This window comes from Pinus tabuliformis, chromosome 6, assembly GCF_031772625.1.
Source record: "Pinus tabuliformis cultivar Carrire ecotype Pingquan chromosome 6, CPIR1, whole genome shotgun sequence".
In the NCBI taxonomy this organism is placed as follows: domain Eukaryota; kingdom Viridiplantae; phylum Streptophyta; class Pinopsida; order Pinales; family Pinaceae; genus Pinus; species Pinus tabuliformis.
In genome coordinates this window covers 2,031,484,913-2,031,557,001 of record NC_142292.1, presented here as the reverse complement: position 1 = coordinate 2,031,557,001, position 72,089 = coordinate 2,031,484,913, and the positions used below count along the sequence as shown (strand labels likewise).

Below are 72,089 nucleotides of genomic sequence, written 5' to 3'. Positions count from 1 at the left end.
AATATCACTCTGTATGAATTGAGTAAATTGAAACACCAGCAGAAAATAATGATGAAAGAATTACATGCTGTGCCTACTACATCTTTACCTACAGCTGTAGCTTCCCGCAATCTGGGAAGACCTCCAACCAACACGATCAATAAAATTGATCCAAATGACATCGCCTTGATTGGAGGAAGATCGAGATCTCATACTCCTCCTTTTCTTCTCACATATGAAATCTTCAATAAAAACGTGCACAATTGCTTGGTCGATTCTGGTGCTTCAACGAATATTTTACCCAGGTCAATATGTGCCAAATTGAATGTGCAACCTCAAAAATCCGCGGTACGTATAGTTCAACTTGATCGATCCCAAGTCGAAGTGATTGGTGAACTCAATCAGGTGACCATAAGATTTTCGTCTAACCCAAAAGTGTGTCAGGTTATCGACATTCTAGTAGCTGATATCCCTGAGTTCTATGGTTTGATTCTTAGCAGGGATTGGTCGGAGAAACTCCACGGATATTTTTCAACCGATTGATCACACATGTGGTTACCATACAATGGTAAACCAAATCAGATAAAGGTTGAACGAGAGTTGCACCAAAAATACATAGTGACAGAACTGGAAGGAGAAAATGAAGCCATAACATACAGTATTGTAGGCAATTACACAATAGATTCTTTCCTAGGTAATTTCAATGCTCATATTTCACCATACTTAGAGAATTCAGTTTTATCCCAAGTTGAAAATTTCTCCCAAACTGATGACTCAAAATGTTTTAGTTTTTTAGATAATTCTGTAAATACATCTTTATTTTGGAAATTATATTTTGACGGATCTAAATCCAATGAGGGAGCAGGAGCAGGATGCGTCCTGATTAACCCAGACGGGAACAAGATTATGCTCACATGAATACTTGAGTTCGATTGCACGAACAACATAGCGGAGTACGAAGCCTTGGTTCAAGGCCTATACAAAGCAAGCAGATTAAACGTTAAGTATCTTCAAGTCTTTGGAGATTCGGAGATCGTCGTAAAACAGGTACGTAACACCATACATGGCCTGTCAAGTCATTTAAAGCATTATCAATCATTAGTTCAAGATCTCACTGCACATTTCGTAGCATTCAACATCTCGTCAATTCTAAGAATTCAAAACGCGAGCGCAGACCTGTTAGCTAACGTAGCCTCTAGACTTATCCCTTTCGAAGATTTTAGTCCTGATAGGTTTTCAATAAAATTAATCTTCAGACCATCCATCCCTGACAATATCACCAATTGGAGAGTGTTCAACAACGATCCTGACATCGTAAATTTCCTTACTTCTGAAGGATCCTACTCAAATCAGATAAGCGACGAAGACCATCATGATCACCAAATACAACAAAATGGCTCTGACAATGCTATACCGAAATCAGTGGTCAAGTTAGAAGATTTATACGATTTGAAAAGTCGGTTTAAAAGGTCCGCCAATGCTAAACTTTGTAGTTCTACCCTGAACTATGAATTAGTAAACCTAGGGACCGATCAGAATCCACAAAACGTTAACCTAGGTCACGGCCTAGCCCCTGAAGAGAAATCAGCATATATTCGTCTTCTGAGACAATACTAAAACGTTTTTGCCTGGAATTATGATGAGCTAAAGACATACAGCACTTCTATCATTCAACATGTTATCCCTATGATTGACAATGAAAAACCTGTCCAGCAGAAGCTCATAAAAATACACCCTAACCTAGAAAATCAGATAAAAACTGAGCTTAATAAGTTGTTGAGAGCCAGAATAATCTTCCCCGTAAGGCATTCTAAATGGGTATCTAATATGGTGCCCGTTAGGAAGAAAAACGGAGACATTAGAATCTGTATCGATTTCCGAAATCTCAACAAAGCCTGTCAGAAAGATAACTTTCCCCTCCCACCTATGGAGCAAATATTACAGGCAGTAGCAGGCTCAGAATTAATGTCATTCCTGGATGGATTTTCAGGATGGATTTTCAGGATGGATTTTCAGGATACAATCAAGTACTGGTGCATCCCGATGATCAGTTAAAGACTACGTTCCGAACCAAATGGGGCACTTATGCATATCGGAAGATGCCATTTGGTCTGATCAATGCCGGAGCTACCTTTCAGAGAGCCATGGACATCGCGTTTAAAGGGTTAGTCAATAAATCAATATTGATTTACCTGGATGATATAACAGTGTACTCCAAAAAACGAAACATACATCTCAAAGATTTGAAGCAAATCTTTCAAAGATGCTTGAGGTATGGGATTTTGCTCAACCCAAAGAAATCTTTCTTTGCATTAAGCGAAGGGAAATTGCTCAGATTCATAGTGTCGAAATCTGTGTTATAGACATTTTTGTGCCTCGCATCATGGAGCATGAAATGTCAATAATCACAGGGATCCTCAGTCCCTAAACATGTTGTTCTTACCCCTAAAAGAACAAGGTCATCAAACAACAACACTTCCAATCAGTTCTCCACCTGAAAACACTTCAAAACAGGCTTATTTTGGATCATGTCAGCTGCTCCACTGAGCTTCTGCGCTGGAATGCAACTGTCCCTCCTTGTACCTGCGCTGGAAGTCAAGATTAATGAAGGCTACCTGCGCTGGGCGAGATTGGCCAAGTGGCACAGTCATTCTGCAAGGTGTCAACTGCCCAGGAAGCTTCCAAACTGACACTTGGTTCATGAGATTCGCCCTGTGATGAGTAAGAGGTACTTGATCACCATGTGTAAGCAAGGATCTCCAAGTGGACTCAAGAACTGAAGATTAACTGAAGAGGGACAGGACACAAGGCAGCTTCATGTCAGTCTCAAGCTGACTCATCCTTTCTTCTTCTCTCCTATATATAGAGCTCTTCTATGAGGTCTAAGGAGGCTGGAATTTTGTGTAAAGCAAGGAGGTGCTGTTGGTTTACAGTTAGAGTTATTGGGTGATTGTCTTACTAGAGGTGAAGAGGAGAGTTCTTGCTGCTGGGGAGGTGCTGCTGGATTGGAGCCATCATTGGTTGTAACCTTCTCAGAACCCTGTTACTTCTATCAATAAAGTTTTGCATGTTCTCCTATATACTTGTATTGCATTGATGTATTGTATTTACATGTATATTTGATTCATCCTAATCCATGCTTCAGTTATGAGTACATGTATCTTGTAGTTTGCTCTCTTGTTTGTGCAGGATCTGTGTGTGGCTGGACCGGCAAAGAGAGCAAGGAGCTGGGAACAAGAGACAAAGAGAGAGGATAAGGATCGACTAAGCGAAAGACACCAGGTTGGTTAATCTTTCTTCATTCTCTCTGTACTTTCATAAAGGAAATCATCAAAACTTTACTTTCAGTTGTTGCTAAAGACTATCACCTTTAGAGTAGGGATAGGGTCATCCGCATCGGATACTTTTCCCCACAACAAACTGGCGACTCCACTGGGGAGCCTAGTATCTTGTTGGTGTTTGTAGTATTTTGCTATTCATTTCTTGAAGAAAAGAGTACCAAATCGAAAAGCTTTTGACTATATCAAAAGCGAAGTAGAGGGACTGCTACTCTTGCTCTTTTGCTGAGCAAATTCAAGATTTGAAGAGCTTATCTACAAAAGACTCTTTACTCTTTGTGATAGATCTTCATCCTCTTGATCATCCCTTAGCCTGTACTTGACCTATAGTTTTTTATTTCAGCAAAAACAGTGCATTTTTTAGCTTTTTATGACCCGGAATTCTTTGTAGATGAAACTCTCGTGAGTCAGTGCAGGCTGTCCACAGGCAGTCTGCATTACAGCGCAGGTGCTCCCTTCGGGAACTGCGCTGAGAGTCAAACTGGCAGACTAGAACCTGCGCTGGTCCAGTTAGCCATAGTCTTGCTCAGCTTTCCCTTTGTGTCTTGGCCCTGTTTTCACTGAGTTTTAGCTGATTGCTTGTTGGTCATTGTACTTGCTGTAGACCACTTCTCCTTGACATTATTCCGCCTCAGTTGTGTGATGAAACTGTGAATGTTCTTTCAGTATTTCTTGTTTCAGTTACAGTTTCCCATTGTGAAAAGCGAACCAGTATAGCTTTGGCCTCTTAGATCCTGAACTGTAAAAGTGTCTTTGTGATCTTAAGAGCTAGTTTTATTACTGTTCATGGCTGTTTGAGTTTGTTTGCTTTTCATTTCATGGTTTGAATCTATACATTTCCTGTGTTTTAAACAAGTCTATCATAAGGTGTCTTTTTGATTGTGGACAAGCTTGTTTATTTCTACTTGAAATTAGATTCAAAATTATACAACAGTTTCCTTTCTGTCTAGCATCAACATTAAGGATAACGAAAAGAAATACATGCATTGTGCATTTTGCATTTGACTGTATGCTTGACGATTTAGGAAGATGTGCTTTTTAGTGTGTGTTCTTTGATCTGTGGAAAAAGTTGTGTCTTTCTTTTCCCTCAAGTAGATTAAGGTTTTCAAAGTTGAAAGATTGAAAAGATTTGCTTCTCATTCTTAGATTGCATATAGGAAGTTGTATATATACATCTCGTGGCGAACCTGAAAGGCAAACTGTTAAGAAAGATCAACATTAAAATAAACTCAATTTACATAACAACGCTTTGGAATTTAACGCAAACATCTAGAGGTCTAGGTAGAGACGTGTTCCGGCGTCGTTAAACATAGTGACTGTCGATCTCTACGAAGGTGGGTGATTCCTCCTGAGAGTCGGTGGCACTAACACGGACTTGAGCTCCCGCGTACCGTCGCGTATATTGGGAGACCCCTATAGGCTTTTATCCTTTATCCTTAGGAAACCGTGTCGGCCGCCCTACTGATCGCGATGCAGTGAACACAGCATTCACGAAGATCGACCACCCGTACCGTAAAACGTATTCTGTGGTTTCGCGAAAGGTTTGGCACACCCTCTGCCTAGATCTCCAGAGCAGTTTCTTTTGGCCTTTTTCAAACTCTATAACTGAAAAAGTCCAACCGAGCATTTGTCACTTCGGGCTCGTTAATACATCGAAGGCGACTAGAGTCATCTTTAGCTTTTTCTCGACTCTTAAAACATGAAAAAGCAAGTTTGTGTCTAAAAGCGTCGTTAATAAAATTTATTTTAAGCGGAACATAATCACCTGTTATTCCCACGTTGATCTTTCAGTTGAAAAGTATGGAGCCCACCAACCAAGGAAATAACCTTGGCGGAAGTCCAAACCCCTTCTCCTCTTGGGGAGATGTTGGTGCGCCTCATATGGCTACATTGTCACTTCCAGGATTGACAATCGGCCTCCCTGTATGGCTCTTTTCAACTAATGTAGTCCAGATCGCCACTAATCCTGAGCAGTCGAATCAACAGTCAGAACAATCTAGAACTACCCACCAGCCTTCCACTTCTTATGATACTTCCTCTGATCCTTCATCTTCCCAAGGTAGAGCTGGCAAAAGTCAGCCTCCCAAAGAGAAGAAGGAAAAGAAGAAGAGAGAAAAGAAGCAGAAGGAGCCTCTGGCGAAGGCGACTGGGGGCAAGCAGAAGAAAGCTGACAAAAACCCACACACTGCACCGACCGGGCCTAAATCGCCATGTGTCATTTGCAAAGGGATCCACTTCCATCGTGATTGTCCTTGTATTCCCCGGATACTAAGGGACTGGTCCCCAAGGTTGCACAATCCGGTAGCATCAACCTCTGGTTGTCATGTTGATTGCAATCCGTCGACTAATGAGAGTGAAGGATGAAGAAGGGGACCAAGATCACCCTGTCTATTGTGTGAAGGCAATCATGCCATCCACAAATGTCCATTCTTAGATGAGGCAAAGAGAGTTTTGGAAGATCGTCCGGTATCACCGTTACGACTTCCTCCTGGATACCAAAAACTCGTGCCTAATCCCTCGATAGTTGAAAATCCAGCTGGCCCGCTCAAGTGGTCAGCTGAAGTGTCGGTCATTGAGAATGAACCTACTGAATCCAGACCAGACGAAAGTCTAAAGGTCGAAACGGCAGTTGACCCGGTTCTTCCTTCAGAGGTTCTATCGTCCAATGACTCCGTCATTGAAGACCCGTCTTCAAATGACACCGTCGCCGAAGAGTCATCTTCATGCGACACCCTCACTGAAGAGAATAAGGATGACACCATCCAGGTTCTTTTCATCAGCACCGACTCCGATGAGCGTCAGGGCAATGCGCCCATTCCTTTATCGCAGGAAGGAACATCATCAGAGTCATATCCGGCCGTATATTCGGTCCCACCACCAAGCAACCTGGTTGTATCCTTTGATTGGAATCAACTAGGCAGACCCCGGTTACCAGCCAGTGTACCATTCAGAATCATTGTCCAGATCTATAGAATGATCATGGCTGGTACTATCATTGATGAAGGGGCGTCTGTGAGTATCCTTTCCTCTGTTGCTTGGAAAGCACTGGGTTCCCCAGCGCTTTTACCTGAGTTGAGAAATCTCTCAGGTTTTGATAAAGGAACCAGTCGACCATTAGGGATCCTCCCCAATGTACCTGTTACATTGAAAGGGAAGACCATCGAGATGAACGTGATGGTCGTCCAAGGACCTTTGGATTATAACCTACTCCTTGGGCGGGACTATATTTATTGCATGGGAGCGATAGTCTCCTCACTCTTTAGAGTAATGTGTTTTCCACACGAAGGAAAGGTGGTCAAGCTCGTAGACCAACTTTCGTTTCCGGGATCTCGCATCGCAAATAGTCAAATACCATTCCTAAATGGTCTGTTCACTCAAGATTCGCCTCCACCCCCAGTCCTTCTTCCCGATGAGTGCGAGTGATTCGGAAAGAAAGACTGGAACCCAAGGGGCATGCACCCTGGTCTGCTTCGGGCAGAAGAAACCCCGGGTATAAGGAAGAATTTCCGCAAAAGAATATGACTAGTCCGTACCCCGTCCGTGGAAGGAAGTGGGGTTGTTCTGGAATAATATTCTTTTGTCAAAGTTATGTGAGTGAGATAATTGGCTTCTCGCTCCCCTTGTCTAGGTAATAGGGACACCGAAGATGAAGACCGTTTGCAGTAACAAGTAGTAACCGTCTTTGAATTCAAGCCTCGCCCATTAAAACGAATGTTTTGAAGGATAAGCATGGGCAGCCTTCAAAGAGATTCTATTGCTACAATGGGTGGTCACCATCTTTAGTAACCCAACGTTAGACATCGCCGAAGAAAGAGATTGATTTGCGGCAGCAAATCGAACCGTCTTTGGAATAATAAGAAAGAGGCAAGCCTCCCTCAATAATACCAATGTTTTATCTTTGAGTAGTGTTCTTCCATTGTCACAAATAGCTGTTTGTTAAAAGTGGGCCGACGGGAAGCCTGAGTACCGCGTAAGACCCCTTAGAATAACGAGAAGACAAGTATCGTTAACATTAGATTGGCAAGATGACAAGTAACTGTGAACACCCAAAGAAAAGCAGAGGTAGGGGAGAGGAGGGGCAGCCTCGAAATTCTATCCTATACCTGGGGGCATGCAAACCTTCTGGAGTGCAAGCTAGGGGCGGTTATTTATCTGGTTTTAAGATTAGCTGTTTCCAAACTTGCATGAAAGAAGCCTGTGGGGCAAAAGTAAAATTTTCCAAAAGTGAGCATAGCTGTGGTAAGGCATAAGCTCTATAAAAATTGGTCCTTACGGGAGGCGTTCTTTTTATGACTGGTATATCGAGCAGTTTTAGCATATAGTTCATGCTCGTTAAAAAATAAACGCAAATTCGAGCAGTTTTATGACTGAATTTATGCTCGTTAAAAAATAGAAAAGTGTGAGCAAAAGTTTTCCCCAGAGTTCAAGCTCATGAAAAAATGAACCGGTAAATAACCTTTTGAGATCGTAAATTCATTAGCCATAAGAACCTTGATCGTGTTTTCATCCATCACCTCCACTGTTCATTTGGCCGATCATTCACTTCCATTTGTGTGTTTATCTCTTTTGAGAAACAGCTGCGAAGAGTGATTCCACCTAGCCATCCTCGTAACACTGCCGTGATTGGAAAATTCCAATTTGTACCTGGAATCAATTGCTATCCCTGTTTATCACTCGTTCCTCAAAAGACGAGTCTTCTTTCAGCTCTTTTCACTGACTCGTAAAATATGAAAAGTTTGCCGAGTTTTGGCCTTCCAGCTCGTTAAATGACCGGAACGCTATCCCTCCTCTAAATTTTAATCTTTTTGGACCTGAGGGATTATTGCACAAAAGGATCGAGCGCTTGTCTTGTTCGGCTCGTTAAAAGTACCGAACAGCCATCCCTTCTGTATTGTTTTATACTTTTTCGGACTTAAGGGATTTGCTGACGAAAAAGGAATTATGGAGTTGACTTTCCGTACCTTTTCAGACTCTCTAAAAATGAAAAGGACCGAGTTTTCTTTGTCGTTAGACTCGTTAAAATGATTAAATAGCGACAAACTTGTCTTTAGACGAGAACGAGTTTCCCTATCGCTAGGCTCGTTAAATCATAGCGATGGGCTTGCCCGAAGGGCAAGTTATAGAACAAGCATATGTTATCCTCCTCAAGCTTGACAAAAATAAAGAGGTACTGGTCAGAAATGACTGGGGAAAAATTGGGAGAACATCAAAGTTTAATGGTAGCAAGTCACTCTTGAACATGACACTTTTCCTCCGTACCACATCGGGTTGGGTTGTTTCATTCACCGGTCTCATCACCATGGTCCTCGCCAAACCATCCACATTTGGGGTAATGCTACCGATCCATCGCATCAGTGTTGTTATATGTTCAAGAGGGGTCATTCTGAAAGTGTCAACCGTGTCCCATCCACTGCCATACATTATCCTTCATCCATTCATGATCGCCACCCTGAATCATATGTCACAGTTTGTTTTCACCTCAACTAAAGTCATTAGCTCCGTTCCGTGTCATTGCTGTGGGATTCATTAAGGCCCTCCTTTGACGGATCGCTTCTTGTCGACTTCAGCTCATTATCCAAGAAGTTGATCTAGGAACACCCCCATCAGTACTTTGAAGCTTGCATGCCTCAATGGCAAGTTTCTCACTTCCGGCGACAGGTATACATCAATGACCTTCGACCAGAAGATTTTGCGTGGCATTCGACGCCAAGTCCTTTATTCACGCCACGTGAATTGTACTGCAGTACCTTGAGGGTCATCGTCATTATTGGTGATTCCTCTCGCGCTTGTTAACGGTTTTCATTATTGACCGGTAATCAAGCGATGTCTTTCCATGTTCGACTTCAGCGCAATTCTCACATGGATCGACTTGTACTTAGAGTGAAGATCGAACGAGTTTGAAGACCCCGGATCTAGTTTCATCCATCCGGGCTGCGATATATATTCAGGAAAAATAAAAGCATTTGTCATGTACATCATTGCAACAGATGATCATCCTATTCAAAGGATGATAATTTCAGCAGAAAATTATCAGTCTCCCTTCAGACGATCGTCTGTCATATGTACCAAAATGTATTTATAAAAGCTGAGCATGGGAATGCCCGCCTCAGCTAGATCATGAAAATAGAATGAAAAATAATGTATTGTATTGTATTGTATTACAGGGCGCCTCCTCAGCACTGGAATGAACTTCGGACCCTCTAGATAAAGCATTTCACCCGATAAACGGCCTCATACTTTAGGGGGCAACTGTTATAGACATTTTTGTGCCTCGCATCATGGAGCATGAAATGTCAATAATCACAGGGATCCTCAGTCCCTAAACATGTTGTTCTTACCCCTAAAAGAACAAGGTCATCAAACAACAGCACTTCCAATCAGTTCTCCACCTGAAAACACTTCAAAACAGGCTTATTTTGGATCATGTCAGCTGCTCCACTGAGCTTCTGCGCTGGAATGCAACTGTCCCTCCTTGTACCTGCGCTGGAAGTCAAGATTAATGAAGGCTACCTGCGCTGGGCGAGATTGGCCAAGTGGCACAGTCATTCTGCAAGGTGTCAACTGCCCAGGAAGCTTCCAAACTGACACTTGGTTCATGAGATTCGCCCTGTGATGAGTAAGAGGTACTTGATCACCATGTGTAAGCAAGGATCTCCAAGTGGACTCAAGAACTAAAGATTAACTGAAGAGGGAGAGGACACAAGGCAGCTTCATGTCAGTCTCAAGCTGACTCATCCTTTCTTCTTCTCTCCTATATATAGAGCTCTTCTATGAGGTCTAAGGAGGCTGGAATTTTGTGTAAAGCAAGGAGGTGCTGTTGGTTTACAGTTAGAGTTATTGGGTGATTGTCTTACTAGAGGTGAAGAGGAGAGTTCTTGCTGCTGGGGAGGTGCTGCTAGATTGGAGCCATCATTGGTTGTAACCTTCTCAGAACCCTGTTACTTCTATCAATAAAGTTTTGCATGTTCTCCTATATACTTGTATTGCATTGATGTATTGTATTTACATGTATATTTGATTCATCCTAATCCATGCTTCAGTTATGAGTACATGTATCTTGTAGTTTGCTCTCTTGTTTGTGCAGGATCTGTGTGTGGCTGGACCGGCAAAGAGAGCAAGGAGCTGGGAACAAGAGACAAAGAGAGAGGATAAGGATCGACTAAGCGAAAGACACCAGGTTGGTTAATCTTTCTTCATTCTCTCTGTACTTTCATAAAGGAAATCATCAAAACTTTACTTTCAGTTGTTGCTAAAGACTATCACCTTTAGAGTAGGGATAGGGTCATCCGCATCGGATACTTTTCCCTACAACAATCTGGTATTCACATAGAACCCGACAGAATCAAGGAAATTTATGAAATATCCATACCCCATAACAAGAAAGCTATGCAATCCTTCCTTGGACAGATCAATTTTGTCAAAAGATTTGTCCCGGATTTTTCACGTATTTTTTTTTTTTTTAACAAAGTCGTCTACTTGTGTATTATAAAACTTGCGATTCGAAAACTATTACAATAAGAGGAAGATTCCAAGAGCTGAGATTCAAAATTGGGCTCGCAGACCCATAGTTCTCGAAGCTCTTCTTAACTACACTTAATACTGAATTTAAACGGCTATAATGCCTTACAAAGGATCCTCCTATCCATTTATAACTACACTGCATGAGTTAGGGGGAATGTTGGGTAACCGAGTCATCCTGGAGAGGTTCCCTCTTGCTCACTCTTGTTGAAGCTTCTCCTTGCTGGCTTTCAGTTAAGGTGCGGAGGTGGTCAATGACTGCCTCCATGTGGATGCAGCGATCCTTAAGGTCTTCGATTTCTTTTTTCCTCTTCTCCAGCTTCTTTCTCTTCGAGTTTCTGTCCGCGTGAAAGTCCTCAGTGAGTTCTTTCACCTGCTTCTTCAGAGCATTGATCATAATGACATGTGCCTTGCACATATGGCAATCTCTGTTGTTGAATATGTTATCCATCGGGTTCCTTGGCTGCTGCTGGTTAGCTTGCTGATTGTTCTGGTCAGCCATCTTGCTGGGAGCGGTGAAGGCTTTGTCAGATGCTGAGGAGTTATGAGGGTTGCCGCTTGTGTAGCCGGATTGCTTTGGTGAGGCAGAGTTGAGGTGAGCGCCCTGTTGATGATTGAGAGCAGTGCTGGGAGCACAGAACCAACTATTAGTATTGAAAAGAACACAGATAAAGGGAAGATTGTTTACCCAGCTCAGATGGAGATCTGGTAAGTCCGCCCTCGTGGAGTTTGCTTGCGCTCGATGCCTGGTGCCACTGTGCGCAAAGGAAAGCCAGCTATTGCCGTTCACTAAGAGAATCTCAGAGTGTATTTGGTCTCCGGTGCTAGCCTTGTTACTGCAGAAAAGACCACCTTGGCACTGCCTCCGATCCAGAAGGGCTCTCCTGCGCGCGCTATGGTTTTGATGAGTAGTGAGGGCCTTTGGGTTCTTGATGAGTTTAAAAAGGATGCAACGGGCGATCTCCCACTCATGAATGGAGGCGGAGTGACTGATCATATCTGTCCTCGAGTGATTTGAGGTGCTCTGTGACTGTCCTTGTATTCTGTAACAAGTATGGGCATGATCACGCCTTCCTTTGATTCCGGGAGAGTGTCGAAGAGAAATGCTGTTGTTTTCTTGCATGTTCAGGTCCTGAGGCCGATTCCCTGTCCTGTACCCTCCTTTTTGGCAGTCGAGATCGATTTGTAGAGCAGAAGATCTCTTTTTCGCCGGCCTGTTGTCTCGAGTTAGATGCCTGAGGTGACTAACAGTCAGATGCATTGGGATTAAGATATATCTATGGGATATCATGATCATATATTTCCTCATTCTCCCTCACCTGGCCCGTGGGTCTTTTGATGGCCTTGTTGGCCAGCTCGTCAGCTGTCTTATTATGTATTCTGAGGACGTGTTTATAAGTCACGTTGTTCATGCCCCTGGCCTGTTCAAAGATTCTGTCTTTTGTTCTGTTCAGGGCACATTGGTTGAAGTTGTTCCCCTTGTTTAAGGCTGCTATTAGGATTGCTGAGTCTCCCATCACTAGAAGGTCATGAATTCCCCTCCTCCGCGCTATGGAGATCCCCAAAAGGAGGCTATATGCTTCTGCTTTGTTGTTTGACAAAGTCCCCAAGCTCCATTCATATGTAACCATCGTTTTTCCTTGGGGGTCCTTTAAAACTCCCCCTGCTCCAGCTATGCCTGGATTGTTCTTTGAGGCCCCGTCGAAGTGTAGTGTGTGCCTTTTTTGCCTTTGGATCCAGTTGTTAACTTCCTCTTTTGACCCTCTGATCTTCCATTCACTCTGTCCAGATCCCTTGATTGTCTTGAATTTTGGATTTGGCTTGCAGTTGAATCTTTGAACCCATGCTTTCACTTGCTCAGTTGAGTATTCCGGGTCAGCTTGTTGAATCCCGTTGGCTTCAATAGTCTCAGCTATAAGCGCAACAGTTTTGGCCAGGATATTTGAGATCCTGGGTTTTTTGTCTTTGAAGATGCTTGCGTTTCTGGCGAGCCATATCTGCCAGCAGAGGTTGGAGGGAATGCTGGACCAGAGTCTCTTGGCGAGGGTTGTGTCTTTGGTTGGAAAGGGAGAGAGTTTCCCCCAGCCTTTCTGAAGGAGAGAGACCAGGTTGGGAACCTCCCCTGTCTCTAGAGGGCTGGTTATGAGCTTCCAGCATGTCGATGCTATTGGGCATTCTATGAAGAGGTGATTGAGGCTTTCTTCCTCTTTCCTGCACATAACACAGATGGAAGGCCCCTGGATCCCCTTTTTTCTCAAATTCTCAGCTGTTAGGAGCTTGCCATGAAGCAAGGTCCAATTGAAGAGTTTTATCTTCGGGATACTTTCGATTTTCCAAGCGTTCTTGTGATATTGCCAATTATTCAATGCAGCTTGTTTTTGGAGCGCTTTGTAACCTTCCCTAACCGAGTAGGTGCCTCCATTTGGATCCCATATGAAACTGTCCTCTTTCCCCTTTCTTGTGGGAGCTGCTCCTGCTAATGAGAGTTTAAGGTTGTTCCATTGCTCCTTTAGTCCATCAGGAAGATGCCTGATTTTCCAGCCTTTCCAGCTGTCATGGTCCCAATTTGAAATGTCAAACAGAGTTGTGAGATTTTTATCAGACATCCACTGCTGCAGCGGCCTCAGATGGGGAAGCTTTTCCTTGGCTTCCTGACCCATTATTTTGTCTTTCCATATGCTGGTTTGCTTCCCATTGCCTGGGGCTTTGGAGATATGAGATTTGAGGAGAGTTAAAGATTTTTTGATCAGCTTCCAGACCGGGGTGCATTGTCTTTCTGTGATTGTGTCGGAGAGGATATTGCTGTTGCTTCCACTTAGGTATTTTTTTTTCAAGACCTCTGCCCACCAGGAGTCTTTCTCAGTTAGAATTCTCCATATTAACTTGAATCCCATTGCCAAGTTTGCCAATCTGGGCACTTTAATTCCTAGCCCGCCTTTTTCTATGGGGAGGATGACCTTTTCCCATTTTACAAGACTGAATTTCTTCGTTTCTTGCTTTCCACCCTTCCAGAGAAAGCTTCTAAGGATGAGCTCCATGTGTTTATGGATACTTGAGGGGGCGAGCGTTATGGCGAATTGATAAATAGGGAGGGCAGATAAGATGGACTTGATAAGGATTGTTCTTTCTGCTAGATTGAGCCAGTGCATCCCCCAACTTTGAAGTTTGCCTCTAAGCTTCTCGATCAAATTAACCCATACTTCGTGTTTGATTGATTCTTTGGCCAGCGGGAGTCCTAGATACATGAAGTGAGACCAACTAGATTGGCCTGGAATTTCCAGAATCATAGCAATCCTTTGAGTTATATGTCTTGGAACATTCCAGGTATATATTTTGCATTTGTTGTTATTTAGTTTTCCCCCCGATGCTTGAAGGAAGAGATCAAGGATGGCCTTGAGTCTCCTTGCCATAAGGCTTGAAGCTCCACCTATTAGCAGAGTGTCGTCTGCAAATAGGGAGTGATTGATCCCTTTAGCTCCTCTGATTATATCCACTCCAGTGATTTCCTTCAGCCTTCTCTTGTTTTCTAAATGCAAGCTTAGTGTTTCCGCCATTATAATATAGAGAAAGGGGGATAGGGGGCAACCTTGCCTCAATCCATGGGTGCTTATGAAGGCTCTGCAAGGCCTCCCATTGATGAGCAGAGCTGTCCAATTCTGAGAGACACATTCCATGACCTTATTGATGAAATTCCTTGAAACCCCAAACTTTGCAAGCACAGTCTCCAGGAAGGCGTGATTTACCCTGTCAAAGGCACTAGCCATGTCCAACTTGATTATCATTCCTTTCTCGTTTCTAGCTATACTGCTGTGAATTGCTTCTTGAATCATAATTACATTATCGGTTATGTGCCTCTTGGGAAGGAACCCACCTTGATTGTCAGAAATGATAGAAGGGAGAATTTGTTTCAGCCTATTAGCTAGGATTTTTGAGATAATTTTATAAGACACATTGCAAAGGGAGATGGGTCTGAACCTATCAAAAGATTGGGGGCTTGGATCCTTTGGGATGAGGGCTAGGAACGAAGATTTAACACTACTTCCCAATTTGCTTTTGAGGTGGAAGTTTCTCACCATTCTGAGGAAATCTTTTTTGATAATATCCCAATGGGTTTTGTAGAAGCTTACCGTGAAGCCGTCCGGGCCTGGAGCTTTGTCCAGGGGCATGCTGTTGATGGACCACTCCACCTCTTCTATAGTGATTTCTTTATCCAGATTGCTGTTTTGAACTTCAGTAACCTTTCTTTCAATAATGTTGATGAAGTCCGGGTTTTCTTTGTACTGAGGGTCAGCTGAGAGCAGGGATTGAAAGTGATTTGTCACGACCTCCTTGATTTCCTCACTCTCTGTTAAATCTTTCTCATTAAACCTTATCTTACCTATATTATTTCCAGCTCTCCTTAACTTGAGGCAGTTGTGAAAGAAAGAGGTATTTTTGTCCCCCGACTTGATCCAGAGACATCTAGACTTTTGCCTGAGCTCTTCCTCCTCTTTTCGATGCTGGTTGTATAAAGCTTTGTGCATCTCTGCTTCTACCTTTTGATCTTCTTCTGTTTCTTGAACTGTCTCCCTTTCCTGATTCCATTCCTCCAAGCTTCTTTGCAACTCGGTTTTTGTCCTCCTCTCGTCGTTTGCGTGGTTTTTTGCCCAATTTTTTATGGCGATCCTTAGGTGTTTGATCTTTGATTCCCAGACATAATGCGGTGAGCCTGTTATCTCTATCCTCCATGTCTCCTTGATCAGAGATTTGAAGTCCTCGATGGCATCCCAGGTCTTGTTATATTTGAATGGGAGGGGGCCCAAATTCTCCTCTTTTTCCAAGTGCAGCGCTACAGGTCTATGATCAGAAATGTAGCCCAGTAGGATTGAACTGTGGACCCTTTGAAAGCTGATTGCTGCACTCTCCTGAACAAGAATTCGGTCAAGTCTTTCTTTGATATTGTTTCTGCCTATCCTTTTGTTAGACCATGTGAAGCGGCCATTTTGAGGGGGGATGTCTATAAATTTGTGAGCTTGTATGATGTCCTCCAATTTGTCTCTGAATGGATCTGTGAAGTACTTCCCTCCAAGTTTTTCTTCTGCGTTCCTGATTAGATTCAAATCTCCTCCCAGAAAGATCTTCCTTCCTTGTAAGGCCTCTATATCTGCTTTCAATGATTCCCAACAAGTGGCTTTGTCCCTAAAATGGGGTGGTGCATATACATTGTAGATTGTGTATTCCTCCCTCAGATCTAGACTTTGCATGTCGATTCTAATCCACCACCTGTTTGGATTGCTGTTTATGAGATTCCATTTGCTTTTCTTCCATAATACACCTATGCCTCCTGATGCTCCTATTGCACTCACGGCTGTTCCTGAATACCTTCTAAACTTTGAGGTGCTGATTTGGAATTCTTGTTCACTAATTTTGGTCTCCTGGAGTAGGAGGAAGTCTGGTTGTTCTGAGTTCATGAGATCGCGGACTGCGTTTAATTTTAGGGAGGAGCCCATCCCCCTACAGTTCCAAGAGACCAAAATCATCATTTACCTATTTTGTTGTGAGGCCCGATTTTCTCCTTCGTTTTTTCGCCGCTTCCCTTGTTCTTGTCAAGATATGTGTCTATTGGTTGCTGTGTTCCTGTGGTCATCTCTTTCTCTGCATTCTTATCTCTTATTTCCTTATTCGATTTCCTTCCCACTTTCCTTGGTGGATCCGTGGCTGTAATATTTTCCTTTGTTTTGTTCCTTGTTAGGATCCTTTCCACTGTGCGAGGGGGGGAAGCCTGGAGGGGGGAGGAGGGGGGGATGAGGGTTCTTCTGAGGCTAGGGTTTCGAAAGGGTTGGAGGATGAGGGAATGGAATGATCCATGCTTGATGGGACGGCGGAGATGGGAGGGATATCAGTGTGGGGCACCTCTGGTTCAGGGGGAGGGTTTGATTTCTTTTTTTTTTTTACTACTTCCCATGTTTCCTCTGGGGGTTCAGAGCTGGCATTGACTTCTGTTCTAGCTTTAGAGCACCTATTAGCAAAATGACCATATTCGTGACATACCTTGCATTTGAAGGGAAGTTGCTCGTAATCCACTTGCTGTATGTGTGTCCACTGATCAACTCTGAGCTTGACAGCTTCTGGTAATCCTTTGCCCAAATCCACTTCCACGCAGATCCTCGCACAGGCGTGCATATTCTCTTTTGGCTCCGCTCTGTCCACATATTTCCCTATTCCGTTTCCGATTGCTCTAACTGATTCATCAGCCCAGCAGTGAAGCGGCAGATGCGGAAGGCGAACCCAAACCGGGACTGCATTGGGGACATCCATTTCTGGGTCGAAGTCCGGGGTCCAGCGGTTGAGGTAAAGGCCTCTGGTGTCCATGAAGTATGGTCCATTCCTAAAGATTAGGTTGCGGTCCTCCACAGTTTCGAAGAGGAAGGTGAAGAAGCCTCTTCCACAGAATCATATCGCAATTTTCCCCTGAACCATAGCGTTCCAATTTCTTTCCACCCATCGTTGGACAGTTCGGGAGGACGGCCATAACCCCGTGAACTGCCCAACTAGTCCTCGTTCTGCCAAGGCAACAGCGGATCTCCTTGGGAGGGATGGGGGGAGAGGGATCTCCGGTATTTCATCAAGCTTCTTGATAAATTTTGAAGCCGTGGGTCGGATCCGTTCTGGATTGTTCTCTGGGATAAGTGATGCAAAAGATTTCTCCATGTCGGCCTGACCTGTATCAGGAGATCCCATCATGCCGGAGGCGATTCGCAGGAGAAGGGAAGAGGCAAGAGGCCCAGCAGAGGGAGCAGCAGGCTGCCCTCGGCCTCAGCACGAGCAGCAGCGGGAGACGGGGCGGAAGGCCCAGGGAGGGAGGAGCAAGCGGAGCAGGAGGCTCGCAGCGGGAGCTGCGACCCAGCAGCGGAGCTGCCGAGCGCAGTCAAGGGCTCGGGGGTTTCACCATCGCCAGAGAGAAATCGCGCTCGGAATTGACAATAGTCGATTTTTCACGTATTATTTCTCCCTTACAAAATATGATAAAAAAGAATTCAAATTTCAAATGGGGTCTAGATGAGCACGAAGCGTTCAACTTAATCAAACAAGCTATCATCAATGCTCCATCTTTGGCCACTCCAAATTTTTCGGAATCTTTTATCTTGTACACTTTTGCCTCAGAGAAATCCTATGTCGCGATTTCGACCCAAGCAAATCAAGAGAAAGCGGAAGCTCCAATCGCATTCTTTAGCTCAAACTTACAAGGTGCTGAAATTAATTACTCAGACGTAGAGAAACAAGCATATGCTGTTTTCAAAGCGATCAAATATTTCAGACCTTTCTTGCTTAAAGCCCACACTAAAGTCATAGTACCGTTTCCAGCGGTAAGAAACCTTTTGGTGCAGAAAGACGTGGGCGAAAAGAGAGCTAATTGGATTACAGCTTTACAAGAATATGATCTTGAGATCAAACCAGCAAACATCGTAAGAGGTCAAGGCTTCTGCAAGATGTTAGCTAGAGCATCGCAAATCCCGGAGAACTCATCTGAAGAGGTACAAGCGTATGAGGTAAGCCTAAATGATGCAGAATCATCATATGCTGACACCATTTATTTTCTTAAGAACGGGTATGCTCCATCACGTTTGGATCATACCAAGAAAAGAGCTCTGAGATTAAAAGCTAAACAATACCAGCTCATAAATGATGTCTTGTTTAAAAGGAATTATGATTCTGTGTTTCTTAGGTGTCTTGAGAAAACTGAAGCCGAAAAGGTTTTGCAGGAACTCCACGATGGACCAGCGGGTGGACACTATGCCGGAGATGCGACTGCACATAAAATCTTGCGTGCAGGATATTATTGGCCCACGCTTTTCAAAGACTCATACAATCACGTAAGGAAATGCCAAGTCTGCCAGACTGTTGCAGGAAAACAAAGAAAACCGTCCATGCCGCTACAACCAGTCAACATCGACCAACCATTCAGTCAATGGGGCTTGGACATAATAGGTGAGATCATTCCTCACTCTTCTAAGCAGCATAAGTATATCCTTACAGCAACTGATTATTTTACCAAATAGGTAGAAGTAGTTCCTCTCAAGACAATTCATTCTGAAAATATTATTGAATTCATAGATCAATTTATCATCACTAGGTTTGGATTACCAACAGCATTAATGTTTGATAACGCTTCATATTTTTCTGGAAATACTATGACTGAGTTTGCGCTTAAAAGAGGGTTCAAACTGAAATATTCTGCCAACTACTATCCACAAGGTAATGGATTGGCTGAGTCAACAAACAAGAATCTAATCAGAATTATCAAAAGAACAGTCGACCAAAACCAAAATAATTGGCACAAAGTGCTGGTAAATGCTTTATGGGCTGATAGAATCACAAAGAAAGCTTCAATCGGCACTTCTCCCTTTAATTTAGTTTATGGGAGAGAAGTGGTTCTTCCGACTCACCTAGTCATTCCCTCTTTGTATTTAGTGCAATATATCGATGAAGTATCTACTTCCTCTTTACAATTAAGACAAATGGAAATAATCAAACTAGAAGAACAAAGAGAACAAGCTAGGAAAACCCATGCTCATCACCAAGCGCTAATAAAATCTTCTTTTAACTCAAGCATCATAACCAGAAAAAACTTTCAGATGGGTGATTTAGTTTTGAAATGGGATAAGGCTCATGAAGAAAAGGGCAAACATACGAAATTTCAAAAGCTGTGGCTTGGCCCTTTTCAGATTTTAGAAGTCGTAGGCCCGTCTACATTCGTGTTGCAGGATCTGGCAGGTAGGAGAGATTCTTTACCTGTCAATGGACTGATTCTTAAATTATACTTTCCATAGAAGAGAATTCTTCTAATTTTTGTAGGATAGATTTAGTTTTTAGTTTTTATTTTGTTTTGTTTTTCACTTTTTATGAATAAAACCCATTGTAAATGATCATTTAAAAAGGATTCATGAAAGAGCACGCCAATTCTCTATCAGATTTTGATTTCGCTTGTACAAATAGCAAAATTTTTTGAAAATCTAAATTTTATTATTGACAAATAGAGTTAACTTCACTTTGATTACGATACTCGTTTCAACCTCTAAAAAACTTTGACAAAAGCAACCTTTGGTAAAAGAATTGTTTTGTATCAGCATCATGAAAGGTATCATCAATAATAAAATAAGCATTCTCTGCAAAACTGTTGTTTTCAAAAGTTCTATTATTGTCATTCAGAGATTTCTTAAGGAAAAACAATGACTTCCTCCCTGCTAAAAGGAAATTACAGCATTCAGAGAAACAATCCAAGGAAAACACTATATCTCAAAGAATAAGATGTCTCATCACGAGCCGGCTTATCATGATCACAGATATTATAACTTGCTGACTTTGCCAATACTGTCTATCAAAACAAGGCAACGACTTAAGATTGTTGCAATCAAAAGACAAGAGGTCTCATCATGAGCCAGCCTGTTCAGCAAAAGTGTAAATCAACTGAATGACTGTGTCATAATTTGGCCACCAAACCAAGACATTGTTCTTTAGAGAATTAAAAAAGGAAAAGTGTGTCAAAAAGGATTTTTATCTGGAATGTTGCGAGTAACCTCAAACAGGAAAAAGGATCATTGCTGGATAACATGGTAACCCTGTCGAGGCTATGGACGCTTGCGGGCAGCAGAGGCTCTACCTACGACAAATGAGCATACTTTTAAGCCAGTACGCAGAGAAGACCTTATTTTATCTTTAATCAAGACCAAGTAATGTCTGATGCGAATGCAAGAAAAAACCTGAGGAAGCAAGCAATTGGGATATAAAAAGGGTTGAGACAAAATATCGTTGACAAGGTGAGGGGTAATCTACTCTATCTGTCCATAACAAAATTTAGACATATAAAAATTTTTGCTGTTTCGGAAGTGAACGGTCAATAGAAATGCGGAGATAACTGGTTCTTCACAGTGAATTGCCATTGTTGTGGTCACCAACAACCCCCCTCTTTGTTTGATATTAGTAATAACATCAAGAAAAGGGGGACCCTTAACCAAAAATCCAAAAAATATTTTTGTTTGAAAGATCTTTTGTATTAACTTCCTAAGAGCTATATCGCGTCGCAAAGGAAAAAGAGGTGCTCTCCCAAAGCGCATAAATACACTGAAAGGGAGCGACGCGAGAACTCATCGTACCGCGTGCATTAAAAGCACTCAAAAAAGGGAAAACCTAAAGAACCTTCGACGGCCGATATGCGACGTCGCACGTCGCAATGTCGCATAAGCAGCACAAAGTGACAAAGCGAAAACCTTGCGACCTTGCGATCTTGCGATATGCGATTTGCGACCATGCAAAGCTGCGACCTGCGATCTATGGTTTGCGATGAATGAGACCATAAATTGCTGCGATACCACTTATTTGCATCGCAATCTTTGATGTTGCGATGAAAATCGTAGAAGCCATTCGTCGCAGGCATTCCTTGGCATGATCTGTGAGCCCAAAATTAGGCGCGCACCTTACGGGAAATTAATGATTGTACGCCTGTGTATCCAAAGATGATTATGTTGCGTTTTTCGAAGAGTCAAGTCATAATGGGTGACATGATTATGTATTCATTAGAACTTAATTGCTTTCATGTCAATCTTTTCTTCTGTCTCTTTTCATTTACGTGAACTATAAGTCAGCAACTGATATAAATCTATATGCAGGAAACATCTAAGGAAAAGCGCCAGAGCTAGAAGAACAGAGAGGAGATGACTTTGCAGATGGATACCGCATATAGCAAGGCCACGGATTCCAAAGTATCACTCAACAAATGCTGATGGGAATAGGCTATCTAGGACTCAGAGTCAAAGGTGCACAAAAGAAAAGCGTTTATGAAAGATCCTGAGTCCCAAATTGGGTAAAGCAAAAAGAAAAACGCTTAAGGGGAAAGACGTCTCAGAAAAGCCTGGAACAAAGAATGGAAACAAGTTTCAATTGAGAAAATCATTCAGGCAACAAAATCCCCAGCTCATTGAGTCATTCGCACGGCCGGAAACCGAAATAGCAACAGCACAATCAGTTTGAAAGAAATCTGAGTTGTACTAAGTATACACGCCGTGAAGACACTCCTCTAGAAGAACACTTTCAAAAATATCTTCTAGTTTGTCAGAAAGAGGTGCCATCTCTTGTTATTTCTAATTTTCAAGCTTGAACAAAAGGAAAGGACAAGCAGCCGACTCTTACACGGCGAACAACGCATCGCTTACAGCACTAAGGAGCAGATACAGAAATGGTTAGAAATTAGATTCAGTTTTTAGAAATAAATTTGTTTTAGTAAAAGGGCGGTCATTTGAAGCCGTTCCCTAAATTTGTGTAATTAAAATTAGCCGGTTAGTAGTATTTAACCCTTCTTGTTGCATTGGAGAAGGGTCTGGAAATTTGTCAAAAAACTTGTCCTCAGAACATGCACTTTTTCACCCTCGGAGGGGGTTTTTGATGAATGGACGGATCGAGATTTATTTATGTTTGCATTTTAATACCTGCTACTGATGTTGCACTTCTGTACTCTTAGTAGGCATTAGAAGTAAGTAGAAATAGATCGTTATTGCTTAAGGTCTGTGAGTATAAAATCAGTCATAAATGGTACTTTTATATTTTGACGAATTTCTGCTCACATTCTTAGAGTAATATACAGCTGATGTTGTTTATATGTTAATGTATGAATGAGTGGACTACCATTTGGCACTTTTGTACGGTGGAGTCATTGGTTTGTGCTTAATACATGAATAACTGATTATGCGATATGTTGTTCACAACCGTTTTGCTTAACTTTTTATGCAGGATGGTTCATCTTAATTGATTTACATTCTCATAATAGCTGAATAATCTTCATTACCAGTTATTGTGTGAAATCTTTCTAGATCACATAATGGAAAAAGTTCTATCCCGGGTTAGCGTAGATTAGATGTGTTGTTCTTGATAGATTAAAGTAGTATAAAATTCAGTCTCAGAGTTTATAATTAAATTAGCTTAGAAATAATTCCAGATTTTCATTATCATATTCTACACACACACACATCACCAAACTCTACACACACACACCCCTTAGATCGGGAAGCTGGTCCCGTTATCCCTAGTCGGATCTGCTACACCAAACGGGCATGGATCCACCAACCAGGTTCCCGACCGGGTGGGTATCCCCCTTGTTTTTGACCCGATTTCAGGGCCCTCAACACCACCTCAGCCTGTATTTCATAGCACTTCCTCTCCACAGTTTGTACATAATTCCTGAGAGTGAGTACCTTCTTAGCTGTGAGGACAGCCTCTGTTCTATTTACTATGCCAATGGCTGCCAGTTCCTCCTCTTCTTGCCTGTTCAAAAAATCTATCATTATATTGGCCTGGTCAGGCCTGTTTCCCAGCACTGTCTTGGCCCTTTGAATCTCTGTCTGTGCCTGACCAATTAAATCCATCTGCTCATGTATGGTTTTAATTGAATTCCATTGCTTAGTGATGGATTGGTCAATTTTGGCCCATAGAATCCTTTTTATTTCAGCTATGGTGCTTTCCAGATTCAGCTTCTTCTCCAAGGCCTTTATTCTTTCCTTGAGGGCCTTTATTTCTCTGCCTTGTTCTGCCACAGTTATTTTTGATTTGTCATATTTGGCATCTAATTCTGCCAATTTTTCCTTGGCCTGTTTTATTTCATTTGCCTGGAGCTCCATTTCTTTAACGGCCTTAGTCAATTCTTCCACGCTTGTGCTGGAATCTGGAGCTGTTGTTGTTGTTGCTGCTTCTGTTGTGGGAGCCATTGCTGCCTCTGTAGTTGTTGCAGTGGTGGAAGTAGTTGGAGGAGCTTGGGATGTGGATTCTCCCTGTTTATCTTGTAATGCCCCTTCAAGCTCTTTCTCCAAATCGAGGACCTTCTGGTTTAGCTGTATTATGAGGTCCAGTTGCTCATCGACCTGCTTTTCCTTTTGTAACTCTGCTGTTTGAGGGTGCTCTGTGGGCAACAGCTTTAACCTCTTCTTTAATGCATTGAGGTCATCCTCCTTTTTCTTCATAAGGGCCCTTACACCCTTTGGATCCTTAGGATCATGCCCTAGGTCGATAATGATGTCCTCAAGTGATTTTATTCTGTTGTCTTTGGCTAGGAAGGACATTCTTTCAAAATCCAACTGAATGTTGGTATTTTTCAGTGACTCTTTTAGTTCATGGGCCATGGTTGCCCTGTCCACCAGGGTTGCATAGACCATTTCTCCAGTCTTCTTGTGGAGTTCTATTTGGTCCATGGGATGGATGTCTTTGGCTAGGACCTCCACCCTTGTCTTCACATAATCTGCCGCTGATTTTGGATGGGGCACTGTAGGTTCGAAATGGCTGAGGATCATTTTCTCCTCTTGAATGTCATATACAGACATTAGCCTTTCTTTTTGGGCTGGTGTTGCATTTAGGAATTGTTTATAGACTTCCACCCTCAACAAGTCATTATGTGCCTTTATTTGCTTAAATGAAGCCTTAGTGCTTTTGGGCTTCTTGCTCTGCTGAGAGGAGGAGGACACCTCCAGACCAAGTTGTAATCCTTGCTCCTGCTGAAAGGAGCTTGTACCTGTATGCTGGCTGCCCTCCCTGTCTTTCCTTGAACTGTCAAGGACTTCTTCAGTGATGTCTTCTACCTCTGGGGAGTCAGCCCTTTGCCTTTTGGTCTGGGGTTGTTGGGAGGATCCACTAGCAGGAGTGGACTCTTCTCTGTCTCTTTTTGTACCCCTCTCCTCCTGTGTTGGGGTCTGCAAAATTGGAGCTGTGGGTGACTCAGTTTGTGGAGGGGGAGTCTGCTCTTGTTTCTGCTCTGGTTGTTGCCCTGGTTGCTGCCCTTGTTGCTGCTCACTTGAAGGGGCAGGCTTTTCTTTCACGGTTTCTTCTTCAACACCCATTATTCCTTTCCGTTTGTCTATACCTGGTGCTGATGTAGAAGGTGTCTGGGTGGCTGGTGCAGTTCTTGAGGCTGAGGTCCCTTCTCCTGCTGAGTGCGGTCGTTTGAAGGGTACCTGCTGCACAGAATCTAGGTCAAGGGTCTTTTCCAATTCCTTGACATTCTTTAGCATTGTCTCTTCTTCAGTTAATTTTTCAAATAAAGTATCATGCTGCCATTCTTGCTGGTTGGCATATTTTTCAATGTGTGGATATTTGCAATGCTTATAACCTAGTAGCCTGTACTTGACTCTTCTAGTAGTAATGAAGCCTTTAGGGTCGTAAGGGACCCACCGGAAACTGTGTGATAGCTTGTATTTGTCTTTGAGGATTAGGTCAGCATCTTCCCATCCTTCTTTTTTATTCATGATGAAGGGGCCCAAGTGGTGCTTGAACTTGAGATGGGCTTTATTTTTGGAGCTGTGAAAGTGAGTGAGGTCAGAGTGAATTAACTGCCTATAATACTCCAAGGCAAATATCCTCATAGGAACATATTTTGGGAGCCTGTATGGACAGAGCTCATAGCCATAGACTCTGATGACTGTATGATCCTCATATAGGTACCAATCACCTATTTTGTAATTCTTGGAGAGCTGCAGGACCTTCTGTATTTCAATTGATATTCTGGGAGGAGGGGACCTCATCAATAAGCAAGAGACATGGTATACAAATTGGTCAATAAATTCACAATAGGAATAGGGTGAATTTTTCACTTTGTGAAAAGCAGATGTCCAGAAGATAACAGATCTTCTTTCCCCTTTATAATCCAGCTTTTCAATATAGCATGGAAAAGCCTCGGACTGATAGTACATGAAAAGGTGGTAGATATAGGATGAGTACCTGAATACGCCCTGTCTGTCTACTTTGCACAACTGATCATGAATCTTGTTAGCTATGAACTTGGCAAAGTTATATTTGTGGGCAGGGGGTTGGCCTACGTTGTAAGCAGCTAACAATACCAACATTGTTTCATCCACATGCTCACTGGTTTTGTATCCCAACAGATAAGCAATCATGTCCAGCAATAGTCTGCCTACCTCTGTAAAATAGACATCCAAGTAGGGAAGTGGCCCTGTGGGCTGGCATTCAGGTCTCATAAATGTCTTGGTGATCTTCTGAATATCCTCACTGGTCATCTTGGCACCAGTGTACAGCAGATAATTCATGGAAAAAGGGAACAATAGCTCAGTTTGATCAAAGTGGAGCATCTTATTGATGGATTCAGGATTAATGTGAAAGAGGATGCTCCCAGATGGAGACTTAATAGCTATGTGCTGCACATCATAATTTTCAGCGCATAGGCAGATAACCTCTGGAAAAACATTGACAGAGGGGAGATAGTAGTATGGCAGATTTGACTCCCATATCCCATATGTATCCTGGCCATTCAGGTAGTCATCTCTTAATTGCCTGAAGGTCTGCAAAAAGTCCCCGTTACCAACAAAGTCTTCAATGAGGTAGTCCCTGTCAGCAAGAGGCAAGGACTCCAGGTCTTTATTTGGTGCATTTATAGGAGCAACACTGAGGGCTGAGGGTGCAGGAGTAGCCATTTTGTAATCTGATTTTGAACAAGGTGAGTGCAATGGTTTGCAAGGTTCCTCAAAGCTTAAGTGACAGGCTTACTGTAGATAATGCTTGAAATTTTCTTCAAAGTGAAATAAGCAGGCTTGGCAGACTTGTCTCTGCTGTTTTTTGGTAAATTCACAGGGATTGTGAATTGATGAGGGTGATTGCAGAGGGTGTGCGGGCTTCAATTTGGTGACATGCAGACTTGGGCTTCCACCCGGCAAAAGGGAACAATGCTGAGCAACTCGGGGCTAAATATGTAAATTTCAAGCCGTGAGTTATCGTTTGACTGTCAAATTCTTGGACCTGGGCAATGTGGGTTGATTTAATTGCAAATTCAGTAGTATACAGTGTGTAATTTAGGATTTGAGCGATGCTTATTGGAGAATTCGGATAGAAATGGCATGCATAGGGGCGAAACAAGGAACTAGCAGTGAATACCTGGCAAAATAGCACTGAAAGTCCTCGGGCCGAGAAGGGGAAGCTCACTGCAGCTGGATTGACATGTGGTGGCAGCCGCAACTTTGAATTTGATGGCTCGGAGGCAATTTCGCGGTGAACTGGTTAACAGTGGTTGCGTCCTTTTCGCTTGAAAATGACAACAAACGGCTAGTTTGGCTCTTTTTAACGACAAATTTGGGCAAAAAGGGTCATTGGTGCTTTTTCCGCCAATGACGTCAGCATGACGTCATGGAGAGCCCGGGGTATGGAGGGTGACGTGGACGCTGAGCTGGAGGCCAGCGTGGACGGACATGGTGGCGGGCGGAGAACAGTGGCAGGGCTACGTGGAGGGCCACGCGGTGCGGGGGTGGGCAGAGGTCGCGCAACGTCATGGTGACGTGGTGCCGCAGGGGTGGTATTAGGGAGGTGGTAAGCGGTCTCCCCGCACCACCTTTGGTGATAGGCGGTATCGGGAAGGGGGACTCCGGACAACCCCAGCGCATGCCAGGCGTCCTGGGTACGACCCCCAATACCGCCGTCTCCCCGGACGTTAAAGGGAGGCAGGTCGGGATCCAAGATTGACCGCCCACTGTTAGATCTGGGGCGGTGGAAGATCAACGGTTGGCGGGTATTCTTGATCAAAGGTGTAGTTTCGGGTTGGGTCCCGCTCAATTATTAAAATATTCGATTTAATTTTTGTGGCGCGGGACTATAGGTTTTGGGTTTTTCGTGGGTTTTTTCGGGGTATGGGTTAATCTGTGGGGGGAAAGAGGGTTTAAAGTGGGTTTAAGCAGAGGGAAAGGGGCCTTTTGTAAAAATTTTCGAAAATAGGGGAGAGGATGGATTAAGGGGAGGTTATTACCTTAACCAGAGGTTAGAGTAATCCCATGAAAGGGTTGACCATAGTCCCTGGTGGACTAATGTCTCCCTTAACAAATTTATTTAGCTATAGTGCTAACAAGGGGGGATATTATACATGTTTGGGGGTTTATACACCATGGTGTTATAATAGTAGGGGGAAGGGATAACATAAGGGATTTAGTGTAGATACAGTCAGTAGTTAGTACTGTGGGGATGAGAATGGAAAATGGTGTTTACTAAGCTTTTTTGGGAATCAAACTTAGTCAGGGAGTAGATCAAAATGAAAAGAATTTTTACATAAGAAATGTGGCTTCTTTTCGAAGAAAGAAGTCATTTATGACATCAAATTTGTATAAATGAAGAGCACAAGGAGGACTGGTCACGCAAATCCTGCAGTCCTCATGGGAGGTTAGTAAGAAACTTTGAAGGGAATGGGGGAAGTTAATGATGACTTTAGCACTTTGCCACTTAGGCCACTGTTCTTGCCTTTTCTACTGATGGCCACTTTGATTTACTCTAAGTGATGCACTTGGATTTAGCTTTCTGCAACATTCCACTGCCTACCCTGCCTATTTCCTAACATTTTTTGTTACTTCAAGGAGGGTGCACTTGGACTTGCAAACCCTTAGGTGCCTTTTCTTTTCCTTTGGCTTTTCTTTTGATATTCTATCTAAGGCTATCCTTATTGCTTCCAAGGCCCCAGATTAAACAGTTGGGAACCTTCTTTCTCTACCTAACTACTTTGTCTACCAAGATTGAACTGTTTGGACAGACTTCTTTCTCTAATCTATAACAAAAAATTGAAACATGGCCTGACCCAGCTTAAGCTGTTGGATCACCCATTGGGAGATAGGGCAACATCAACCAAATGTAAATGTGTGTCTTCCATCAGAATATGAGATCTTTGCATCCCCAAAGTAGATCATATTGGCACTTCCCATGCCAATCATGAAAAATGAAACCTATTGGTATAGGTAGCTAACAGTGGCTCCACTTGGGGATGGTTTTCTTCTTGAAAGACCAAGAACAGCAGGTTAGAATGCCTTGGCTCTTGATCTGTTCTTACCAAAATTTGACAATTCTCTCTTTGTACTTCAAAACTGGAGGCTATTACCTCTGTGGAATTTCTGGCATATAAAGCCCCTTTCTGCTTATTTGTAGTAGCTTCTCAAACTGAACTATTTATGTGCTGAAAGAAAATATATACAGCTGATTATGTACAGAAGGGGAAACTATGTTATATTCATGGAAAGTAGTCGAAATAGTGCTTCAACATCCTGCCGTTTACAGGACCTTCACCTAAGTCAGTTCCATCCAAATTTTCCAAAAAATAAGTTTTATTTCCCTGTAGTGCTTGTATGACAAAAGGTCGTCTCCAAAGGGAGTCAAATTTGCCATGCTTACCCTTGTCTTCTCTTCTTGAATCCCACTTAAGCACTTTGTCCCCTATGAAGAAATCTTCAGCCTTAGTTCTTCTGTCAAAGGCTTTCTTCAGCTTTTCTTGTAGGATTTGAACTTTGCTATACACTTGATCTCTGGTTTGCTGCAGACATATTATCTGATTTATCCTTCTCTGCATGTCATTTGGTTCAGCTTGACTTTCTTGGAGTAACTTCATGACAGGTACCCCTAGTGATGAAGGATGATTGGCTTCTAATCCATAAACTAACTCATATGGGCTGACCCCAATGGACCTCTTGGTTGTTAGTCTATCTACCCATAAGGCATTCACAAGCTTCTTATGCCAATTCTTCTTATTTTCTTCCAACACCTTCTTTATGATGTTCACAAGGCTTTTATTTGATGATTCAGCTAGGCCATTCCCTTGAGGGTAGTATGCAGTGGAATGGCCCAAGGTAATATGAAATTTGTGGCAGAAATTCACCATCTTCTTGGATCTAAAAGCAGTAGCATTGTCTGTTATTATCTTGTTGGGACAACCAAATCTAGACAATATGTTATTCTCCAAAAACTGAATGATTGTTGAATCATTTTCCTGTCTACATGGGATGGCTTCAATCCATTTGGTTAAGTAGTTTGTGGCTGTGAGGATCCATCTATGTTGGCCTGAAGATGAGGGATGAATTTCCCCAATGAAATCCAAGCCCCATTGCTGAAATGGTCTCTTTGTTGCAATAGGCCTTAAAGGGAGTGGCAGTAACTTTTTTTTCCCCCAAATATTTGACACTTGTGGCATGAGGTAGAAAACATTTTAACATCAGAGAACAAGGTGGGCCAATAGTAACCAGCCCTCAGTATTTTATCTACAGTGGACTTCCAATACAAGCGTCCACCACAATCAACTGCATGAAATTCTTCCATGATTTTGTTAGTCTCACTCTCAATTAAGCAGTTCAACAATATACCCTCATGGTTTTTCCAAAGCAAATTTCCACCCATGACACAAAATTTTGAAGCTTTCATTTTTAGGAACCTACATTTAGTTCTGGACAATCCTGGGGGAGCACACAGGTTTTGTAACACATAAAATATATCAGATTACCAAGGGGATTGTTCAAAGGCTACGTTGATCTTTGGAGTCGCCAGCTCCGATTCACTGTCCAGTTGGTTAATGTCTAAGGCTTGAAAGTTTGCTTCTGTCATTAGTTTGGCCAAACCTTGCCCTTTTATCAGTTTTGTAGGTTTTATTTCAATATCAAATTCCAAGATGTTGGCAATCCATTTTCCTCTTCTGCCCTCTAAATTCTCTTGAGTGAGTATTTCTTTCACAATGGGACTTGGTACATAAGCTATAACATGGGAATATAGGATGTAAATCCTAAAGTATTTGATGGCTTTGACCAAAGCATAAGCTTGTTTCTCCATGATTTGATATTTCAGAGGTGCATCTCTAAGAGCTCTACTAAAGAAAGCAATGGGTTTCTCATTTCCTTGGTCATCTTTCTGTAATAAGACAGCAGCAATGGTATGCTGGGAGGCAAAAGAGAAAATAATGAATTCTCTATCAAATTGAGGGTTTGTTAAGACTGGTGTTTGGGTAAGGGCCAAATTTATGCCTTCAAAAGCTTGATTTGCTTCTACTGTCCATTTCACTTTTGAATCCTTCTTTAGCATGTTATTCAGTAATTTGATCAATTCTGCTAAGTTTGGGATAAACCTCCTTAAAAAGTTAATCTTTCCCAAGAAGGCTTGCAATTCTTTGATGTTTCTAGGGTGGGGCATTTGCCAGATAGCCTGTATCCTATCTGGGTCAATTCTAATGCCATCCTTTGAAATGATGTGACCTAACAACTTACCTTCTTCTAAACCAAACATGGATTTCTTGGGATTTAAAGAAATTCCATACTTCCTACAGGTTATGAATATTTGCCTTAGATGTTTCAAATGTTCTTGGTCAGATTTTGAGAAAGGTGTGAGATCATCTAAATAAATGACAAGGATGTCATGAATCTCTTTAGCAAAAGCAATATCCATTGCTCTTTGAAATGTAGCCCCTGCATTCTTCAATCCAAAAGGAATTTTTACATATTTGAAGGTTCCCCATGGGGTTGTAAATGCTGTTTTGTCCTGATCATCAGGGTGAACTAGGATCTGGTTGAAACCTGAGAATCCATCAAGTAAAGAAATTCTTGAGGCCCCCACTACTCTTTGCAAGATGTGATCCATCTTGGGTAAGGGGTAATTATCTTTCAAGGACACTTGATTCAAGTTCCTTAGATCAACACAAAGCCTTATTTCACCAGTTTTCTTTCTGGTAGGAACCAAGTTTGAAACCCAATCATAAAATCTGATTGGTGCTATGATGCCAGCCTTAAACATTTTCTGTACCTCTTGCTCCATTGCTGGGAGAAGCATAGGATTGATTCTCCTCATTTTTTGCTTAAAGGGTTTTTGATTTGGCTTGAGAGGGATAGTGTGTTGAATAACAGAGGTGTCATAGGATTTTAAATCCTCATAACTCCATGCAAAGAAATCTTCGAATTCTTTAAAGAGGTCAATGTATTTAGGCTTCTGATCAGGTGGTAACGATGCAGACAATTTAATTATCTTGGGTTGTTCTGTAGTTCCAATGTTACACTCTTCTATGGTAGTATTGAGGGGCTGCAATTTTGGCTTCTTGAGAATATCATTTGAGTCGAAAATGTCTTCCAAGGGAGTAAGGCCTGTTGGGAGGAAGTTGTCTTTCAGTTGTATAATTTCAGCTTCATTATCAGCTATCTACTCACCACTGATTTGTTTAAGTTCTTTTAGATTTTCTTTGTTGAAAATGGTTGGATGTAACATTTGGTTTGCTTTTTTGGGCGAAATACTTGTTTGGTGTTGTTCGCCTAGTGTTTGTGAATCACTTGCAGCCTCCATATCAATGTTTAGCCCTGAAAATTCTTGTTGCAAAGTCAAAAATTGATTTATATGGGTATCATCTTCAAACACTTGCCAATCTTTGACATTGTTTGGGACCGAAGGTCTGTGTTTTACCTCGGTTGTAAAGCAATGCTTGGGTTCAAAAGGAAGTTTACAAGTGCTTGCAAATGTAGCCAAACTATGATCATGCAGGTTATGGGTTCTAGGAATTTTGGTAATTTGAAATTCAGTGAAGGACTGTAGCAGTTCAGCAGCAGCAGATCTATAAGATCTTAGTCTTTTGTCATTGGTGACAAAATTTCCCTTCACTTGTTGGATAATTAAGTCTGAATCTCCCATGATTGAAACCTTTGTGGCTTGTAAGAATTTTACTAGTTTGAGGCCTAGTAAAAGAGCTTCATATTCTGCCATGTTATTAGTGCATCTGAAATTTAGCCTATAGGCTCGACCTTCTGCATGATTGTTCTGCTTGTTATGTATCCAAACTCTAGCTCCTGCCCCTAATTTGTTGACTGACCCATCAAATTCAAGGGACCATAGGATCTCTTGTTCTAGGGGAGACTTAATAACTTCTCTGTGATCTGGGATTGTGAGTTGAAGTTATGGTTTTTCATTTAGTTTGTCTCTTAGGACAGTCTCATCACTTGATTGGATCAGCTTTATTTCTAGAGAAGCAGCTTGTTCATTAATGTCCTGACCTTGTTTGAGTGTCTTGGTTTCATCATCATTTGTAAGACCTGAATTATCATTGAAGAGAATATATGAATCTATATCATAATGGACCGCATATATGGGGAAATTTTGAGGTTTTTCTTCACTGCTGACCATGTATTTCATAAGTGACTCTCTATATAACCTCTTGGGTTGACCAAAGACTGAGATGGTTGCATACGACATGTCTAATTGTAGGGAACCTTGGCATTTAGCCCCCCATGATCTTGATAATAGCATCCCATATTTGGGTGGGATATCAGCAACTACAACGTCCATTAGAATTGTTTTATTTGGGTACTGAACAAGGGACACACATAAGTCTTTTATCAAGCCTAAAAACTTAACTTGGTTGGAGTCAAATGAGAATAGGTCCTTATATGGTCTTGTAATATCTAGATTCAATCTTTCCATGACTGATTTAGGCATCAAGTTGTGAGAGGCACCTGAGTCAAACATTGCATTGTGTAGTATCTTATCATGAACATGCAGGCTGACATAGAAAGGTAAGATCCTCGTAACTGCTGTCTTTCCATCAACCTCTGGACCGAAAAGAAATTCTGGGGTGTCATCCAACAGATTGACATTATCTTTATTACGCGTAAGTTGTAGGGATTTCTTGATTTGTTGTTTATAAATGTCATTCTTGGCTAGTTCTGAGAGAGGAATAGCTACCTTCAATTTGCCAATTTCAGCTTCTAAATCAAAGGGTCTTTCAGATTGGATCTTGGTGTTGTAGGTGACAGCCTTTTCCTTGTTCACTAGGTTTTCTTCTTGATTCTTATCTTGATCTTGATGCTTGTCCTTCTTACTCATCTCTTGAGAAGTGTTACTTGGATTGGGCTGCAAGGGTGATGTAGCCATAGGCTGTTGTTTTGAAGGCAATGGTTCAGTGACTTCTTGAACGGTCATTTCATTTGTAACTGAATCAGTTGAGTCATTTGGTTCTGTGACTATGGCTCTTTTGGGCTGCTGGTTGTCCTTTGTCTTTTCAGGCTGTGTTACATTTATAGTTCTGCTTCTTAGCTTATATTGCTTATGAACTTCATAAACAACTGTGCCATAGCCTTGTTTAAAGTCAAATGACTCACCTGACCTGGTTTGGAATTGCTGAATGCCATCATCCTTATGATCCTCTTGACTCAGAAAAACTTGTTGCTCATCATTCAGGCCCATCAGGTTAATGTGGGTGTCATCTGTTTGCTCATTCGAAGTGGATGCCTCAGTATAGTTTTCCTGGAAAGGAGGTCTTATGTCTGGATCAGAAACGGCCTTGCCAACGTTTGGGTTTTGATTTCTCCTAAAATTTGGATTCCTGATAGGGTTATTTTGTGGTGCTTCCCATGATGACTTTCTCTCAACTGATTCTACTCTATCCCCCAATCTCTTCATACCAGTGAGTATTGCATCTAGTTTTTGATCAAAGGCTGAGGGTTCTTCTTTGAAGGTGGTTCTCTTTTCCAATCTTGCCCTATTTCTTTTGGCAAATAGGTTAGCCTCTACTGTGACAGCAACCTTTTGGGCATCTTCAAGGGTTTCAGGAGCTCTTTCCTTCAACTGATATGCCATATCAGGGTCAAAACCATCCAGAAATTTGTACAAGGCTAAATCAAGAGGAGGTCTTAAATTTTGTGGTATTGTGTTATATACGTTGTTGAATCTTGAACAATACTCCAAAACGGTCTCTTGAGGACCTCATTTGATTGTATCATATTCACCAAGTATGTGCAGGGGATATTTCTTTTTCTCCCATCTGTTAGTAAAGGCTTGATAGAGCTGATCAGGGGTTGTGATGGTATTTACAGCCAGTGATCTAAACCAAGTTCTTACATCCCCTGTCAGGCTCTGAACAAATATTCTCATTCTCACACTGTCATCATCTATTTCATAGTTCTCAAAATGGTCTTGCATCCTTCTGGCATGCTGAATTGCTGTGAAAGGGCCAGTGGAGTCAAAATATGAGATCTTGGATTGGTAGTCCTGAGGTAGAGCTGCAGCATTAGCAGGCAACTGCAGGGGTGCATATCTATTAGCCATAGTTGCAGGATTTATAGGATTGACAGGGATAACATGAACGACTGGTACAACAGGGGTAGTGGGAACGGTAGAAACTAGAGTGTTGGTCAAGGGAATATGTGCAGTGGATGGAGGTGTGAAAGGAGGGCTTTGAGATGTGGATGGGGAACTGGGGGAATCAAGGGTAGATCGAAATAGAACCTTGATTGGAGTTGGAACAGGGTTTGGATAAGCTGTCTCAGGACTTAAATCAGCAAGAGTTTCCTATCCTTGCTGCTTCCTAATGATTTTAGGGATTGTATTAGGATTTTCAAAAACAGTTGGTGGATTGGGGTCAGGATTTGACCTTGTATATCGCGGATTCTTCTTGGGAGCCAGCTTCTGAACTTGTTTTTGAGTATGTTTTTTGGAATATTTTTGTGTCTACAAGGGCCAGACAAGATTTTGGAGTGACTTTGTATATCTTAAAGCTAGCATGAAAATTGACTGAAGCAGCTTTGAGAAATATACAGAAATTAGAAAATCCTGAGGAACTTCCAGTGGAGTCGCCAATTATGTTAACACCCAGGTTGTTCCCTTTGACTCCCAAGGGAATACGGCCGGGGTAACCACTAACCAATCTTTGGGTCACAGGTTCTAGCCTACCTATGACCAGAGAGGGCTCTCTCTTTATGTTTTAGCTTTGTTTGTGTAGAATTTTATAGGCTAGCTATGATGCTCAAGGTTTGTTTCTGAACTTGGTTGGATGATGATTTCAGTCAAGATATATATGTGCTCACTAGAATGTTCTAGGCCATTGGGCATCGAGTCAGTGGCCCTTTAGTAGTTTGGTGTGTTGTGTTGATACAATAGTGATGCTGCAGAGCTGGATAAGTGTCTGAGAAACAACGCTTTGAAATTGTGATTAAGTGTGATGTATCCAGTTAATGAAAGGCAGTTAAGAATCTTCCAATAAACTGATATGAAAAAGAAGTGAGAATATTATTTAGAAGTAGTGAAGAATTTCTAGATAACATTCATATTTATAGAATTAATGAAAAACATGAGCAATTAAGAATTCATGTCCATAGTTAATTCTCAAGAAAACATTTACAGCAATAAAAGATTGAGCACAAGGTGTAACCAAACATATCATGCACTATCCCTTTTCTCTATTGCTAGATTAGTGGCACATGAGCATGATTTAATTACATAAGAAGACAAACAGAGACTGAGAAAAACTTATTATTCCATCAGACAGCACAAGAATTCTGCAACAGCATGCATGTCATCAACAGGACATCAAATTTTCAGGAAATCACTGAGCTGGTCTAGCCCTTTGTATTAGATAATCTGAAAGTGTACAATACATTTGCCTCAGAGTGAAAATCACCAACCCCTTATGCGTTGCTAAGGGGGGTATATATACAAAATTTACATAAGAAAAATATGAAATAAATGAGTTAATGGCTCATTAATGTTATGCCAACTCCTGGAGCCTTGTAGCTGAGAAAGTTAATGCTGTAATAACTCTTCAGTGCTTTAGCTGTCCAAAATAGTCAGAAACTGTTGACTTGGTGGCTGTTGGAGTCGGTTGAGGGTACGCTGTCCAAAAATTTGCGTATCTTCTTATCCTTTGGGCTAGCTGTCATTCTCCATGTGCTTAGTCACCTTTCAGCTGCCTTAAATGCTAACTTTATTCTGCTGTTTGTCTTATGGTGAGTTGGAGCTTGCAATGACCGAGAAACTGGAGCTATCGTGGCAGAATTTGAAGCATTGCCTACCACCAATCCTCCTTGGGCAACTGATGTCTCCGAATTTTTACTAAAGTTTCATCGGCCTCTGTATATTTGTAAAAATTTGGAGGAATTTCAAAAAGGTGCTTTACCTCATTTTCAATAAAAAATAGGCCTTCAAGTTTATTGTATAAGCTTTGTCCTGTTGGAGGCCCTGTTTCCTCAGACATACTGCTAGATGCAGTGATTTGATTTTCAATGTAAGTTGCCATCCTGTTGGTGTACTGCTCTCTGGAGATCAGTCTTCTTGCACCGCTTAGTAGGCTGGGCAGTCCTTTTGCTTGCAGTGCTGCCATTTTGAGTTGGTACTCATCCACCTCAGCCTATATTTCATAGCACTTCCTCTCCACAGTTTGTACATAATTCATGAGAGTGAGTACCTTCTTAGCTGTGAGGACAGCCTCTGTTCTGTTGACTATGCCAATGGCTACCAGTTCCTCCTTTTCTTGCCTGTTCAAAAAGTCTATCATTCTATTGGCCTGGTCAGGCCTGTTTCCCAGCGCTGTCTTGGCCCTTTGAATCTCTGTCTGTGTCTGGCCAATTAAATCCATCTGCTCATGTATGGTTTTAATTGACTTCCATTGCTTAGTGATGGATTGGTCAATTTTGGCCCATAGAATCCTTTTTATTTCAGCCATGGTGCTTTCCAGATTCAGCTCCTTCTCCAAGGCCTTTATTCTTTCCTTTAGGGCCTTTATTTCTCTGCCTTGTTCTGCCACAGTTATTTTTGATTTGTCATATTTGGCATCTAATTCTGCCAATTTTTCCTTGGCCTGTTTTATTTCATTTGCCTGGAGCTCCATTTCTTTAACGGCCTTAGTCAATTCTTCCACGCTTGTGCTGGAATCTGGAGCTGTTGTTGTTGTTGCTGCTTCTGTTGTGGGAGCCACTGCTGCCTCTGTAGTTGTTGCAGTGGTGGAAGTAGTTGGAGGAGCTTGGGATGTGGATTCTCCCTGTTTATCTTGTAATTCCCCTTCAAGCTCTTTCTCCAAATTGAGGACCTTCTGGTTTAGCTGCATTATGAGGTCCAGTTGCTCATCGACCTGCTTTTCCTTTTGTAACTCTGCTGTTTGAGGGTGCTCTGTGGGCAGCAGCTTTAACCTCTTCTTTAATGCATTGAGGTCATCCTCCTTTTTTTTCATAAGGTCCCTTACACCCTTTGTATCCTTAGGATCATGCCCTAGGTCGATAATGATGTCCTCAAGTGATTTTATTCTATTGTCTTTGGCTAGGGAGGACATTCTTTCAAAATCCAACTGAATGTTGGTATTTTTCAGTGACTCTTTTAGTTCATGGGCCATGGTTGCCCTGTCCACCAAGGTTGCATAGACCATCTCTCCAGTCTGCTTGTGGAGTTCTATTTGGTCCATGGGATGGATGTCTTTGGCTAGGACCTCCACCCTTGTCTTCAAATAATCTGCTGCTGATTTTGGATGGGGCACTGTAGGTTTGAAATGGCTGAGGATCATTTTCTCCTCTTGAATGTCATATACAGACATTAGCCTTTCTTTTTGGGCTGGTGTTGCATTTAGGAATTGTTTATAGACTTCCACCCTCAACAAGTCATTATGTGCCTTTATTTGCTTGAACGAAGCTTTAGTGCTTTTGGGCTTCTTGCTCTGCTGAGAGGAGGAGGACACCTCCAGACCAAGTTGTAATCCTTGCTCCTGCTGAAAGGAGCTTGTACCTGTATGCTGGCTGCCTTCCCTGTCTTTCCTTGAACTGTCAAGGACTTCTTCAGTGATGTCTTCTACCTCTGGGGAGTCAGCCCTTTGCCTTTTGGTCTGGGGTTGTTGGGAGGATCCACTAGCAGGAGTGGACTCTTCTCTGTCTCTTTTTGTACCCCTCTCCTCCTGTGTTGGGGTCTGCAAAATTGGAGCTGTAGGTGGCTCAGTTTGTGGAGGGGGAGTCTGCTCTTGTTGCTGCTCTGGTTGTTTCCCTGGTTGCTGCCCTTGTTGCTGCTCACTTGAAGGGGCAGGCTTTTCTTTCACGGTTTCTTCTTCAGCACCCATTATTCCTTTCCCTTTGTCTGTACTTGGTGCTGATGTAGAAGGTGTCTGGGTGGCTGGTGCAGTTCTTGAGGCCGAGGACCCTTCTCCTGCTGAGTGCGGTCGTTTGAAGGGTACCTGTTGCACAGAATCTAGGTCAAGAGTCTTTTCCAATTCCTTGACATTCTTTAGCATTGTCTCTTCTTCAGTTAATTTTTCAAATAAAATATCCTGCTGCCATTCTTGCTGGTTGGCATATTTTTCAATGTGTGGATATTTGCAATGCTTATAACCTAGTAGCCTGTACTTGACTCTTCTAGCAGTAATGAAGCCTCCAGGGTCGTAAGGGACCCACCGGAAACTGGGTGATAGCTTGTATTTGTGTTTGAGGATTAGGTCAGCATCTTCCCATCCTTCTTTTTTATTCATGATGAAGGGGCCCAAGTGGTGCTTGAACATGAGATGGGCTTTCTTTTTGGAGCTGTGAAAGTGAGTGAGGTCAGAGTGAATTAACTGCCTATAATACTCCAAGGCAAATATCCTCATAGGCACATATTTTGGGAGCCTGTATGGACATAGCTCATAGCCATAGACTCTGATGACTGTATGATCCTCATATAGGTACCAATCACCTATTTTGTAATTCTTGGAGAGCTGCAGGACCTTTTGTATTTCAATTGATATTCTGGGAGGAGGGGACCTCATCAATAAGCAAGAGACAGGGTATACAAATTGGTCAATAAATTCACAATAGGAATAGGGTGAATTTTGGACTTTGTGAAAAGCAGATGTCGAGAAGATAACAAATCTTCTTTCCCCTTTATAATCCAGCTTTTTCATATAGCATGGAAAAGCCTCGGACTGATAGTACATGAAAAGGTGGTAGATATAGGATGAGTACCTGAATACGCCCTGTCTGTCTACTTTGCACAACTGATCATGAATCTTGTTAGCTATGAACTTGGCAAAGTTATATTTGTGGGCAGGGGGTTGGCCTGCGCTGTAAGCGACTAACAATACCAGCATTGTTTCATGCACATGCTCACTGGTTAAGTATCCCAACAGATAAGCAATCATGTCCAGCAATAGTCTGCCTACCTCTGTAAAATAGACATCCAAGTAGGGAGGTGGCCCTGTGGGCTGGCATTCAGGTCTCATAAATGTCTTGGTGATCTTCTAAATATCCTGACTGGTCATCTTGGCACCAGTGTCCAGCAGATAATTCATGGAAAAAGGGAACAACAACTCAGTTTGATCAAAGTGGAGCATCTTATTGATGGATTCAGGATTAATGTGAAAGTGGATGCTCCCAGATGGAGACTTAATAGTTATGTGCTGCACATCATAATTTTTAGCGCATAGGCGGATAACCTCTGGAAAAACATTGAGAGAGGGGAGATAGTAGTATGGCAGATTTGACTCCCATATCCCATATGTATCCTGGCCATTCAGGTAGTCATCTCTTAATTGCCTGAAGGTCTGCAAAAAGTCCCTGTTACCAACAAAGTCTTCAATGAGGTAGTCCCTGTCAGCAAGAGGCAAGGACTCCAGGTCTTTATTTGGTGCATTTATAGGAGCAACACTGAGGGCTGAGGGTGCAGGAGCAGCAATTTTGTAATCTGATTTTGAACAAGGTGAGTGCAATGGTTTGCAAGGTTCCTCAAAGCTTAAGTGACAGGGTTACTGTAGATAATGCTTGAAATTTTCTTCAAAGTGAAATAAGCAGGCTTGGCAGACTTGTCTTCGCTGTTTTTTGGTAAATTCACAGGGATTGTGAATTGATGAGGGTGATTGCAAAGGGTGTGCGGGCTTCAATTTGGTGACATGTAGACTTGGGCTTCCACCCGGCAAAAGGGAACAATGTTGAGCAACTCGGGGCTAAATATGTAAATTTCAAGCCGTGAATTATTGTTTGACTGTCAAATTCTTGGAGCTGGGCAATGTGGGTTGATTTAATTGCAAATTCAGTAGTATACAGTGTGTAATTTAGGATTTGAGCGATGCTTATTGGAGAATTCGCATAGAAATGGCATGCATAGGGCTGAAACAAGGAACTAGCGGTGAATACCTGGCAAAATAGCACTGAAAGTCCTCGGGCCGAGCAGGGGAAGCTCACTGCAGCTGGATTGACAAGTGGTAGCAGCCGCAACTTTGAATTTGATGGCTCGAAGGCAATTTCGCGGTGAACCGGTTAATAGTGGCTACGTCCTTTTCGCTTGAAAATGACAACAAACGGCTAGTTTGGCTCTTTTTAACGACAAATTTGGGCAAAAAGGGTCATTGGCGCTTTTTCCGCCAATGACGTCAGCATGACGTCATGGCGAGCCCGGGGTATGGAGGGTGACGTGGACGCTGAGCTGGAGGCCAGCGTGGACGGACACGGTGGCGGGCGGAGAACAGTGGCAGGGCTACGTGGAGGGCCACGCGGTGCGGGGGTGGGCGGAGGTCGCGCAACGTCATGGTGACGTGGTGCCGTAGGGGTGGTATTAGGGAGGTGGTAAGCGGTCTCCCCGCACCACCTTTGGTGATAGGCGGTATCAGGGAGGGGGGCTCTGAACAACCCCAGCGCATGCCACGCGTCCTGGGTACGGCCCCCAATACCGCCATCTCCCCGGACGTTAAAGGGAGGCAGGTCGGGATCCGAGATTGACCGCCCACCGTTAGATCTGGGGCGACGGAAGATCAATGGTTGGCGGGTATTCTTGATCAAAGGTGCAGTTTCGAGTTGGGTCCCGCTCAATTATTAAAATATTCGATTTAATTTTTGTTGCGTGGGACTATAGGTTTTGGGTTTTTCGTGGGTTTTTCGGGGTATGGGTTAATATGTGGGGGGAAAGAGGGTTTAAAGTGGGTTTAAGCAGAGGGAAAGGGGCCTTTTGTGAAATTTTTCGAAAAGAGGGGAGAGGATGGATTAAGGGGAGGTTATTACCTTAACCAGAGGTTAGAGTAATCCCATGACAGGGTTGACCATAGTCCCTGGTGGACTAATGTCTCCCTTAACAAATTTATTTAGCTATAGTGCTAACAAGGGGGGATATTATACATGTTTGGGGGTTTATACTCCATGGTGTTATAATAGTAGTCGGAAGGGACAACATAAGGGATTTAGTGTAGATACAGTCAGTAGTTAGTACTGTGGGGAATGAGAATGGAAAATGGTGTTTACTAAGCTTTTTTGGGAATCAAACTTAGTCAGGGAGTAGATCAAAATGAAAAGAATTTTTACACAAGAAATGTGGCTTCTTTTCAAAGAAAGAAGTCATTTATGACATCAAATTTGTATAAATGAAGAGCACAAGGAGGACTGGTCAGGCAAATCCTGCAGTCATCATGGGAGGTTAGTAAGAAACTTTGAAGGGAATGGGGGAAGTTAATGATGACTTTAGCACTTTGCCACTTAGGCCACTGTTCTTGCCTTTTCTGCTGATGGCCACTTTGATTTACTCTAAGTGATGCACTTGGATTTAGCTTTCTGCAACATTCCACTGCCTACCCTGCCTATTTCCTAGCATTTTTTGTTACTTCAAGGAGGGTGCACTTGGACTTGCAAACCCTTAGGTGCCTTTTCTTTTCCTTTGGCTTTTCTTTTGATATTCTATCTAAGGCTATCCTTATTGCTTCCAAGACCCTAGATTAAACAGTCGGGAACCTTCTTTCTCTACCTAACTACTTTGTCTGCCAAGATTGAACTATTTGGACAGACTTCTTTCTCTAATCTATAACAAAAAATTGAAACATGGCGTGACCCAGCTTAAGCTGTTGGATCACCCATTGGGAGATAGGGCAGCATGAACCAAATGTAAATGTGTGTCTTCCATCAGAATATGAGATCTTTGCATCCCCAAAGTAGATCATATTGGCACTTCCCATGCCAATCATGAAAAATGAAACCTATTGGTATAGGTAGCTAACAGACTCATGGGAAGCACCTCTCATTTAATCAATGAGCAGGGAAATGAAGTTAGGGACCATAGTAGTACCGATGGACACATTTTTGTATCTACCATACTCCCTATGCTAGGATGACCTCCATTGATCTAGGATGAATGATACTGGTCTGGGACCAGTGGTAGGAGTGATACATTTTATGACACTAACTTTGGGTCAGTTGAGACTGGTCTGGTACCAGTGGTACGCACTCTGAGACTGAATTTGAGTCAGTGGAGGATGTTACTGGTTTGGGACAACTGGTAGGAATTGTACATACTATGACACTGACTTCGGGTCAGTTGAGACTGGTCTAGGACCAGTGGTACATACTCTGAAGCTGACTTTAAGTCAGTATGATACATGCTCGATCATTTGTTCTTCTTCATAATTCGGACAAAATCATAGCAAAACAAAAAAAAAGTAGAGCAGAAAAAGACAAAGAAGAATATGCAGAATAGAGCAGAGCAGGGTAAGGGTCAGGCTTTACAGGGCAGTGCATTTGATGGATGAATAGTAGCGACCAAAAGATAGATTGCAGATAAAGTTCTCCCTAGTTGAGAGGGACTGTTAAATTGGAAACGAGGGAAAAACTTGACGTGGGTAATCTTATTCATGGCTAAAAATATTTTTATTATATTCCTCTCATCAATATGTGTAGGATTGATCTAAACATCATCCGATTCCTATAAGTATTTATGGAGATATGAATTTATTTTGATTATGGAATTATTATCAAGCCAACCTACAACTCATGTAGGCTCCCAAGCCCAACAGTCGCATCTATTCAAACATCAACGTTGTGTATAAATATAGGATGAGTTTTCCTAATTTGCACTCACTCATGTCATCACATCTCTCTCTCTCTACTACGTAAAAAAGAGTCTTTTCTCTACTGTGCAGAAACAGGTCTCTCTCTCACACATGTGAAGCTAGAAGCTGCTAAAACTAAAGCCATAACTACAGATCCAAACGTTGACCAGTGTTGACCATCAAACCTCCTCTTTTGAACTACGTTGTAGGTTCATTTGAACCTCCTCTAAAAGCTGCAATTTTTGGTGGTGGAATCAAGCCGATCCGACAGTCAGTTTGTGAGATTTCGATTACCCTAGTTTTGATGATGAAGCTGCAAATGTTGATGCTGTTGATCTAGGGTTTGCTACTGCTGATATAAATCATATTTATTGTACTATTTCTCTTTGTTGAATTATTGAAGATAAAATAAGATTTGATCAAAGGGTTTCCCCACACATTGTGGGGTTTGTCCCTGGCTAGCTGCCACATCTTGTGCCTCTTGTCTTGGCTTGTTTTTTTTTTCGATCGTTTAATGTTCTATTTGCACTTTACTTTATGTACATGTGATTGCTAATCTATGGAATATAATAAACAAAAGAAGTAAAATTTTATAAGCAAAGAACATACCATAAATTAACAGGAGCTATTATAAATCTATGAAATGAAAACTTTCCTTCAACTTTGGATGAGAGTAGTGAATCATTCAACATGTTTGAGGATGTAGAATTTCCAACTGTAGATCAACAGATTATGCAATATACTAAAGAAAAATACTAGATATACTTCTACAACAAACTTACAGAAGTTGAATGTATTATGAGCAAGATCAAATAAAACACATATAACTGAGAATGAGAAATCAATCGTACATGAAATGCAGAAGAATACTTTGGGGAAAGCCTCAGCTAAAACTCCAATCTTTGTATTATCATACAAGTGGAAATATGTCTAGATTACACAAATCTTTAGCTCACAAGCTATCTAACTCTCAGTGCAATCCCTCAAAGTTGCTCATAGAGTGAATAGACACAACATATGCCTTCTTCCAGTCCTCCAAGCCTTCTATTTCCTTGCACAGTTTCTCCTGGGGTCCAATGTTGCAACCTGTGTGAATTGGCCTCTCACACAACTCATCAAACTCAAAAGTAACTACACAATCTCCAAGGAATGAATTCATTTTGCATCCAAGAGATATCCTCAATGGATTATTCCTACAACTAATATTACAATGTCCCATCATCTGATCTCAACTGGGTCTTTGACTGAACTAACATGCATGAGTTATTTATGAGAGAATATTTAGTTATTTTAAGTGCAACAGTTACATGCATGCATGCATTAACTAACTGAACTCACAATTAGTGCCACAAACTATTGGAACTAATCTAACTGGACTTAACTCAGATAACTGAACTAAGTAATTACAACTCAAAGTACAACTCATCCTGATCTCCTTAATCAAGGGATAACTTCTTCAATCAATGGAGAAACTGTTACATGTCTTCACATATACTTCATGTTTGATTTCCTACAACTAATTAACTCAAGATGAATTAACTAATTATTTTACAAACAGCTGCCGAGACCAAATTCGAATTTTAATTCGCAATTTTAGTTCAGGGACTAACTAAAATTGGAATGTATCCCAGAATGCTATTTATAACAGTTCTATTTTTAGCACTTCTATTTTTATCATTTCTTGTTGCTATTTTCAACACTCCCTCTCAACAAGAAAGAGATTATCAGTCACCCCAATCCTGTCTCTATGGAACTCGAACTTGCATTTTGACAATGCCTTTGTCAAAATATCTACATCATGTTCCTCGATTGAAATATACATCAACAACATGGTCCTCTTCACCACACAGCCTCGAAGATGATGATACCGGATATCAATGTGCTTGGACCTGTCATGAAATATCGGATTCTCATAGAGTTTGATACAACTCTAATTATCGCAATAGATCACAGTTGGATCCATCCTCTGACCAAACAATCCTACTAGAATCTTCTGCATCCAAATGGCCTCACATGCTACCTGACTAGCAGCCATGTATTCAGCCTCTACTGAGCTAAGTGGAAGTGACCTATATTTCCTATTGTACTAAGAAATTGTAGCTGAACCAAGGTTGAATATTTCTCCTAAAGTGCTCTTCCTGTCTGATGGACTCCCTGCCCAATCTACATCTATGAAGCCTGAAGCTTCACTCCCTCTATCCATCTGTACCATAATCCATACTAAGATGTGCCTCTGAGGTATCTCAGCACATGCTTCGCTACCTTTCAAAACATCTTGGTAGGCTGAACCATAGCTTGACTCAGCTGGTTCACTGCAAAGCATAAGTCTGGTCATGTGTTCACTAGTTACATTAGTGAACCCACAAGCTGCCGATAAACAGTAGCAACTACTACCTCACCTGAAGTAGCATCCTCCTTCCTCCAGTTACCAGCTAGAGGAGTCTACATGGGCTTGCACTTCTCCATGTGGAACTGCTTGAGTATCTCATTGGCATACTTGCCTTGAGACACAAACACTTCCCCATCCTTCTACCACACTTCCATGCCTAGAAAGTAGTGCATAAGACCCATGTCTTTCATTTCGAACTCTCTTGTAAGATCCTCCTTGCAAGACTTTATCAACTGATCGTTAGCTGTCAAAATCAAATCATCGACATAAAGAACAATGATCAATGGCCTACCTTCTACCATGATATGTTAAATATTTGCATCCGCTTCACTCTTGGTTAAGCCCAACTCGGTGAAATAGTTTTCGATCTAGGTGTACCAAGAACGAGGTGCTTGCTTTAGCCCATACAAAACCCTCTTCAGTCAGCACACATGCAACTCATGATCGAAGGTCTCAAAACCTTTCGGATGCTCAATGTACACCTCTTCCTCAATATTCCCGTTGAGGAACATTGTCTTCACATCCATCTGATGGATCTTCCAACCCATTTGAGTTGATAGTGCCAATATCGATCTAATAGATGAGTACCTTGCTATAGGAGAAAAGTTCTCACCGTAGTTGATCCCCTCAACCTATGAGAAACCACTGGCAACAAACCTTGCCTTATGTTTCTTAACACTGCCATCATCTCCCTTCTTTACCTTGTAAAGCCATCTAGAATCACCACTGACTTGTCGTGAGGTCTTGGGACAGCATCCCAAACACAGTTATAAACGATGGAGTCATACTCCTCCAGCATTGCATCAACGCAAACTAGTTGCTACACAACTTCCTCGAATTAAGAAGGTTCAGACTCTACACACTCCCCAACCAGGTACATGTAACCAGTCTACTAGCCAGGTGACCTCCTGTATTTGTGATGAGAATATGACTATCCCACATTCTCTCACACATCCAACATCAACCTGTCATCTTCCCTTGAGTGTTTCCCCCCATCTCTAGAAGACTCAACATGAGTTGATGTCTCCACTCACAGATCCTCTACATGTGACTGCTCTGCATCAGTCTAAGGTTCCTCCTCCTTAGGAACTGAAAGTTCCTCCTTTGCATGCAACTTGAGCTCCATCACAAGTGATACTCACATGGATTTCTTCTCATCGAACTTCATATCTCTGCATACCACTGTCCTCTAGATGGTAGGCAAGAACACCTTATAGTTTTGGGGTGTATCAGTGTACCCCACATCCCCAACTCAATTGTTGGATCTAGCTTCTTTCAGGCATCGTTGGTCACACGACAATAAACCGATGATCCAAAGATCTTGAAGTGACTCATATCTAGTAGCTTCCCGGAAAAGGCATCCATAGGTGTCTTCATTCCCAGTATACAGTGTAGGCTTTTTTTCTTCTAGTATACTACTGTATTGGATGCCTCAACCCACAAATGAAGTGGTAGGCTTTGGTCATGAAACATCACTCGAGTCACTCCCACAATCGATTTGTTCTTCCTTTCAAACACGCCATTCTACTGTGGTTTATGGGGTGCCATCAACTCCCATTTAATTACTTATACGGCGCAGAAGTCCTTAAACTATTGGGAGACATACTCTCCACCATCGTCGCTACAGAAGGCCCTTACCTTTTTTCCAGATTCTTTCTCTGCCAAGGCTTTAAACTAACAAAACCTTGAGAAGGTTTGATCCTTCTTCTTCATAAAGTAGATACAACATCTACTAGAAAAATCATCAATAAAAATAACATAGTACCTTTGTTTAGCAATGGAGGCTGTACAGAATGGTCCACACACATCTGTGGGAACTCATTGCAGGAATGCTCCAACTCTATTATCTCAATCCTGAAAGGAGGATTTCGCATACTTCCCTAAGGTACAACCTTTACATGTATCTGTCTACTCCAGGTTTCCCTTAGGAAGTCCAGTAGAAATATGTTGCGTGATATTCAAGGCTCCATGGTGCAAGTGGCCCAATATTCTATGCCATAGTTCACCAACATCTTGGCTCTGCACCAACTCTGTTTTGGAACTCAATACAACATATTCATCTACCTCTAGCTTGTAGAGACTCTTTACTCAAATCCCAATTCTCTTGGTCTATCCAGTGTCAATATGCCTCAGGACTACCTTTCCTTTACTAAAGACTACATCATAGCCTTTATCTTCTAGCATAGCAACGGATAGAATATTATTCTTCAGACTTGGTACATACTTTACATCAGTTAGGGTGAGAGGAGCTCCATGGTCCCTCTGAAACACAATTGTACCTTCACCTAAAACACTGTACTTTACATCATTGCCCATCTCGATCCATATCCGGAGATCCTTCTCCTCGAAAGTAATGAAAATATTCTTGTCGCCGGTCATATTGAATGGTGCCCCGTTGTCTAGGTACCAAACACATCCCACCATGGATGAAACCATGCATGCGATGAGGGAGAAATCCAATTCAAACTGTGAGGCCAGTGCCTCACCATCTGATCCCTTCAAGGATTCCTTCTTGGCTTTTTTCTGTGGACAATTCATAGCATAATGGCCCACCTCAAGACAATGAAAACATCTCACTTTCGATCTGTCAATCTTCTTCCCACCATGGGAAGAACTGGATTTGGAATGGGATGCCTTCCCTTTCCATTTCCTCACCTTACTCACTAAGGATATATTTTCTTCATCATCTTGTTTTGATGAAAATCCATCTCTGGTGCTTCCTCTTATCTCCTCTTGCATCAGATCCAACCAAAGTCGTTCCCAATTTGGCAATTTCTCTCTCTCATTTACCGAGTCTTAGTAGCTATGCCAACTCTTAGGAAGACTAAGGAGAGCAAGACTCACCATGTGATCATCAGTTGTTGTGATCCCTACACTTCCAAGCTCATCCCTATAGGTGGTGAACTTGTTCAGATATGTAGAGATCGTGTTGCCCTTTTGACACTTGATTTTACAAAGCTTGTCTTTTAGCGCCAAATTCCTCTTATCGATATTGTTCTGATATAGATCTTTCAATGTTTTCCACATTGAGAATGGTGTCTCCTTGCCATGGAGACTCGAGACTATGTGGTCTTGAACTTTCTTCAGAAGAATTTTCCTCTTTCTAGCCAAACATTTATTCCATTCCACCAATTTTGTAGCATTAGCTACTGATGGTTTGGTGACTTCTTGATCAATGAAGTCCTTTAGACTGTTGTCCTCTAACACTACTTACATGCGATCCTTCGAGCCTATATAATTCGAGCTTCCATCAAGGGAATACTCGAGTCTTAAACCATTGAACGCCATTGGTGAAATATGAGATGTGATAAGAATTAAAATTGTATAATGAGGAACTTAAAACTTCGAACTTCTCCCTTTTTTGTCTACTATTCTCTCCTTTGATCACCTTTGCTCTCATACCATGTAGAATTTCCTAGTGTAGATCAATAGATTATGCAATATACTAAATAAAAATACTAGATCTACTTCTACAACAAACTTTCGGAAGCTTAATCGATTATGAGCAATATCAAATAGAACGCATATAACTGAGAATGAGAAAAAAATCACACATGAACATAGAAGAATACTCTAGGTAAAGCCTCAGCTAAAAACCCTGATCTCTGCATTATCATACAAGTGGAAATATGTTTGGATTACACAAAGCTTTATCTCACAAGCTATACAGCTCTCAGTAAAATCCCTCAATGCTGCTCATAGATTGAATAGACACAACATATGCCTTTATCAATTCCTCCAAGCCTCCTATTTCCTTTCATAGCTTCTCCTGGGGTCCTATGCTGCCACCTGTATGAATTGGCCTCCCACACAACTCATCAAACTCAAAAGTAACTGCGCAATCTCCAAGGAATGAATTCCTTCTGCATGAAAGAGATATCCTCAATGGAATATTCCTGCAACTGATAGTACATTGTCCCATCATCTGATCTCAACTAGGTCTCTAGCTGAACTAACATGCATGAGTTATTTATGAGATAATAATGAGTTATTTGAAGTGCAACAATTACATGCATGCATGCATTAACTAACTGAACTCCCAATTAGTTCCAGAAACTGTTGGAACTAATCTAACTAGACTTAACTCAGATAACTGAGCTAACTAATTACAACTCAAAGTACAACTCATCCTAATCTCATTAATAAAGTGATAACTTGCTCAATGAATGGAGAAACTGTTGCATGTCTTCAAATAGGCTTCATGTTTGATTTCCTACAACTAATTAACTCAAGATGAGTTAATTAATTATTTTACAAACAACTATTGAGACCAAATTCGAATTTTAATTCTCAATTTTAGTTCATGGACTAACTAAAATTGGAATGTATCCTGAAATGTTATTTATAGCAGTGCTATTTTTAGCACTTCTATTTTTATCATTTCTTGTTGCTATTTTCAGCAGAGGATTTCCATCTATCCCCATTTGATTATTCTTCTTGTTCCAATTTAGCTTTTACAAATAAATATGTTGAAGACATGTACGATGACCACTTGAGGATTGAGAATATTGAGACACTTCACCCTTCAGTCATGGTTATATCAAATTCTCATTAAAAATAATAAAGTCCCTAATTTATAGGTAGTCCTCACAAATTCTTACTTTCAAACTTCTAATCATTTTAATGATTTCAATTTTGAACAATCCATTATCATTTATGGTTCTTGTGACTATCAAGTTTGGAATTTAAGTCATGTTGAGGAACTTTAACATAAGTAAATGCTAGGACCAATTCCCACTATACTATCTTACCTACTACTTCTAAAAAGAAAACTATTATAAATATATCCTTAAAAATCCTAACAATAGAGTAAATATGACTTATTCTTCAATTTTAGATACTAACAATTTTCCATAGGTCATACTCTTCAAAAATACATCTTTGGAACTTAACTTGTTACCCTCCCTCTCTTTGATTTGTTCTCAAACTATTAGAAAATTCCATTTTACTTCCATGATTCATTTGAAATATGCTTGGACGAAACTCTAGAAGAGAGAATTCCTATAAATAAATTTATTTTTATGAATTTGTTTGAAAAAGATGTACATAATTGGTTCAAGTTTTATTTTATATGGGTACTAATAATTTTATTATTGTTACTAATTTTTGGTATTTACATATAAGTAAGAATAAAATTACTTTACTAGTTCCATTGGAGGTATGATTTTACTTAGTTTTAGTCTTCCCCATTAGATTAAAATAAGACTACAATGTTTGAAATAATAAGAGGGCTTGTGAGTGAGTGTTTCTTAAAATTAACACTTTGTTAATCTTTTTCAAAGAATTAGTTATTATTCAGCATTATTTTTATTATTCTTCACCAGATATAAAATGCACTACACAACGCCATATAAAAATGCAAAAAGATAAGATAGTAGACACAAGATGTAGGTGGAAAACTCCCTCCACGTCGAAAACTGTGGAATGATTCTTAATATTTTTTTTCTTCTTCTCTTTAAATGAAAAAATCATTAAATCAAGTTATTAGCCACAACTTAAGGATGCCACAACCCCCTAATTTACATGATACAACCTATATGACCCTGCTACACCCTAATATATTGTTGCAACTAGAAGGACGCTCCAATATCTCATAAGTCAATCCACAACTTGAGGAGTGTCCCAACACTTTGTTTACTATTTTCTTTCCAAAGAATTCTTCATCACTATATAATTTATTAGCCCCAACTCAAAGAATTCCATAAAACCTTATGCAGGCAACCACTTTCCTTAACACCGCCCTACCACCATGAATGTTCCTTGCACCAACTGCCACTCAAGTATAAAGGAGGACCATGTTTCATAATTTTCAGACCTGATCCCACTGTTCTCTGAATCAATATAAGAATTTTGTATAGAATATTATGTGTTTCTGCTCAAATATGAATATCCTGCCAAAATGTCTTGCAAAAATAAAATCGATCCACTCAATAAAAAATGCACATCACTCACCACATCCAATCACTGAAAACTAAAAATCACTCATTGTCACTACTCATGTAGCCATTGGTCATCTCAACTGAACCATTACAATGCACAATCAATGGTCCCTCCTTAAACCGATCACTATAGAAATTGTACCAAAGCAATCAATCTGTAGTGGTCACTGTACGACACTACTTCAGTAAGGATAACCATCATATGATTATGAAGTAGTCAACCACATCACCTCACTTCACTATACCAAACTTCTTATCATATTGCAACCATCTCACATTTCTATCAAATGATGGCACAAACCAAGGTGCCTCACATCATCCTGATGACCTCGTGCAAAGTTCTCAAACTTAGCCCAAGGAGGGATACCAACATATGTGTAATTATTGTTTCTTAGATAGCCAATGACTTGGATCCATTATCAGCAGCTTCAATCATTGTCCAAGAAGCATCTCACAAACCCATTGTAACATTCTTGCATAAATTTTGTCACATCACATCAATTAGCCAATCTGCAACATGCTTGTCAGGACCAAAATCTTGGTCATCACAAGTACATTCCCAAAAGACATATGCCATTGTTTCACTCTTTTGAAGGTCAATATTTCATATCAATGGCTAAGTGTCAACTTATTGCCCTAAATGTAAATCTATATCACTCTATGACATTTTATATCACTTTTATACTCATACTTAGCCTCATTGTCTTCTATTGTTGTTTGAGGAAACTCTTGCTACATACATAAGGTTAGTGTATTATTAGTTTTATATATTAGTCCCAAATCATATTGTAATGCATTTTTTTTTAGTCAAATAATCTCATCAAGGTATTGTACTTCTCCCATGTTAAATAATGTCATAAACTTATTGTACATGTATCAAGGATACTACTATGCCAAAGTAAAGATATTAAAAATTCTATGTCAAGTATAATGTCATTGTAAAAAATATGTCAGATTTTATCATTATTTGCTATGTTAGCAAGTGTTTATTCATTAAAGGTAATTATTTTATTAGAACAACCAAGATGAAATATGAAATGTGAAATTCATATCATGGTGTCACTCCAATCTAGTTCAGAATTGCAATGAGAGGTTTATCAACATGGTGCTAAATAAATTGTTATATACCTAGGGGGGATAATATGGGGTACCAAAGGTAGTACCCAAGGTAATAATGTAATAATGGGATGGGCCATAGTAATAAATAAGGTGGTTAACCCATCTCATGTAAGGGACCACAAGTAGTTAATAATAATGTAATGGGCCCATGGTATTAGTTGATGGTATGAGGGAACCATGGTAATGATGCATGGTATTGTATGTATGAGGCCTATATAAAGGCTAGAGACTCCACATGGAGAGAGGAAGAGAAGTATTATTGTATGAACAGGCATATGGCTTGTGGAGTGTTCTCCTTCCTTAAGGAGTGAATATATGGTGTTGCCCTACCTTAAGGGTTTGATTAATAAAGTGAATCATTTCTATCTATTTATATCTTTTTATTTCTTGGGTTTAGTCTATTATCATAATATCTTTGGATCAGATCTACAACAAGTGGTATCAGAGCACTTTCTTGGGCAAACTGTGGAGAATTTTTTTTCATTTTTTGTAGGGATTTTTGGGTGGCGAAATTGCAGATCATATCTGTATGTTTTGGTGCTAGATCTGTAGAATTTAATTACAGATCTGTATTCCTTGTGAAAAAATGCCAAAATTCAAAAAAAAAATCAGTTGAATCGGAGTCCGGATGAAGGAGATATCACTGATTTAAAATCAGTGGAGTTGCAGACAATTTTCAGGGCAGCGATTTTTCGGCGCAGATCTAGATGTCTGGTACAAGATCTACAAAATATAATTGTAGATCTGGATTCCTTGGGAAAAAATACCCAACTTCAAAAAAAAAATCAGTCGAATCGGAGTCCGGATGAAGGAGATATAGCTGATTTAAAATCAGTTCTTTTTGCAGAAATTTTGGTGACGGCGGGAGAGTTGCAGCGCAAATATGGAATTCTAGTGCTTGGATCAAGATTTCTACCACATGAGCAGATGCAAAATGATTGTTCCATTTCTGAAAATAGGTTATAATAGGGATTCTGAGTAATATTGACGGATCTGTGACCATTTCAATTTTTCACCAATATTTTTGTGATGGCGGGCCTAGATCGGAGTTCGAGGGACTTGTATAAATTTGACGGTTCTCACACGTCAACATGGCTAGCACAAATGGAGCAGTATTTCAGATTGAATCATATCCTAGATGATTGGACTAAGCTTAGGGAGGGGACCACGTTCCTGGACAATGAACGATGGCTATGGGTGGAATGGCATCAGCGTTGCAATGGACCTTTTCAGAATTGGGATGCCTTCAAAAAAGCTCTTATAGAGCGCTTTAACCGTAAAAAAAATCTTGTGGATAAGCACACACAGATAGGCACACAGCCTAGCAAAGCTTTATTTTTACAGGAAAGAAGGAAACCAAGGAACCAAAAGGGTTATTTTTGGCTGGTATCTCTGTATTGCAGGTTCATGGATTGATTCAGAAGGAGAAAATCATTGTGTCTATCAATTCGAGTTGCAAACAAAATATTATAAATGTCAACTTGGCAAAGAAATTGCAAGTCCCAGCAAAACAAATTCAAAATACACAGGTTGATGATAAGGAGGTTCAAATCTATAAGGATTTGAAGCTTTCTATGGATAAGTATGTGTTTCATGGTGATTTTTATGCTTCAGATATGGATAACATGGATGTTGTTTTGGGATACCCTTGGATGGAGTTAGTGAGTACTATCAATATTAATGTGCAAAAGAAATTCCTGAAGCTATGACATAAAAAGAAGAAAATTACATTACAGGATATTTCCATCCATAAACAGGTAGAGCACATGTAGGCTGAAACAGAAGATGTTCAAGGGACTGACATATCAGATGATGAGCCTCTCATGATCGACAATCAAACACAGACAAAGGCTACAGAAGAAAAGGTTACAGGTGATGATACATCAGAGGAGGGCTCAGTGGTTGAAGTCATATTGAAAAAGAAGACACCACAACAGGCACCACAGCAGGGTGAAGTCAAGCAAAAGCCATCGTGGGTTAAAACTTCAACATATCATCACCCACATCACCCTGCAAGACAACCATCAGGGAAACCAAGTAGTCAAATGATGGATAGAAAGGAGAGACGATCCACCTACTACACATCAACACAGAAGAGCTGCCACGGTCAACTTCCATCTCAAGCGAGCGAGGCACCAGCGAGATCGAGGGTTCACCTTTCTCTTGGATGGCTAGATGCACGTGCATGGTGTCAGTGGACTACTCTTTTGAGTAGATCTTATTATTTGTGTTCTTCCCATGTTTTAGGGACGAAACATGCTTAGGGGGGTGGAATGTTATATACCTAGGGGGGATAATATGGGGTGGTACCCAAGGTAATAATGTAATAATGGGATGGGCCATAGTAATAAATAAGGTGGTTAACCCATCTCATGTAAGGGACCATAAGTAGTTAATAATAATGGAATGGGCCCATGGTATTAGTTGATGGTATGAGGGAACCATGGTAATGATGCATGTTATTGTATGTATGAGGCCTATATAAAGGCTAGAGACTCCACATGGAGAGAGGAAGAGAAGTATTATTGTATGAACATGCATATGGCTTGTGGAGTGTTCTCCTTCCTTAAGGAGTGAATGTATGGTGTTGCCCTACCTTAAGGGTTTGATTAATAAAGTGAATCATTTCTATCTATTTCTATCTTGTTATTTCTTGGGTTTAGTCTATTATCATAATATCTTTGGATCAGATCTACAACATAAATTATTATCTTAGTGCATTTGATTCTTGAAGTTAGTCGCTAATGCATAATGATATTACAATCATTGTCTTGTAGTGAAATTCAATGTCATAGATTGACAATGGAACTTATCACAAATATGTCTTTACATATATCAATTTATAATCAATATGTATATAAGGTCACTTAACCCACTTATGTCATTTTATAAAAGTGAGTGCAAATGATTTAACTCTTTGTTACACAATATTTTTTCATATCTCATCTTCACTTCTCGTGAAATATCTCAGAGTGAAAAAACATTGACAACTGTGCAACATATCCATCAATATATACAGACCAAAATATTCATGAATAATCAAAGGAAATATGCCCTGAAATCATTCTGAAGAAAGTTGCCTAAAAACATAAATTTTCGCATCAATATATTTTTCTCCACTAGCTCCTCCTGTCGATTCCAGGTTTCTCAGTTATATACTTGCACTACCAATGCAGTTTTTCATAGGAAAACTCACACTAAACACCTTTCGGCAGGCTTTCCCAAACTGGAGAAGAATCTTTTCTCGCTAGAATCTTCGGGAATGATGAGCTCGATATTGGTTGTTGTTCATATGGTTTATCTCTCTCATTTGGACCTCTTGATCTTATCATCATTGGCTTTCCCTTTGAGATGTGGACCTTCCTCCCTCTTTTGTTGATTCCTAACTCCCTCTCCCTTCCTATAAATTCACCCCCTTCCATTCCCAAAGGGATGGTCATTGATTGATGCATCCCTATGTTGAAATTATTCTCACATGCTACCCATTGTAGCTTGGAGGAGTGCTTGAAATTTTTTTGCTTGGACTTGGATATCGACCCAAAGGAAGGCCTCAACATCAAGGCATATATTGTACACTTCTCTTTTTAGTTTCTTAATATATACATATGATGTTCGCTTTCCATAATTGTGTAAATATTTGTGCAGTTAGCTTAATGTTCCTTGATCTATTAATTAGTTTATGCTTGATGTATGTTATATATGCTCTCATCTTTCATATTATTTAATCATCCTCACAAGTTTTGAGACGTGAAGAACAACTTAGGAGTGAGGCCTAGAGCGAAAGATTCAAAGTCATCTCTGAGGATTAGGTGATTAGCATCGGAACGAGGTAGGTTCCTCCTTCCTTCATCATTTTTCAAGCATAAGCTACGAAGGTGTGTATTAGAGTATTAAGTTTGTTGCTAGACCCACTCATGACGATAGACGGGTCACCTTTGTCACAGAGTGGATTTGCCTTCACAACAAAAGGGTGACTCCGCTTGGGAAGCCATTGCCTGTTCATCCTCTTTTCTGAATGGATATCTTAATTAGTTTGACCAACCATCTTATTCTTAGTTAGTTTGGGTTGATATAGGTCTGCACAATCATCGGTTACTATCTTAGAGTGCTCACTCTCGAAGAGTTTCTGAAATTATTTTTATTTTTTTTATTTTTTCCTCTACCAACATGTTTTTCAATTTGACAGTCGCGCTACCATCACACTTTTTCTTAAAACAATCGTGCTTATTCCATGTTTAGTGCTTGTTTGGCCTTGACAACCACATTGATCCCTGAGATTGGAAAATTTTCGGGTTTTTGTGTTAAACCCAAGTGTGTCTAAGCATGTGAGATCTTATTTTCTCATGTATGGCTCGTTTTTGTTGATATTTTGTTTAGTTACCTTATGTTATTAGAAAATCCTTACTTCCTTGGAATTTCAAGTGTATGAGTGCATAAGGTTTATAGGTCAATTGGTTGTCTTTGATTCTTTGGTTTGCTGAATGACAAGGTCCCTTCATCTCTAAAATTGCTTGAAACATTGACTTACATTGGTTTTGGTTTATTTTCTGGAAACTTGTTCTCCATGTGTATTAGGTAGTCTTGCATTTGAAATCCATCTTTGTCGTTTATCAAACATAGATCACATTGTTTGCTTTGCAAACTGAAATGAGCATATTTGTTTATCTATTTTAAAGAGAAAGTGAAATACATTGTCATTGAGTGTTTTGAATTTGGTGTTATTTTGATTGATGCCTTGTTGCATTTAGGAGGATTTTAGATCAAAATCTTCATTTTTTCTTTAGTTGAAGCTTAGTTGCATATAGAAATCTGAAAATTCAATAGCATCATATAAGTAAAAGTGCATCTTAGTGAACTAAAGATCATTTTTTATTTCCAATGTTTTTCATATTCATTAGTGAAGGTTAAGTTTATTTTTTCTTTTACATTTTGCATTTGGAAAAGTTAGTGGAGGCATATTGTTTGATGCATTAATTTCTTGTACTCTCTTCCCTCCTTAGCATAGAATACATTGAACTAAAAGGTTTCCTTTTTCTCACATATTTTCATACTAGGATTCAAGTGACATTGTTTGAGCCAAAAATTGAAACCTAATTCAAGAAAAACATTAACATTTACTGAATTAACCTAAATCGCATTTGGAACTTAACACAAACATTTAGAGGTCTAGGCTAGAAACGTGTTCCAAAGTCTATAAACCTAGCAGCTGCTATCAACTTCTAGCATTATATCCCTGGGGTCAAATCATTTTCCAGTATAGAAGTATATTGGATGTTCTCTAGTACTCTAGGGTATATTGGAGGCACTCTAATATAGTAAGTATATAGGAATGCTCTCACCGAATGGTTATGCACTAGACAATGCTAACATGGACTTTTGATCCCCGTACCATCGGGTATATATTGGTAGATCCCATTAGGTTTCTATCCTTTAGCCACAGGTAACCAATTTCGCCACCTTGTAAACATGATACACCGAACACAAGATTCATGGGGATCACCATCATACATTAAGTCCTTGCTTTCAGCTAAGGTGTATATAATGGTTCAGGGATAATTGGTAAAACCTCTTGCATAATACAACCTTTTTGATTTATTCCTTGTATTAAGTTCTAAAATTTAGCTTTTCATGATAACATGACTTACCCATGGACTTATCCTTGGCCTCATATTTCCTAACTAATAGTAAATGTTAAATTGTAGGCTCAAGTAAACCACCTCTTTTATTGAGAAAAAAGGTCATCCTAGTTGAACTACCGGGTTCAGCTTACATTTTCGCTTCATCATCTGACACTGAAGGATCATCACAAGGACCTCATCCTGAGTTTTCACAGTCACTTGAAGCCCAAGGTCTTGAAATTGGAATTATCCCAAGTATCCAACCCCTTGTTTCTCGTCCTGCACCTCGAGATTCATCATCATCTAAGGAATTTGATCCAGAAACCCATGAGAGTCCACAAAGGTTTGTTTTATTCTATCTGAATCCACTTTTTTATCATTTGGTTATATTTCCTCAAAAACCTTATATTCCATATGAAAATCCTAGTGTGCCTTTGGAGTTATATCCATGACCGTGTGAGATTCCCCCACTTTCATTAGCTTTCCCAGGGTAAACATGAGATGAGGGGTTACTATGATATGAATTAACCTCCTAGATGACCTTACGGAAATGGATTTGACACAAAATGACTTTACTGACTTCCTTCAGGTGCCAAAGGACCTCAAGGAGTAACCGAACCCCTCTAGGTGTCCAATCCCTGAGAAAACTCACCTTTTCCCTAACCTAGAGCCCGAGTCAGCTGTTTCCAAGGCCTCCATGTGACTATGGCTTTTCAATCTCTCCCACAGACTTGAATTAGTGTGATTGTGGTCTTTTTAGCGAGTTTTATGCCAATGAATACAAAGATTAATGTGGCTTTCTAGGGCTAGGGTTAAGTCTCTGCCCATAAACCCATGAAAATTTCAGAACCCATAAAAGAAATGAAGACAATGCTTGCAATGAAAAGATGGAACCATGACTTGACCTCACCATCCCCAACATGGACTGAAATTTTGTCAAAAACTTTGTAGATATGCAACCTATAGGTCAGGAATGTAAGTCTCAACATAAGGGACTGAAAAATTGTCTAAGCTTTAACAAGAAGGAACTTTACCTTCTCACGTTAGTTCTCATAACACCAATTAGGTCTTGCATTTATTATTTATCGTGTTACAAGTAGAAACATTAATAGATCCATGAATGAGATCTTTCATAAAACCATACTAATAACCGACATACAAATACATAAATAAACATAATACACAACCGTTAAAGCTACATAATAACCAATACATTTTCTTACCAAAACCAGGAAAAGATTATCTTTTATTAGCGATAGGAAATTACTAACTCATTTGGGACTTCAATGTTCCACTCGACCATAGATTGGCTAAACCATATCATTCTTTTAGCCAATCACCCCGATGCCATATTCCAACCATGAATGTGGGATCTCATGGGATAAGCCAATCCAAAGAAAAAAAAGGGAATCAAGAGGTTAAATGATCCAAATTGGATCCTAGAACACTCTCTAAGTTTTCATGAACTCTTTAAAAATCATGCCAAAGATTAAAAGTCTTATAAAGATCAAGCTTATCGGAGATATCCTCATAACAATTGCAATTTTTGATCAGTGCGTGCAACGAGGACTATCGGTCAAGCGCACAAATCGTCAGCCCATGGTAACACGCGCTATTGCAAATTAGAAAACCCAAAGGCCATTTCAAGAAACAAGGGTATTTTCTGATATGCGATTAGTGACATGTTGCTAATCACATATCACGGGGAAAAACCCTCAAAGAATTAAAGGACGCAAGCACCCAGACCCAAAAAATCATAAAATGCAACAGACATTGTTCCAATTCCGTCAGAAGCGAGGTTCCACACAAAACCGGAAAAATATTGGAAGGGCTTCAAGTGGTAAGCAGTTTCAACTGAGTCCTGCCTCATGCCACATAATGGTTGCCACGCATCCAATGGAAGAGAGAGAAAATCGCTCACATCAGATAGGTAAACATCATGTTACTTATCTGCCCGATATGGATGATGACCGTAGGATTTGGAGGCTCGAGATCAATGACGGAGACGTGTTCTGATGGATGACTGGGAATGACAAGGTTAACAGGAAAATTTGTATATGATTTGAAGTTTGATGTGGACGATGCATTGGTAGAAGGTTGTGTTTCGTGGGCATTCTTGGAGTTAATGGAATAAATAGTCGTTTCGAGTATGTCTAAGAAAACTGACACTCATCTGTTATGAAATAGGTGGCCACCTCTTTGTGAGGCATTATAAAGTCACTGATGATGCGGGACATAGCAATTCAAATGGACAGAGGCAGGGGAACTGGAAAGCTGGGAATTAGAAATGAATAGTCAAGAAGCAGATTGGCTTTAAAGCCACAAACTAACGGAGAGAGAAAAAAAAGCAAGTTAAGAGTAGAGAGCAGAGAGAGGAAGACAAGCTGACCTGCAGAAGCAAAGGAAACATTGAGCCAGAGTTAAGACAGAGCTTGATCTGAAATTGATCGAAGACAAATAGTAAGGTATTACAGGCTCATGTGCATGGATGTGCCTATGTTATTTTATGCAATGGATCGATAAGATTGCAAAATAAATAGACACTAAAGCAGTTAGAGAAAACACAATAGGGAACACATATAAACACAACAAGTTTAATAAGGAGTTCACCCAATACTCCTAGGCTACGTCTCCTGGTCCAGCATTTAATGGTGGCCTCTCTATTATATTTTCAGAGCAGAGTTTTTTACAAGAGTGAGCTCAATTTGAGTCTCAGTCAACAAATAAATATCAACAAGACTGTACTTGGATTCCTTAAGTCTCTAGAGTACATAGACTCTCTTTACTGATTCTAAAACTCCTATGTGTCACAGTGGTTTGAGTCCAATCTAAGACTCAATACATGACAGGTATTTACAGAGGAGTTCGCTTGAACCTCTCAAGCCTTCTTTGGAGTAAACAGGCTCTCTGATCTCTCTATCTTTATCTCGATGCTGCCTTTTTCTTCTGCAGGTCAGCTCAATTTCTTCTCTCTATTCTCTGCTCTTAGCTTTTCACTTCTAACTTACTTGCTAAATGATCTCTTCCTTCTTTGTTAGCTTCTGACTTTAAAGCCAATTTGCTTTTTGACTGTTCGTTTCTACCTCCCGACTTTCTGGTTCCCCTGCCTCTGTTCATTTGAATTCCTTTCTTTCGCGTCATCATCAATGTATAACGCCTCATAGGGAGGTGACTGCCCATTTCATAATGAATTGAGTGTCATTTCTCTTGGACATTTTCAAAATGAATGTTTATTTTGTTAACTCCAAGAATGCTTGCGAAACACGTCCTTCTGCCAACGCATTGTCCACGTCGAACTTCAAACCCTATACAACATTGTCTATTTACCTCTCCAGGTCTGGTCATCCATCGGAATGCATTTCTGACTTCGATCTAGAGCCTCCAAATCCTATGGTCTCCGTCCATATCAGGCAGGTAAGTAACATGATGTTTAACCATCAGATGTGAGTGCTTTTCTTTCTCTTCTGCCGGACATGTGACACCCATTGTATGGCATCGGGAGGGACTTGATTGGAACTGCTTACCACTCGAAGACCTTCTGATGATATATTAGTTTTTGTGGGACCCTACCTCTGATGGAATCGGTGTGATATCTGTTACATTTTATAAATATTCAGGTCCGGGTGCTCAGGGTTTTTCCTTCTTTTAGGGGTTTGCTTGGCAATATGCAATTAACAACTTGTCGCTAATCACATATTAGAAACTACCTATGTTTCTTGAAATGACCTCCCGTTCTGCTAATTTGTGACAACACACATTACCATGGGCTGATGGTCTACGCGCTTGAATGAGGTTCCTTGTTGCTCCACGCTGATCACAAATTACAACTGTTACGAGGATATCTCTGATAAGCTCAATCTTTATAAGACTTTGAACTTTGGCATGAATCTTACAAATTTCATGAAAACTTAGAGAGTGTTCTAGGATCCAATTCGGATCACGGCCTTCCCACTAAAAAATCTTTTGGACCACCAAAAGTTGGTTTTTAAGCATCAATCGAGCGAGGGTACAAATTCCTCGCTTGCCCAATTTCTATCCATTTTGCATTGCTTGGTTTTGAACCTTTGAGTCCAAACCCGAGGTACTCAACATGTCCTCTTTATGTATTTCTCACCTTCCTGTCCAGAACTGTATCTTCTTTCAATTCATTGAGATATTCAGGTAACAGATCATCAATAGAAGGCAACTAACTCTGCTCTTCTGGATCTTCAATAAACGAAGGTTCAAATATTCTCAAGCTTTCTACATTAAGAACTGAATAGATGTGCATGTAAGCTGTCAAATCAAGACGAAAAGCGTTCTCACCAATTTTCTCAAGTATCTTGAACAGTTCATACCTTATTGGCTTCAAATTTTTACCTTCACGTTGCATTCTATCCTTGTTGATATATAGCCAGAATTGATCACCAACCTGGAAATTATTCTCAATCCGATGCTTATCATGCCTTGCCTTGTACTTGGCTTGGACTTTTTATAGCTATTCCTGCACTACTTGGTGAATCTCTTGGATTTGTTCAATGAACTTGGTTGCCTTGTCCACATCACTATGTCCATCAACCGCTATGTCTTTACCAAAGACAAAATACAAGGGAGACCTTGGTGTGAAACCAAAATAGGCCTCGAAATTAGATCTTTGTGTAGAAGAATGTTTATCACGATTGTAAGCATGTTGCACATAACATAAATGTTCATCCCAAAGCTTGGGATGCTTGCTACAATAGCCTCTGAGCAACTGGATCACTGTCCTGTTGAACAGTTTTGTTTGGTCATCTGTTTGTGGATGAAAGGTTGTGCTCTTCTTCAGTCTGGTGTCCATCAATTCCCACAGACTCGACCAAAACTTCCCAACAAATCGGGAATCTTGATCAGATACAATGGAATTTGGTAATCCAAAATGAAACCACACATGTTGAAAGAACAACTTAGTTGTTTTTTCAACTGTAATCTATTTGTTACAAGGTATTAAAATACACATTTTGCTGAACCTATCCATGATAACATATAAATAGTCATGACCTTTTCTGGATTTAGGTAGTCCCCCAAAAAAGTCCATGGAAACACTTTCCCAAGGATGAGAAGGAACCAGTAGTGCATTGTACAAGCCTAGTTTTCTATTGTTGGGCTTGCTTTTAGCACACATAGTACACCCTCTTACATATCTAGAAACTGTCTCATTCATTTTTGGCCAATAACAAAATCTTTGCAGTTGTGCAACTATTTTAGTTACACCAAATTGACCTGATATTAGAGAAGTGAGTGCTTCTCAAATTATCTTTACTCTTTCAGTTTCTAGAATGCATAACTTTCCAAAATTATACAATAGTTGGTCCTTAACATGATAATCCAATTCTTCTACTTTTTTTTTGTGACTTAAAGTTGCATAGACATCTTTAAAATCTATATCTTGAGCATACTGTTGAATTTAGCTTTCATCCAATACTGAATTATGCTTAAGTATAGTAGATGCATTTATGATTGGTCTGCACAGCATATCTGCAACTTTATTGTGTATGCCCTTTTTATATCTGATGATAAGATGAAACTGTTGTACAAAACCCATCCACCTATAGTGTCTTGATTGCTGCAACTTAGTTTGGGAGTGTAAATATTAAAGTGGTTTATGATCAGTATGTATAACTGTCTCTTTGCCCATTAAATAATGTTTCCACTTTTTCACACTCTATACTAATGCATACATTTCCTTATCATATGTGGGTTTACTGTGTTCTATCAACACTACTCCCATGGCATAGTCACTGGCATCTATTTCAATCTCAAATGGTCTTTGAAGATCGAGCAACACTAGTACTGGTGCTGGAATAATCTTTTCTTTTAAGGTGTCAAAAGCTTTCTATTGTTTGCCTCCTCACTGAAACACCTTGTTCAATCTGGTTAAAGCATGTAAGGGAGCTGCAATCAAGGAAACGTTAGCAATAAAATTTCTCCAATATTGTGCCACTCCTAAGAAGCTTCTAATCTCTGTAGCAGATTTGGGTTTAGGCCAGTTTACAATGACTACAACCTTAGAGAGATCTATATTCAATTCACCACCCCCTATAATACGGCCTAAATAATTCAAATATGTTTTTCCAAATTCACATTTTGAGAGCTTAACATAGAGATTCTCTCTTTTCAAAACATCTAGAGTCTTCTTGACATGTTTCAAATGTTCTTCCCGTGTTTTGCTAAATATAAGAATGTCATCTAAATATACAATGACAAAATCATCAATAAAAGGCCTGAGTATATCATTCATTACTCTCATGAATGTAGCAGGAGCATTGGTTAAGCCAAGAGGCATAACTAACAACTCATACAATCCCTGCTTTGTTTTGAAAGTTGTATTCCATGCATCTTGTTCTGCAACTCTGACCTGATGGTAGCCACTATACAAGTTCAACTTGGAAAAATAAACAACTTCCATTCAACTGATCTAACGAATAATCTATGCAAGGAAGGGGATACGATTTTTTATCATTATCTTATTTGGTTCTCGGTAATCAATGCACATTCTCCATGAGCCATCTCTCTTTCTCACCAAGACAATAGGAGACCCACATGGTGATGTGCTATGTCTTATGAACCCTTTCTCGAGTAGCTCCTGTACTTGCTTCTTGATGTTTGCATTCTCTAAAGTGAACAACATGTACATTCCGATGTTAGGCAATGGAGCATCTTGTTGGAAATTAATTTCATGTACTATTTCCTTTTGGGGTGGCAAAACTTTAGGTTCTTCAAATAGTATATCATATTCTGAAACAACTTTTTCTAAATTAGCTTGTTGTTTAGCATTACAACCCTCAAATATATTGGTTTTATCAAGTTTCTTTTCCTTTACAACCATCAGTAAAAATTGTTTGCATGAATTTACAATTCTTTTCATCTACCCTAAGTTTATGAGAATATAATTATTCTTGAGTTTATGAGCTCTTACAATATATTCAATTCCATCTTTAATGAGTTGATACTTGTTTTCAACTCTATAGAAAATAAATTTCCTATCATACAATTAAGGACTTCCTAAAACAATTCCACATATATCCAAAGGAACTATATCTAACTCAACCTCATCTACAAATGCTGACCCAAAAGAAAACTTATGTTTACATTTTCTAGTCACTTGTAGCTTTGCTTTATCACATAACCAACCTAATGGGTATGGCTTCTCATGAGGAGTGGTTAGTAATCCCAACTTCTTTACAATTGCTTCAGAAATTAAATTTACTTGTGAGCCACTATCAAACAAAGTATCAATCTTTTGATGCTTGGAAATAACTCAAATATGAAAAATCTTATGCCTTTCCTCTCATTTCCTTCACTATCAGTAGATTGTGCAGAATTACTAGTAGATGCTTCAGAATTTTTACCTTTTATACATGTGGCTGCGATTGTTGCTTCATCTCCTAAGTCTGACCCCAAATCCTTTTGAGTAGTTGCAGCAATCTTCTTCTCTTTGACATCAAACGTCTCGGGTCTCAGCTCCTGATGTAGAATCCAACAGTGTTCATCATCATGTCCATCCTTCTTGCAGTGAGTGCATGAAGGCTTGGTCTTTTGCATAGAGTTTGTCTTCCTCTCTTTCCATTTATGTTTTCTATTTTCCTTGCTTTTGCTTGCAGTGGGTTTTGATTATCCCCCATCTTCTGGATTCACATTCTTGCCTCTAGCCTCTAGATGTGTAGCTTGAACAGATACCTCATCTATGCTAGTGGGATTAAAAATGAGAATGGTGTGCTTTAAATAGCTGTGTAGACCACCTATATACTTTAGCAGAGTTTCAGGTGAGTCTAAAGAAATTCCTAGAATCAAATCTCTCTTTCTAAATTCTTGAGTGTAATCTTGTACACTTTTCCCCTTTAATTGGTGACGAGTATGCCAGCTCATCATGGTTTGCTGCATATAAGTTAGTCGATATAATTTCTTTTTAGTTGCAGAAACAAATTCACTCGAGACAAAGAATTTTACCATGCTTCTTCATCTCAGATTATTTCCTGCCTTCCCACCATACCAAGGCAGTGCCTTGAAGGCTTAGGATGGCCAGCTGAATCTTAATTTTGTCTGAGTAAATGCTCTACACCCTGCAATACACATCAATCTGTCTAATCCAATTATCCAGCTTCTTTGCATTCAACTCTCCATCATATATCGGAAAATCAAATTTAACATCTAATTAATAAAAGATGCGTTCTTTCTATTTTCAGGGCTATTAGGAGGCATTGGAAGCTTTTCTTCTTTCCCTTTTCCTTTAGAATGGTCATGGAGGAGATATTCTTCTACTCCTTTATCTTGTTTGGAGTTTGTTGAATCTTCATCTCTATCTTTCTTAAATTCTCTATACATTTCCTCCACCATGGCTCTCATGGTCATGAAACTATCCATGAACTGGGAGTTTGATTCCACGAGACTTTCTTCTAACATTTTCCTCTTAGGGTAGACTCTTCCAATTTCTGGGTTAGCTTCAACCATCTCTCATTCTCTTAATTTGAGATTTTTCCTAGTTAGCATTCAACAACAAAATCCAGCACAAGCTTGTCTAACCTTATGTTGAAGCCCCGAAAATCGGGTCGAAAACAAGGGGGATACCCACCCGGTCCAGACCTTAGTTAGCAGCTCCTTATCCATTTGGTATAGCGGGTCCGACTAGGGATAATGGGACCAGTTTCCCAATCTAAGGGTGTGTGTGTGTGCAGAGTTGGATGATGCTGATCTAAGGGTTCTAATCTAAGCTACTTTAATCTAATTCTATATTATTGTAATCTAATGAAAACAACACATCTAATCTATGCTAACCCGGGATGTATTTCTTATATTATGCGATCTAAAGAGATTTCAAATAATAACTGGTAATAAAGATCATTCAGCTATCATAAGAATGGAAATCAGTTAAGATGAACCACTTTGCATAAAAATTTAGGCAAAACAGTTGTGAACAGCATATCGCATAATAAGTTATTCATATATCAAACATAAATAAATGACTCCACCGTGCAAAAGTGCCAAACGGTAACTCAAACATTCATGCAATAACATATAAACAACTAAAAATTATATATCACTTTAAGAATATAAGCAGAAATGGCCAAGAGATAAAAGTACCATTTATGACTGGTCCTACTCATAAGCTTCAAGCAATAATGATTTATCTCTACTTGTTCTAATATCTACCAAGAGTACAGAAGTGCAACATCAGTAGCAGATATCAAATGCAAGCATTAATAAACCTTGATCCATTCATTCATCAAAACCTCCTCTGAGGGTGCAGAAGTGCATGCTCTGAGGACACGTTTTTGACAAATTTCTGGACCCTTCTCTAAATCCCTGAGAAGGGTTTAAATACTGTTAACTAAATAACTTAATTACACAAATTTTGGATACGGTTTAAATGACCGCCCTTTATCTAAGCAAACTTGTTTCTAAAAATTGAATCTAATTCCTAACTATTTATGTATTTGCTCCTTAGTGTTTGCGAACATGCAACATTTGCCTGGGAAAAGTCGGCTGGTTGTCTTCTGCTTTTGCTTGGGCTATGAAAATAGAAATGGTCAGTGCTGGCACCACTTTTTAGTAAACTAAAAGATATTTTTGGGAATCATCTTCTGGCTGCACGAATTTACTGCGTATATACTTGGTAACAACCCAAATTCCTCTTAAATTGCCTCTGCTTTTGCTATCTCGGTTTCCGGACTCATGGATGAATAATCAAGTTAGGGACTTTGCTTTCTGAACAATTTTCTTAGCGATGTGCGATTAGCGCTAGGCACTAATCGCGCATCAAAAACTGCCTCCGCTCTTTGATCCGGGCCTTTCTGGTGCGTTTTCTGCTTTTAGCGCTTTTTCCTTTACTGGGAATAAGCTTTAGAATTTTATAAACATGCTGCTTTTGTGAGCTTTTGACCTTGAGTATCGAATCACCTATTCATATCAGTATCTATTCAGTAATACTCTGAAATTTGCATTTATGTTGCATGCAGTATCCATTTATGAGGGTATCTCTTCTCTATTCTCCGAGCATTGATGCTTTCCCTTTTTCCTTAGATGTTTCCTGCACATTGCTTCATGTTGTTTCCTGTTTTTTATTCCTGCAGTTCACGCAAAGGAAAGGAGTAATGATAATAAATTTTGACACGAAAGCTCTAAGCTCTACGAATGTATGAAATCATGACACCTCATAGTGAACTGGCTTTTTGAAAAACACAAAACTTGTCTTTCATGAATATGTTGGCATACATTCATTAATTTTCTTTAAGGCGTGGGCCCAATTTTTGGTTTAGGGACAACGTTTCTTGATTCCTGAGCCGAGAAAAATTTGTGATGCGTGATTTCTATGACTCGCATCGCAGCATCGCAAGATCGGAGATCGCAGCATCACAAGATCACAGATCACATTTATCGCAGATCACAGCATCGCAGATCGTTGCAATTTGTTAAGTTATTTGTGTGTTGTTTATGCGACGTTGCGATATGCGATGTCGCATATCGACCATCTGAGATTTCTTAATATTTTCATTTATGGGCACTTCTTAATGTATGCGATGCGATGAATTTCGCGTCGCTTCTTCGCAGTTTTTTATTGTGCTCATAAAGAAATGTTTCACTCTTCTCCGTGCGATGTATTTTTTGAGGAGTATAATACGAAATTTTTTTATAAAATTTTTTGGATTTTTTACTAAGGGTCCCCACTTCTTTAGTGTTATTGCTAATACTAAAGAAGGAGGGGGGTTGTTGGTGGTCACAACAATGACGATTCACTTGGAAGAACCAGTTATCTCTGATTTTCTATTGAACTTTTCAAATTTCAAAACAAATTTTTTAGAAAATTAAACTTTACTATAAAAAGATAAAGCGCATTATACCCTAAACTGTCAATGAAATTTTGTTCCAGCCTCTTTTTATTTTAATTATTTGCTTCCTCAGCTTGTCCTTGCATTTACATCAGCCATTACTTGGTCTTGTAGAGATAAAATAAGGTCTTCCCTGTGTACCAGTTTTTTAAATATGCTCATTTGTCATAGGTAGAGCCTCTGCTGCCAGCAGGCGTTCATAGCCTCGACAAGGTTACCTATTACCCAGTAATGATCCTTTATCCTGCTTAAGGTGGTCTACAACTTTCAAATAAAAAACCCATATTGACACTTTTTCCTTTTTTATTCTTAAAGAACAATGTCTTGGTTTGGTAGCCAAATTATGACACAGTCATTCACTTGATTTACACTTTCGCTGAACAAGCTGGCTCGTGATGAAACCCTTTGTCTTTTGATTTCAACAATCTTTAGTCATTGCCTTGTTTTGATGGACAGTGTTTGGCAAAGTCAACAAAGTTATAATATCTATGATCATGATAAGCCGACTCATGATGAGACCTCTTATTCTTCAAGATATAGTGTATCCTTGGGTCGTTTCTCTAAATGCTGTGCTTTTCTTTAGCAGGGAGGAAGTCATTTTTTCCTTAAGAAAGACCTGGACAACAATAATAGAGTTTTTTTGGACATGGCTATTCTACAGGGAATCCTCATTTTGTTATTGATACCTTTCATTGTACTGATATAAAATAATTTCTTCACTAAGATTGCTTTCGTCAAATTTTTTGAAGTTGAAACTAGTATCATATATGGTTTAAAGTTTTTAACTGTATCTATTAATAATAAATATCAAGTTTCCAAAGGATTTGTTATTTATACAAGCAGAAGTTCAAAATTTGATAGAGAAATGGTGTCTTTAGTAAATGTCAAATGTTGTTAACCACAGGCAAATTTTATTAGGGAGGAAAATATTTAAAGAAATGAGAGGTAATTGTTCCCTTTGATTATGTACATGATAGGGATAATTTATTCTTTTATTTTTCCTACCAACATTTAAAAAATTAAATTATCCACCTAATAACCTAGCTAAACTACCCATACTCCTATTCTAACTATACATAAAAAAATTAACTAGGTAAAATGATATTTCAAGTGGAACCATCTTTTCATTTTTATTCCTACACGTATGTACCTTTGAAACATCAGTGTTAAGAATAAAACTTTTCTTGGACTGTGAATATTGAATGTAGGATTAGAAAGTGTAACTTCAGTCGGAATTCCACCTGAAATTTCTTTCTTATGAAATCTTCTGTCCAATTGGATACCTATTGGATCATAAAAATCAGGATGAATTTCTGTTATGGATTGGTGATCATGTAATAGGAAAGATGACAAGCCAGGTTGTGAATATGATTTTTTAGTTTTAATGGCTTGTAATCTACTATGCGTTAAAGTCAAGCTTTTAGCAATTTCCCGTAAAAGGAAATTTTCCACAAATAAATCACTAAATAAATCAATGAAGAATAGATGGAAATTTTTGGAAAGAGATTTATCAATTAACGTGAATTTCTGGCAAGTTTCCAAAAATACTTTCTTTCGTTGATGACGATTTGGATGACATAGAAGTTTCTTCTGAAAGGCTGATATTGATTGATCGTGGAATTGAAAAAGTTTTGTATTTCCTTGACACAATTTAGTTTTCCAAAATGGTAATACATCTCTCGAATGTTCTTTGATAAGGTGCTCAATATACCATAGTAATCTATCAAAAGTCTGAAAATTTAAAATACAATCCGATTTTATACAAAATGAGTGCAAGCGAAAAAGAATGCAATGATTATCTGTACAACTAATGTTACAGCACAACTGGGATTGACTTGAAATATCTTCTTTTTCACAAGAACTGACCAGAATGATGGGATTCGAGTAATTTCGAATTACGTCTTGTGAATCAGAAAACAAGTTACGATTGGGAATAGGCATGGGGGTTTTCTCATGATATGAATCATAGATCGGGATATTGTTTTGGATAGTAAAATAATGCAAATAATCTATCACTCTGGAATGAGGATCGACTAATATGATTCTCGAATTAGAATATCTCTCATTATCTGAGCTCTGTTGAGTTATTTGAGATAAATCAACATCATCATCATCAAAGTAGCTATCATAAATGATTTTACAGGTTTCTCTAGATTTTTCTTTTTCATCCAATATTTTCAGAAAAGGAAGGTCAAATCGTTCTTGTTTGTAAATGACCAAAGGATGTTCTATAGCTGCCTCTTTGTCTTGAAAACCTAACGGTGATTCATTTGAATAATCCTCTGTACTTTTTGAGATATCATTAATACTGAGGGGGAAAAAATTATCATCACTAAATACATCAGGATAAAGAGAAAAATGTGATTCTGAAACAATGCATTTGAAAATATCATCGTGAAAAAAATTCTTGTTCATCACATTCATTGTAAACATCGGGCTTTAGATCATACCTTTGTGTGTTTGTATTTTCCGAAAGAGAATTAATTTGCTATTCTAACCTTGGCGTCTGCATTTGTTGACTTGCGATGCGATTATCTAACCTTGTCTCCAAGTTGATTTCTGGTTCCAAGGCAGGCTTTCTTTCAACATTCTCGCTTTTGTCTTCTTGCATTAGAGCAGGCGTGTTTCCTAAGCTTTGGGAAGTTTCTTCATCATGAGTGATTCACACATGCAAATTGGAATTTTCATTCCTATTAGAAGAAAATAAAACAAGACTTGGACTAATTTATGATTGATCAGACATAGGCGGTAGGGAATGCTCAGCATAATCTGAATATTCTTCATCCATGAGTTCATTTTCAAGATCATATTTTAGACAATCAAGATGAAATCGCATATTAAAATCCCTAACAGATTCATCTTCTTTTCGTAGATACTCATTTTCATCATATACTTGATCATAATCATAGCAATCAAATTTACAAATGAAAGCCTTGACAAATTGGTCCCGGCTGTGAATTGAGGCAACTAGGAGGGTTCTACACCACTTTCTAGCTTCCGCTGTGAATGTGACAGTAAAAATTATGCATAAAAT

General features: G+C 40.1%; 1 protein-coding gene across 1 annotated transcript; it reads right to left on the bottom strand.

Moving 5' to 3' along the window:
* Positions 1 to 12,112: 12,112 nt before the first annotated feature.
* Positions 12,113 to 17,186, bottom strand: LOC149267399 (uncharacterized). The gene is made up of 2 exons (XM_089411548.1): positions 16,866 to 17,186; positions 12,113 to 16,249 (listed from the first exon to the last, which is right to left on the bottom strand). Exons 1-2 carry the CDS (start codon positions 17,184 to 17,186, stop codon positions 12,113 to 12,115), a joined length of 4,458 nt encoding a protein of 1,485 aa, XP_089267674.1.
* Between the last annotated feature and the right edge of the window lie 54,903 nt (positions 17,187 to 72,089).

Bases quoted from the DNA above. Each gene is read 5' to 3' on its own strand.
- LOC149267399 (XM_089411548.1), bottom strand. From the start codon at position 17,186: ATGGACACCAGAGGCCTTTACCTCAACCGCTGGACCCCGGACTTCGAC. The intron at 16,250-16,865 runs GTATGTCACGAA...CTCCTACTCCAG, and splicing joins AACTTCCCTTCAAATGCAAG to GAGACCAAAATTAGTGAACA.